Raw genomic sequence first — 72,089 nt, 5'->3', positions numbered from 1 at the left:
CAAGTTGAAGTAAGCTGTTCTGTTGCTGGCTAGGGAGATATGAGATTTTGATTATATGTGCACAAAAGCCATAACTGAAGTGTCACATTCTTACACATGCAGCATAAGTTAAAAATGTAGTGTGTTTATTCTACATAAAATTAAAATTCTTAGATTTTTTTTTTCTGTAAGTTGATAGATACATACCTATTAGTAGGTAAATGTAAAAATGCAATGTCATGGGGGAAAAATAATGATTTAATTCTTCAGGGGTGTATTTCAGATTCATGCATCTAGTTGATCAAGACATGATGTGTTGTAAGAACCAGGGCCTTGAGTATTCAAATTTCTCTCCAACATCATGTATCCCAGTACTATAAAGTAGCCTTCAATACTTATTTTCTCTTTTATAATGACTGTAGTGTGTAAATGATTTTTTTGTTAGGGTAAAATCCAATAGCTAATATTTCTGGGGTTAAGATTCTTCCTGGTCTTCTCTATATAGCCAGCCTTCTCCCCTGGAAAGTTTAATTCAGTTATTCCAGCAAAATCTTTGCAGCTGGAAAAGCTCTTCATTAGCTTTGATTCCTCCAGACCTCAGCTCCACTGATCCCAGTGCACCAGGTTGCCTTCTGGCTCACCTCAGGGTGGTCTTTGATGTCTGCACTTCAGTTTCTTGCTTGCCACCTGCAGTATTAGAGACTGAAGAAAGTGTGCACAGTCATGTCTTTTGCTTACTGTTTTGTAAAAGCCTGCCATAGATAAGCTGTAACAATGTTTAGGTAACTGTGAGAGAATTTACAAACCTCTTTGATAGAGGTAATTCAGGCAATTTTATCACTGACTGTGGGTATCAGGCAAAGATGTTTTCCCACCTCATAATTAACTTCAGAGTCCTGCTTTCCTCATGCATGATATCACCACTAGACTGTAATATATCTACTGTAGACAAGCATTATATTCAGTATTATATTATAATACTGAAGTAAGAGGATTTTTTTTACACATGGGAGATAGGGTCTATCAATATTTAATTTACATATATAGAATCTCAACTTTGAAAGCACTTCAGATTTAGAATAACTTTTTAGTATTAATTTTCTTTAGCTAGAAAAGGTTGTTAAATGTGTATTTTTTTGTGGCTTAGGAATACACCTCTCTGTATGTTTGTCTATTACCAAAACTTATATTAATGTGGGTTCAGGTCATTGGCTGATGTGCCCCTGATTTTCTTTAAATCTGATTCTGTGATTCTGGTCCATATCTTCTGTACATGTTCACATACACAAACATAGAACAGTGCCTCGAAATCCCAATTCTTCATCTCTTTCTACAGTTCAGCTGGTTTTGAAGCTGATCAGCATGAACTCTTCAATAGTGTGGATCACTCCATTAACAATTATAGAGAAATTTTAATAAAAGCAATTTCCATTCATCTCTAGGGATGTAATATTTAGAACAGAGCACTTCATGCGAGTGAGGGCTGAAGGTTACACATCTGGCCTTGTGCCTGAAAGATATTCCCAGAGGTCTGCCAAGATGTTTACTATTTTATAATAACAATTTTACATGCAGAGTATATTTCTGTGTGTCTTGATCAGTCAAGCAAGAGTTTTCTGTGTGTGCCTTGTCCAAATAAAATGAGATTCCATCAGATTTCATGGCTAGATGAAGTTCTTAGGCTCTGATGAAGTTAGAGCTGTGATTTTTCCACTGGATCATTTCACTTTTGGGGTGTAAAATGTCAATAAAGTAAAGATGCATACAAACTTCTGCCACAGGCATTGTTAATACAGAATAGAGAAGACATTCACTATTCTTGTAACTATGGTTGCATATCTGCATGTTATGGGAAAGTGTAAGATTGCTTCTGGTTTCATAATCCCTACTAGAAATGAGAATTCCAGTAAGAATGAAAGAGTGTACTCGTAAAAAAAACTTTCTTGAAGCTCAACAATAGAAAAACAAATGCAGTGCACCAGTCAAGGAAGAGCTTGATGTATCTTTCAAAAGAGAATGGCTCTCCAGCAGGAAATGTCAGTCTAGTTTATCCATTTTACTGTTAGATGATATAATTGTGTCTTATCTCCAAATCACTTTTAAAAAATGTATTTATAACCTATGTCAGGCCTACGTCTCTAGCTGTATATGCTAAATAGGTATTTGTAAAGTATTCATAATAACACACAAAATCCTTACATTTCTGTGTCAACGATAAAGGAAACTATCAATCAGTGTTAGAATCACACACATGAAAAGAAAATGCCTCAGTGCAGAGCTGAAAACATTGTTATTGTGGTGTTATCTGTTTTTCTGGTTCACCTTTATCCTATCTGCAATTCACATCAGCCTCCTTGAGGCCCTGAAGTCATATCACAGAAGACAATACATTTGGTGGTGATTCTGCCATTGAGAGGTGGGTTTGGTTAAACAGCTCTGAGCAGTGGTTTCACACAGATCAGAGCTTTTTTGTCCAATATCTTGCTGCTTGTTTGAGGTGAAATAGCTTAAAAAGATTAAAAAAATAATTTTACATTGTACTGTGGCGTGGAAGGGCTGATTTTTACACACTGGGACAGAGAGTTCTGCTCTTCAGATGATCATGTTTTATTCCAAATGCACAGCAGATTAATGCTGATTACGTGGCAGTCCTGTGGAAGGTTTCATGCAGCTGAAGGAGTGCTTCAGGGCAGGATTTCTCCCACATGAGAAACACAATTCCAACAATAATTTTTCAGGTTTCCTTATAAATTTGTCTCCAAATTTAGCCACAAGACTGTAAAGACAGTAAACATTTGGTGAGGGGAGGGGGGTCCTGCATTTTGGTGATCATTAAAGTGCCAGCTCCTTTACTTCATGTTTAAAAGCAGCACTTTATTTATGCAGATATTAGATCCTTCCATCATGATTGAACTGAATCCAACATAATTTGAAGTGGCTTGTACCATGAGACAGTATGATGAGCTGGTATCCCCTTAGGATCCTTCAAAAAACCTAATTACCATTCCATATATATCTGTTTATCAAGTAATCTTGTTTCCTGGGGATTGGCTGTTGAACATACCTGCAGAGAAATAGGATTCTTGTGAGAATGTTCATTTCTACTGCTTCAATTCTAACTACAAAAATTAGAGCAGAGAAAATCCTAAAAGAAGCTTTGGAGTTACAACATACGACTTTGAACCAAAGTGGGTGTTTTTCCTTTGCCTGTAAAAAATAAAGATTAATTTATTTGATTGAAGTTCTTTGGCACCCATGTCTGGAAGACTACCAAATGTGTTCAGAGTTTTTTTCTGCCAATTACTTTTAAAAAACAGGACATTTTTGAGGGCAAGAAGACAAACTAATAAATAATATGGTTGCCACAGATGATATGACAGATTGTCCCCAGCCAGAAGCATGGGAAGCATGGGAAAGGTCTCAAGGAGCAGCTGTATTTCATGTCCTCTAGTCATTTCCTTTCACAGAACAGGCTGAAGACTGTGCTCCCTGATATGACTGATGGTGTGACCAAGGCAGTATGGATGTGTTTGCCATATAAGTGATACATGTTAGGGGATACAGCATCATTTTGCTGCTCTGTGCTCTGCTGATGCTGTTCTGGTGTGCAGTCTGTCCAGTACCACTGGGTTTGGTAACTTCAGGGCGGCACCTGAACTGTAGACCACTCAATATTAAGGAACTTGTAAGTTTGCCTTCTTCCCCAGTCTTTAGGATCTCTTATACTTCAGTGGAGATAAAATGCTTCATGGATTTTTTGATTGATAGGGAAGTGGGTTTTCTGACCATATGTCAATTAAAAAGACCAAAAACCCTCACTATTATTTTTTCCTAATGTTGATGAGCATACTCTATCTTGCCCTTCTATTCTTTCAGTATTTTTGGTTTGTATGAAAAAGTCATGGTCCATAGTTAGAGGTTCCTTTGGGCTGGAAACCAGAAACAGCTGGCCTGCTGCAGTGTGTGAAAGGATACACTTTACAGAAAGTTGCTTTCAGCAGCAATGATTCCATTTAGGTCTCTTTCAGACTGAAAAGGGAAAAATTTTGCAAGTAAATGTCTTGTACAGCCACCTGCTGTATTTGTCAGTACAGCCACCTGCCATTGCCATATTGAGGTCAGCAGTCTCAGCTTCAGAGAATGAGAAAGGTAGTTTTTGAGCATAATGAATGAATGAAGCTTGTTGTTAACTGTTTTGTTTTCATGTTGCTGGGGCTGACTGGATGGCATTCAAAACCCTTATCTTGGCAAAAGTCCTTCTTTGGCTGGATGGATTTCCATTTATTTATTTTAGTAGTATCTCATGCATAATTTCTAAACATAACTAAAAGTGGACACAGCAGTTGTCTTAGCTCTCTTGTGCTTCCCAACCTTACCAATGAGGACATTCATTAAGGTTCTGATCCCCTTTGTTGCAAATATAAACAAAATCTGACAAAATTGTACATACTTTAGTGCTGGAAGCTGACAGAATAGGGCAAAAATTAATTTTATGCATGAAAAATCTCATTAAGCAGGTCCACGGAATTAAAGTAATTGGCATCAGAGGCCATGGTTAATGTTGCTCATAGTTTTGAGGATAGTTCATCATGGCCACTCAGCCCAGTCTGTTCATGCTGCTTGTGTTACCCATGTTCTCCTTTTCAGGATCTATGTGAGTCTACCTAGACAGCACAAAGTTCAGAGGGATCTCAGGGAAAAAAGGCCCTTCTTTTTTCATATGTGTTGAGAAAGTTACCACAGATCAGCTGAAACAGCGTAGTGTTCTGAACCATTTTTCCTGCTGATATGTAGCAGTGACCCGTAGAAGCTACACAAGTCAAACAAAACCCAGAAAGGTCATTCAGGACTCATAAAATCCATTAACTAAAGTACATGAAGCATTACTTATAATTTCACAAAATAAGCAAACACACAATCCTTCAAGATGCAATTGCAAGGCATTAGGTCCTCTTCTCAGAACGCTCCACTTTCTAATTTTAACAGTGGGAAATGTCCTCCAGGTATGAAGGGGTTGAAAAGGCCAGAAGAAGCATTTGCTAATTCCCCTACATTAAGTGTGGAGAAGCCTATACAGCTTTGTAGAAATACAAACACTGCTACTTTTCTTTTGAGCCAGAGATTGGTAATTTTGATTAATAGCTGACTGGCACTAAGGATGTCTAACTAGTGCATCTTCTGTGTTTGACTGATAATTTTAACATCAGGAAACCCTTCAGAAGTACTTTTTTTTAAAAAAAAAAGTAAATTTTATCTTATCATGAAGAGGGATTTAATCTCCCGCTTAATATATATTATGATGTTCTATCAATTTTGTTTTTATGTGATATGGCAGCTACAATTAATATTTTATCAAAAAATGGTTGTGTCTCCTGTAATCATGTAATCACTATATATTTGACTAGTTCAGTAATAAGAATCTTCAATTTTTAATGAAATAGAAGTTAGCAGTGCAAGTAAATAGGTGTAAATTGTCATCACAAAAATTTAATGATTTTTTTTTTATAATAAATATACATTGTATTCACATATGCAGAATGAACAGTGCCACGTTGCAGTTTCAGAAAGGTAGAAAACCATCTCACTCACAGCTCTGATTGTAAAGCAAGAGCAATATAGCTTGGTAGAACAATGAAAACATTGCCTCCACCTGTTCTCTCCACCTGCAGGGTCAGACATCCGCGACGTTTGTGCAGATGTTCCTGAAGCACTGTCGTTAACAGGACAGTGTTTTAACGTAAAGTGGTGCTTTATCCTCAAGAGATGTGGTACAAACTCTCTCCAGATGCTCAGCTGAGTTATTAGTGGCTCAGCAGTCACAGTATGGAGGCTGAGACAGGTGACTGGCAGTAGCCTGAGCACCCATTTGAAATTGTGTCATCTCTGAGACATGCTCTAGTCGTGCTCTTTGATGGCTAAAATAAAAAAAAAATATGTAAGGCTTGTTTCTTTTCCTCTTTTGCAGCCACTCAGAAGTCTTCAGTTATCTCTAGGTATGAGAAAATAGTTAGAACAGTAGTAGACAGAAGTCCTTTCACAATGTCTCTGGCTATCACTTTTAGTATTTCTTTATCCAAATTGGGATACCCTTTGGACTTCATGATCTCCTTCTTCTTAATGAAAATTCCTTTTTACACCATGCAGCTCCCTTATTGCTCGGGCCATGTGTCAATCCTGCTGCCGGGGTTTGCCCTTTGTTTTGTGTAAGGCTAGAAGAGATAATCTCCTGGCTATGAACATGTCATTTGGGTCTGTCGAGGGGTGGGGTGAGGGGAACCATGTAACTAGTTGTAACTAGATATTATCCATTGAAACCATTAGGGAATTAGCTATTTATGTATTAGTGAAGAGATTTTGTTATGTAGTAAAATCTAAAAATCCACTACTATGGGGTGTAGTCTCCTCTTGAAAATGAATTTCTGACAACAGGGCCAAAAGACAAATGTGAAAATGCTACTCATGCAATTTTATGAATTCACATTGTATGTTATTTGCTATTTCAGCACCTCAGTAAAGTAATTCCTCCACTCCATTCAAATAACCACACCAGCTGAGGAACGCATGCTAGTAATTTAACATCCTTAATTAAGGAGTATTAAGCTGAGTTTGTTGTATTTTATCACGTGATTTGAGCTAGAAATTGCACATTTATCAGTTAGTGATTGGCCAGCTGTAAGAATGATTTAAAATTTGCCTACAAAAGAGTTTCAGAATGAATTCTCATTCTCTGTGTATGGCTATTTTCACTTGAAAATGACTAATACAACATACCCTGTAATTAAGGGAAAGAGCATTAGACATTGACTATGCATTCTGCAAAATGCACTACTAAAAACTCAAAGGGCTCCATGGCTTTTTCCAGATGCATTTCATAGGACTTTTTCTACATGTTCAATCTGCAAAGTCAGGGAAAGGTCCAGTAGGCAGACATTATGAGTCCATTAGGTCTATTATTTTTCCTCACTTTCCATATATTCAGTTTTAATGGTTTGACAGAAAGGAAGAAAGTGTGTGAACCTGACAAAATACTTTTTATTATTAGTATTATTTTTATTTGCAATCTAAAACCATAATGATCATAGTCAGAGCCTGCTCAGGATAAAACACTCATTAAAAGCTTCAGGTATGAAAACTCCCCTGTGTGAGACTGAGTTCTGCTGAGAAAAGACTAGTAACTCTTATAGCTCTGCTGTGCTGTCAGACATTTCTCTTTTACTCAATGTGTTCCATGGCCTCTTGCAGCCCCTGGGGACCCCAATTTGTGTTCCATCTCTGAAGCTGTGATTGTCACACTTGCAGCAAGTGCAGCCATAGGATGTGGGACTGTGGTAATTGCTTAAGTCAGGCCAGAGTGTATATTCTCTTGCCTCTTTTATTTGCTCAGTCATCATGATTTTATTAATTAACATGTGCAGCAGACTCCACCAGCTGTCACTGGAGCTTGCCAGTTATTTCCCCACTGGTAAAATATGACTGCAAAAGTTTCTATGTCTTGGCTTCATCCTGTTGCAAATATAGTTCTTAAGTATTTCTGGTAGTAAACTTTGCATCCAAATAGCCATACCTATGTTCTAGGAGGTAGAAATAGTAAGAACTTCAAGACACTATCTCCATGACAAGTTGTGGGAGTGGAAGCTGAAACAAATGTTCTTTCCAATTTTTTGCTCTTTCACTGTAGTGCATTGTCTGGGTGATTTCTATTTAATTCAGCTTATAGTCACTGGTCATACCCTCTTTGGACCTGGGAACTCACCACATAGAGAGGTAAAAGAGACATATATAAAATTTGAGCAAGGGTAAAAGAGGAGAAATAATAATTTGGTTACTAGGATCTTCATCTGACCACAGGAGGGCAGGATTTAGGAGAAAATTTTGTGGTGCATTAAGATCAGAGAAGATGAAATTAGGAAATATTCTGATGGTACACTGCGATTAAAATATTATTTTGACTGAAATATTGCAAAATATTGCAATACAAACATTTTCATATATCCACAGCATGTCTGCCTGGTTTCGTCAATCCAAATTCAACTGTGACCTTCAATACCCCAACATTAGGGAATACTCAGAAGTAACGCTGCATTTTGACTGATTACTGTAGTTATCAGGGCTGTGTGTATGTCCCAAGACTGATCTTCTCATTCCTGCCATTTCAAGGCAAAGTAAATGATGAAAGAATTCTTGTTTTGTAAATGTGAATCTCCAAATGGGTTAATTAGAGGCGGTGTGAGCATTTCTACTCCTTTTCAGATGAACTAGATAACACTGGTATCTTCAATGTGAGAAGCAAGAAACCACCTCCCACCTATGGGTAGTGACCTGATTGCGTAAGTGCTGCTCGTTTATTATCCCTTACAGTAGTGTTGAAAAAAAACATTTTAGCCACTCACTTAAGGTCATCCATGTATTCTATCACTGATACCGGCTGAAGCTGGCAAACACAGCTTCTCACCTGCCCCATCCTCGGTGGGAACAGTGGTTCTGTGTCTCCCCTGTAACTGAAAGAGAGACACAGAAGCTGGCATACCTCAGACCTGATGGGACATGAGTGCTCCTTCCTTCCAGTCTCTGTGAAGAGATTAACAACTCGGCTTAAAGTCGCAGTGTTTTGGCCTGAGACAGAGGGAAGAACCCAGTCCTGTGTGCTGCTCAGGGTCTGTGATTAACAGCAACAAAGCTGCTGTGCTCCAGTATAGCACAAAACACTGCTCATTTGAAGTTAACGAGTCAGAATTGGCGCTGCAAGGGATGGAAGCAGAAGGAGCTGCACTCACAGCTGGAGTCAGCTGAGAGACACTTTAAGAAACCATTAAGTGTCAGCTGTAGCTGTTGTAGCCTGTCTTCTGACACAGGTGCCTGCCTGGAGCTGCATGAAAGGATTTTAACATGCTCACACCTCGAGTTTGAGAGTGGATTTGGTGTTCTTACAGGTAAGCTATGGTTAAGCTGGAGACTGTGACCTCAGGTGCCTTCCTATTATATTATAATAATACAATATTATAATATTGTCTTTTTGGAAATATTAAAATGCATGCTATATGTATAATGTTAAAGTAACCTTGCTATAAAGATATAGTTTTTATTTCTGTTAACTAAACTTTGACATTCTAGTGAAATAGCTGATATAGTTATACCTGTGGTAATTGAACAGCCTGCTTGCTTGGGATAACATCCAATGAACGTGTGATGAAGACCCTGCTACTGATATGCCAACTATCAGCACCTACTCTCTGAAAAAAACATGGACCAAAACCCAAGCTGGAGGTGGTAATAAGAACAGACTAAAACCACAGCCAAGAAATGTGCATGCTCTAAATGAGGAGGAGCCATGCTAAACAGTTCTTGGAACATATAAACTAGTTTTAGGGAAAGTTTAAATGTGCATGATTGTTTATGAATATGCAGTAGGCTGATGGAACAGAAAAGGTGTGTAAAGGGTGTCCCAGAAGTAGCAAGTGTGCTCTTGGCTGAGTGCCAAACATCCAGCCACTAAACTTTGCTTTATTACCTTTGTCTCCTATTGTCCTTTATTAAACTTTTGAATTTTACCAGGAGAGTGAACCTCATTTTTCACTCTGTGCTGGTGTAGCTCCTGATTCTCCAGATCACATCCTCCTGGAGCAGTGTTGCTCATGACTGAAGTTCCTCCTAGATCAAGCATGTGCTTGAAGTTGTTGCTTCAACTCTGTTGCTGCTTTCTTTGCAGGAGAACTCCAAAAGGGGGATGAAAAGCATAAAGTGACAAAAATGCAAGGGTCTGGATGAGGACCCATGCTCTGAAAGGCCACCTGAGCTGTGAAGAACTTTCTTAGGAAGAAGGGAGAAGGTCTCATGAATGATGAAAAAATGTGCTGTATAGCAGAGAGACCAAAAAGGGATATTGTAGCTGTTTTGACTCATTCTCTTTTATGCTTTTGCACTGAACAAGGACTCAGACAAATTATCTTCTGCCTGCTTCTGAAATCTAAACACAAACCCCAACTCAAACCTAAGTAATAGCCCGTGGACTCTCTGCCAGTTTCCTGCCTCTAAAAATATATATAGTTGAATTTAAGACACAATTTAGAAAGTAAACATTTCTAGTTTTCTCATTAGGAATTAAGGAAATAGCAAAAAGTCTGGACAAAAAAGACAATTTTGAACTGAGAGTGTGATATTATTACTGAAAATGGATAATGGTTACTGTAGACTCTGGCAATACTTTGACACTTGGATTTTTTAAATATTTTTACCACTTTGAAAGCTTGAAAACCATACTCTAATGGAGAGTCTGGTGAAATAATCAACTGGTATACATTGCCAAAATGCACAGACAGATTTACCTGAAGCTATTCAAGCATTGCAGCAAACTAATACATGGTATGTAAATGACTTGGGAAATGAATACAGCATCTTTCTGTGGACACTCAGCCCCACAGCAGGTTCTCTGCCAAAATCTAAATAGATTTTAGAACTAGTGGTTAGTGTAGAGCTGAAGATGTAACTCTCCAAATTGATCAGAAAAAAATATAAAAACTCCGGCAAAACAACAGTACAAATACAGTTTGGAATTAGGACAAAAGAGGCAAATAGTATCATAGAGTCACAGACTCATTCAGGTTAGGAAAAACCCTTAAGATCAAACCCAGCTGTAAACCTGAACCTTAACAAAAGTGATCCAGGTCCAGGACCTTGAACATGGACCTGCTGAACTTCATGAAATTCACACAGGTCCCTCTCAGGCCTGTCACTGTTCCTCTGGGTGACATCCCCTTCCTCCAGCATGTCCACCACCCCACTCAGCTTGTATACCAGTCTTGTTAGAAGAAGACTGGTACCTACCTTTTCCATTCAGATACACAAATGTCCCAGAATTCAGTTGTCACTCTATCACAATTGGGAGCACCAGCCTTACAGTAAAGCTGTTCTGACTGTTAAAATCACTAATGTTACTGAAGAAAGTTCCAAAAGTGAAATCAAATGTATGATTAGTTATGTCTGAATTATGAGTCAGTTTCACAGAATGTCTTGTCGTAATGCTTGATGTGAAGATATCGCCTCTAGTCCCAAAAATATCACAGTCAGCAAAGACGAATGAGTCAAGGAATGAATCTAAGAAAAATGAATCAGTCAAGGGTCAAAGCCTGTAACAACTAAGAAGCTAACCCTCTTAAAACTTAGTAGTTTAGAAGCATAAATTGTCTACAATGTATAAATAAGACACCTGGCACTGTTAGGTAGAATAGCAATCCTTTTAAGGGAAAGAGGGAAATGAATTTATTTCCAAGCTGTTTAAGATGTATCTAATTACATTAAAACAAAAATGTAAATGTAATGATAGAATCTGAAGTACACGTGTAAGTTATGATAATCATATTAAATTTTGTTATCTTGTTTGAATTTTGTTATCTTGTGAAAATATAATGGAAAGCAAGTGAAGAATAATAGCTTTTCAGCTGAGCTAAAGATCAGGTCTGGAATGAAAAGCAGCTTTACAGATTACTAGCTAGAAATGGTATCCTAGGACTGGGGAATAATAGATTCAATGTTGCACTGCTAGGACTTGCACTTCCCTTTAATTCTTACATGTCAAATAAAGAAATTACTCCTTTTTGCAGGAGATCAGATTTGTACCTCAATCAATTAGAAATTTTCACTTTCTATTGAAAAGTTAAAAAAGGAATTTAGTGTAATTTGCTATATAGAAAATGAACACTCTAGGGCCAGCAATTGCACCATAGGAGAACACAGGGAAAAAAATGTTACTGCTAAGTACAGAAAGCTTACTCAAAGCAAAAACATGATTTTTGCACAATATAGTCTTTTATTTATTGCTTTCCAAGTATCAGGTAAGTTATATCAAAGTTTTCTTTCATTAAGGTTCTGGTCTTTCTTGCAGGAGGTAACATCACACAAGCTCCCTCCTCTTCCTTGACATACTTACTTAATGAATGTATTAAGTTTAAAATAAGCAATGTGTCTCAGCGTGCTTATTAACTTCTAGTTGTACAATGGCTCAAGACAAAGAGTTGACAGGATGCCCAAGCAAGTAGCAGGTGCTTGCTAAGAAATTTCTTCTGTATATCTTAAAAAACTGCTAACAAAAACAGAAGCCTGAGGGCCCTACAAGGAGGCCCTTTTAATTATTGGTTTTTTAATAAAATACTGTATGTCTTTATATTGACAAGATCCCCTATCTTACTGTAATTCATGCCAAAGCACAACAAAAATTTTGTTTCATCAACGAAGCCTGACACTATGAGATTTTTGTGCTGGTACTTCATATTGAGGGGGAATCTTTTACCCACATATGAGGACTATTTACAGTATAAATGCACTTAACTGCTGAAAATCATCTAATACAAAAATCTGGTTTTGGTTTCTCATAGGGAGAATTCTTATAGTCCCAGGTGATGCTCCAAATGCTCTCTTAGTTTCTTCTGAATACGCTTCTTTAATATATTTGGAATTGAAATAGGGAGTATTTCTGGATGACTGTGTATTTGAAAGTTTTTCTCATTGCAAACCAGTATTTCATACATAGAAGCTTGCATACAGGGATGTTCTTCCAATAATTTTCTGCTGTGTGAGTATTGGGCAGACAACAGGTTTAGTGATAGGCACAACACACTTCTGTCTGTGATAGGAATCATATAATTCAGATAAACTAATTTTACATAGAGCTGATTATAAACTTATCATTTCACAAAGGCTGAAATTTAATGGCAGAGACAACACTAAGATAATTTCAGTACATGTTCCCTGCCAATTTTCACTTTTTTTAATCCACCTTTCTAAAAACAATCCTGAGAGCTGGTAATGTCTCATAGAGATTAGTACCAACAACACAACAGAAAGTTCTAGGCACTAAGATATCAATACTTTGTTTTTATTTAAAATCAGAATATGCATCAGACTTTTATTGGCACATGAAAAGTAATTCTCTTCAAAGAAACCGGCATAGTTCTGTTAGTTTTAATGTGGTGAATACTTCACACTGAAGTGCAAATATTTAAATGTTCAAGGAATCAGAGATTTCTTAGAGGAGCTATTAGTGGACAACTCTATTTAAATTTCAAGATTATACTCTGTTTAGTATAGCAAATCCACTCTTCAGTTCTTATGGAATGAAAGCTAGCCATCCACATTTGTATGCCCACTAGGTTAATTCAGCTAATTATTACCTATCTTCAATGATCAGTAGCAGTGGAACAAAAATAAAGCCTCATGTCCTTCAGTGTGCCTGGTGAACACGATTCTGAATAACTAGGCAAAGCACAAGCAATAGCCAGCTTTGATGACTGCTGTTGTGAAATTTACAGGAAGAAAATTCACCAAAGATGCTGTTTTCTTTAGTAAAGTCAGGAAGACTTAATTTAACTCTGTAGAATCCTTCTGCTGGAAGGCAAAAATTGAAATAATATCCTGAGCGGTTGGTTCAGTTGTAGGGAAGAGGCCACAGGGAGTGAGGGCCATTGTTCTTAGATGTAAACTCTCTCAGATCAATAGTTACTTCCTCTGTATTTAATCAATTAAAAAAAAAAAAATCACATTCTTCATACAAACAGTGAACAAGCTTAGCATGCTTTCATGGAAATGATCAGATTTTTATCAAAGATCAAGATTATTCACAGTCTGTAAACTGGGGCAATCCCACAGTGGTTTAATTCATTGGCAGGAGCCATGTTCACTACATCTGAGCTGATCAAACAGCACTTGCCTGGTGGCTAAAGAAATGAAAACCTCTGTTTAGTGTAAACTTTGCAGATAATGATTTTGCCCAATTGGAGGCTTCTATATGCCACTTTGATCTGGTGAGCCATGAAAACATCCAAATACCCCAGTGCAGTTATCTGATAGAGAGAAGGAACATCTGAGTGCAGCACATCTAGAAAATTCAGCACAGGTCTGGTGAATGTCTACATGTTAAAGAGAAATTTCCAAGTGTAGGCAAGAAACATGATCCTTCTGCTTGCTTGTTACATAGTATATAAACCCCTTACAGCAACAAGAAGCGTTGACCATTAGATGAATTTTATTTGTAATGTGGTATGACCCCTAAATTTTGGCACACTTAATTTTTATTTCTATTTTATGGGTATATATTTTCATTCTGGTTTTCATACATTTTGTAGTTACTTCTTGTTGAAGCTACACAAAAATGAAGAATAAAGATGAGTGTAAATTTGCCTGTTCAGTACTGAAAAATACAGGCTATACCTGCATTTCTCTCATCCTTTGTGGCATCTGAATAGTCATCTCATGACACCTTAATTAAATTATATTGCTGTTATAAAATATGTGTCATGTGGGATAACTCATACATGTTTCATCAAAGTTTCAGGTTTCTTAAAATGAAAGCTAACCTTTCAGCATTGTGCCAGGCAAATAATAGGTGACTTGAACACCAGTTTTTATGGCTGTTTTTTATGTCATTCTCTCTGGTCCTTTTATTATTTTTAACACACTATAGACAGACACCTGTTGATGAGTAGCAGCTTCACCACATCAATTCAATAATTTGATGAAATTCTCAATCAAAATAGCTTGGTTTTGTGCAATCTCCTTCTTCTGCCCCAAGATACTTCAAGTCAACCATTGTCCCTTATGGATGCTAACTCTGAAACAGAGAGCACGGTGCAGGTGGAAATTGCAGGCCACATAGCTTTCTCAGTCTTGCCTGGGAAAGTGGCCTGGGAATTCATAAGGAAGAATTAAAACAATCCTCAGAGATAGAAAACAGCCTTGCAGGTGCTGTTTGTCTGTTCCTTGTTTTCTAGCAAGAGAAGGTCGAGGGGTGGTGAACCCCACTGACCAATGATAGTGATGGGTTAGTTTACTAGACAATAAGAGTTTCTTTTCTGTACTTTTCACGTATCGGTCTATAAAAAAGACCTGAGGTAATAAACCGAGAGAAATTCTCCTGATCGACTCCACTAGAGAGTCTGTGTCATTCTTCTCACCGTTCCTAATAGAGCGACAGTCCCTACTTGCTTTAGGATTGTCTGGGGCTCAAGCTCAGAAATACTCCACTGATGAGGTGGGATCCCACCTCTCTGAGGGAAAAGAACAAGCACACACCGAAGTCTCTAGAAGTACCTTACCTGTTAACTCTATTCAGGATAATCTGTTACACCCAGCATTGTGGGCATCAAATAGAGCAGTCCTTATCACTTTCACAGCTGGAAGAGGAGGCTGGGTTCTTCTGATTTTAGTATAATAATCTAGCTCAGGCCCTCAGGTAGGAAGCCTGTCTCTGTCATCTTCATGCAGGAGTGTGAGGAAGGAATTTACCTCCAAATCATTGAGTCTCTGTAATATTTTGGATACCAGTCTCAGGGCTGGATTACTCTCATCAAGACAGGGTGCTCAACTGAAAGGAGTACATGAATAATGGAAGTCAGTGGAAAAAGAGTGAAGATTCCTGACCCTCTGCTCATTGCTTGAGGAGTGCCCCTGCTTTGGAATGCTGGGATTTGGCACAAAATGTCCCTGATGTTTACTCAAGATTTTGTTATAAATCTGTGAGATCTTCCCCAGAACAAGGGAATGGAGTCTCTGCTATGTTTTGCACCAGGCTACAGTGTCAGATGTTCTCCTACCTCACCCCATGCTTATTGCACTACCACCTTCTTCCCACCAAGTCTAAAGAGACTCGCTGCGCTGAATATACTTAGGGAGCCTTACCTTGCACTGCATCATTTCATGTCAAAGTACCATCAACCTTCTATATGTTGACCAAATGTTAACTCTATTTTCAAAGCTTTATTTGAATTATGTTTAATTTAATCTGAATGAACCATTTAGTCATTATATGAGAAGAGAGAGAGGAAAGACATGAATAAAAAGGATTATAAATTCCTACCATTCCCAGCTGAGTGGTGTGAAAAGAAAGCTTTTAAGATTGGCATAACCTTGAATTAATGGAATCTCACCTTGAAATCTCACCTATTTTATCTGGAAAGAGGTTGTGTTTGCACATGGGCTCAATGACAAGAGGCTCTCCAAGCTAGATAATGTTTTAGCATAAGCACATCCTCAAAGAATTTATCTGAAACACAGCCAATTTAGTGTCTCAAGAAAGAGTTCATCTCTGTGTGGATGCTTACCAGCAATTTTGTTCCGAGGTTCACACTGACTATATTGGTGTGCTGTCACTTACAAAGTTGACAATTTGCCATATACAAAATGCAGACATATTTTAAAATACCACAATGTTTTCCTGATAGCAATGCATAAACTAAAGTGATAATGTGTTGTCTCCCAAATACCCAAACTTAGAGACAGGTTGAATAATCTTTAATAGTAAAGGGTAATATGACGCCTCACTGCACCAAGCCATTTCAGAGAAATATTGTATCTCGTTAGGTATCTGTGCAGTGGTTTGGCTTGAAGAGACCTTTAAAGGTCATCAGCTTCAACCAGATCAGATTGCTCAGTGTTCCCCTCTCTTGTGACCTTGAATGTCTCCAGGGGTGGAGCATTTGCCAGCTCTCTGGGCATCCAGTGCTAATGTTTCACCCCATTGTAAAAAAAATGTATTCTTTATAGCAAGTTGGAATCTACCCACTTGTAACTTAAAACTATTGCTTCTTGTTAGGTCCTGATAAAGAGTTTGTCCCCATCTTTCTTGTAAACACCCTTTTGTACTAAAAGGAAGTCCAGTATGCAATGTGCAGAGGATTACTGGACAGTATGCTTCACTCTCCATTCTCCAGGAAGCTCTTCTGGGGAGAAAGGATGCCCCCTTTATAATCCTATCCTGCTTCTGTGTTGATTGCCTGGTGAGTGCTAGAGGAGTTTTGATAGAAATAGTAACAGTCCTTTTTACAAGAAGCTTATGAATCTTCTGCTTTCCTCTGAAGCCACATTGACTGGTGATAGAACCAGGTATAATCCAGCCATCAATTTTTACATTTACTCTCTCCCTGTCTCTGGGCAGGACTATATGTTTCTGTTGGTTTATGCCTTTGATGCTATGATTTCATTTTTCATCACCTTTAGTGATGATTAGCTTTGACTAATTCAGTTAAGGCCCATTGTCCCAGGAAAAAGAAAAACTGTTACGTAAAATGTTAAGGTTTCTGCCTGAACAAAGCTAATAAATCCACATTGGTGTTCAGTAGAAGTCTAGGTCTTTAAACAGGTTAATTCCAAATTCACCACAAAGATCTATTTTCAGATGAAGAGTTCACGTTTGAAATTATATTAGAGACACATTGAAAGCACAGGAGTAAGATATTCAGCTGAAATCAACTAATGCTATTCTCTTCTCAGTGCTGCTGAGAAGTTTGCTTGGGAGCTTCTGGCTCTGCCTTTATTGTCCACTGACTTTCATTCTGATAGCATAAAAAGATGTCAAAAACTGAACTGCCAATGGAAACTGAATTTATGGAGAAATATTGTAAACCACCAGCTGGCATTTTATGCCTTAATCTCAAGGAATATTCTTGTCACTTTCACCACAGGTATATTGAAGCTAGGACACTGACTTACAAAAAGTCATCTTATTGTTCTGTTTTCTCATTGATAAACATGGCCAAAGAAGAGAAAAGAGAATCTACAGCAAAAATAACTTTCTTCATTTTTATATAATTACTGATGCAGAAAGATTGATAAAGGATTAATAGCCACATATATTTGTAGGTAGGAACAAGTGGAGAAGAGCTGTTACATTTAAATGATGTTCTAATCATCATCTAATGCTCTATGATTTTGTGTACTGCAGACATATGCAATAGTGAACTTACACTTATCACTTGAGAGGGATTTAGTCCCCTCCCCTCCCTTCCCCTTCCCTCCTTTGACAATCCTTCTCACAGATTACCCTCTAGTTTCCATCAATCATGCATGAATTTCTACATGTTTTAATTCTCTTAACAAATGAGTATGTGAGTCAAATTATTTCTTCCCTTCAAATCTCAGTAGCTAAAATATTCAGACCTCTAGATGCTCCTAATGTGTGAACTTGTTCAGTGTTTCACCTTACAACTTTATAGCAAATAAGAGGGAAAAAATATCTTCTCACTTTTAGAAGTTCTGTAGAAAATCTACAGAAAAAAAATTATAAATCAGAAAAATATCCTTAATGTCCAATTTTAACCAAAGCACAAAATGTAATAAAATGGCATTAGAAGATATTAGTAGTTTAATTTAAATGTAAATCATAAATTCATCTTGAATGTGCAAACCAAAAATTAATTCCAACACTCAAAATCATTACGATATGAGCAGGGCTTGATTTCATCTAGGTGGTGATAGCACCTGGTATCAGAATCATCAAAAGGATATCAGAATCATCAAAAGGATAGTGTGACTGTGGTGTAAAGTTGTTGCAACATAGACTTTCTTAGATCTGTGTTTTCTCAGTGTACAAACTCCAGAAGAGGGTAGCATTGATTGAAAATTATACATGGCCTGACTGGCTGAACCCAAAGCTTTTTATGGGCAGGTAGGTTCTGGCGTTTAACTTTGAAGAAAAAGCTGCTCTTGTCTGTAAGAAATCTCTTAAATCGAATACTGCTCTTACTGGGTAAATGCCAGGGAAGTAAATGAAACCTATAAATATAGCTACAGTAGAGCACTTCCAGGCTCCCAAACATCAAAAATGACATAAAATTCATACACAGTATGTCTACTGTAATGTCTTCTAATTAGGTACTCTATCTTTTTTCACTGTTAGGTATCATGAATCTCTGCATGGTGTCAAGGCTGGGGAGATTCCAATATCATCTGCCAAATTTCTTCTGGATGAACCTACTGCATTAAATTATCAAGCTTTTGTAAGAACATAGTAAAATTCCTTTTTTTCCTAATACATTTTTAAAGTCTTGCTGTATCAGTAGCTTTCATATATAATGTTTATAAGATGACCAATTGCTAAAACAACTGACAACAAGATGAAGTCACCTTGTCAGTTTGTTTTGTAAAATTTGTATTAATATTTTGTTCTGAAATACTGGTTGTATACCTTAAAGGATTGCCTACCAGGAATGCTCAATATTATTGGTCTTTTCCAGGGTTACCCCTTAAAGATAATGAGAGAAATGTTTTCATTCTCCTCTGCTCCCACTTCTGCAAATCCAAATTCTTACAAGATTCACATAGTGTGCAGTATTATCTAATTTTTTTCAGGAGTGGAGTAGAACTGGAGCTGTGGCAGATCTTGGATGTCAATTTACAGAAGATAATATCCTGCTTTGTACATGTCTTGATTCTAAATCAAGTATGATTCTCACTTGGTGTTTTTCCTGGGTATCTGAATGGATATGTTACCTGTGGCATCATTACCACTGCTCTGCTGTCTATAGAAGAGATTAAATAGAATTTAGAGTCTCACAGCCCAAAGACTTCTGGAGTTCAGGAAGAATGTACAGCCAGCTTTAACCTAAGGAAATAATGGCTCAGTCTTAGGACTTTCATGCACTTGGGATCAATATGTGCAGAATAATGTTACATTTTTTGTATTTATTTTTCAGATACATTAAAGATATAGATTATATCATGAATAGTATATAAAGTATTTCATCCTGATTGTTTCACATAAAGCTAAAACCCATAAATACCTTCAAAACTTTTTTTGGTAGCAGAAAAATCTCATGGAGGTAGTTATTAAAAATAAAAACTTGATGGTCCAGTGTTTATGATGAGATTTTTTTATAGCAAATACAAATGAATGCGTTTTATTTTTTCTTTTAATTAATTCATTAGATATTAGTTGCAGGGGATTTTGTTTCTGTGTTTATTTTTCAGTGAAAACAAACCCCAAGTTTTTCACAGAATGACAGCTTTTCCTCCACACTCACTGTTGGGAAAAAGTGTTTAACACCTTTCTAGCTTTCCATCTGAGAAAAGAATTATCTTTATTCGCTCATGAAATTAAAGACTGCCCATTATCTGAGAAAGTGGTTCAAGATCAGACATAAGTATATTCCTCCATCTTTCTTCTTCATGAGCTCTTAGGAAGACAAATATTCCCCCATCTTCTTCTGTTTTCAGATTTGGGACTTCGAAATTATTTGAATTTCATGTCTTTTATTCCCAGCTTGCATTTTCACCTGCTTAAATGAAGCTGTTGGGGAAAGCAGTATATTAGACAGCAATCACAGCACATGTGCTGATAATGGTAACTTCACATACTCTCCTGCTGCCAGGGCAGCCATGTGAACTCACTATTCAGTGGAACAAAACCTATTTGTCACCATGCCTGTATCTCTATAACAAATTCCAAAATCAATCACTATAAAGGCTTAAATAATGTTTCAGCATATTGTTTTATAATTAGTGTTTTTGCCTTATTTTTTATGTATATTTTTATTGCAGGTTGATAATCTACTGCATTACATGAAAATTATTTTATTTCAAAATCAGATATATTTCAGAACCAAGTACTATTTTGTGGCCCTTGATACTCTGACTTGGTATTCTCCTGTGGCCTTTCGCATGTCTGCTGAGTTTCTTGCCAGAGAATTTTTTCTGGGGCCAGGTGTTACTCAGTAAGAGCTAAGTTAGTAAAACTAAAGAGTAAAAGAGATGGCAGTCTTTTCCAGCGCCTGTTAACCACTCAGGATTCACTGACACAAGCTTCAGTGGAATCTAACAGCCAAGTTCCAGCCAAACTCTAGAAGTAGTTTTTCAAGAAAAACTGACTGCCAGCACTGCATACTGAACAGACAGTCCTTAAACTCCACTCTGCTGTAGAAGTTCATGTGCACTTGCACTTAAAGTTTCAAAATTAAACGTTGTGATATATATGTGTTATACCCTGTTCTGGTATTGCTGGTGCTTTTCATACAAATATTGCAGGCTTTATCACAAATAACTTGTGGTTGAACTGTTGAATTCTCTTTCTAAACTCCTGTGAGACTTCCCAGCTCTAGGAGTGAGAGGTCAGGGTGGTTTAAGGTGTGATATATTTTTGGTTGACAAATATAGTGAGTAGATGAATGCTAATTCAGGCCATCATATTTAATTAGGGCATCAAGACTGGAATGCAGCCTTCACTCTGAAAATGAGCTTTCATGATCAAAGTACAGCTACCTTATTTAAATAATTTAAACGAAGATCAATTTTAATCAAAGATGATACTGAGTATTGCATGTGAAAATTACTACTTTTTTCTTTCAGTTTTGATGTTACCATGTAAATGAGCAATTCCCTTGTTCAGAGTTATGTGGCATCTGGTTGGTAATATTTCTTTAGGGTGGAAAATTTGAATTAATATCTACTTAAAGGTGACTGCATGGCTAACAGCCTCCATGTAGTAGTCAGAAATCTGTCTATCTATTCTATTCTGTTCAGTTTGAAATACAACTGATTCCAAATGCTTTAATTTTTCTTCTGTTACTGACTTGAACAATTATATATTTAGAGAAATTAGAAGATAAAAATGTAGTCAAATTATTTGCTTCAGAGAGGATAGATATTAATTAGGGTAAAATATATAATTGTGGTGTAATTATTATTGTTATTAATATTATTTTTTTTTTTTCCTAGTTTCTGTGAGAAAAAAGATTTTAATCATAGATCTGTTCATGTGCAAACCTGGAAGAGCTCATGGATACAGGTACACAAAGAAATGCATGCATATGCAGACATTCACAAACCCAGAAGTACACCTGACATCACAAAACAAATTCAAAACTCTTTATTTGGTTTAATAAAAAAAGGAGATGCATACAGAAACACAATTTTATGGATGACACCACAGCCATGGAAAGTTTTCTAGCGAAAAGATTCACAGCAGGTCATGCATGTAGGTTTAAAGCTGTAGCCTTCTGAGGGTCAAAATGTGCTTTTGTTCTGTTTATCCACCAGGAAATCCTAATCCATAAACTTGACTTCTTGCTGTGTCCACACAAGAGAAGAAACCTGAGCTGACCTGTTCAGCTGGTTGTAAACCACCATCCTATCTCACAAGTAGAACTGAGTCCCAAAAGCTATTGAATTATTTTTTCCAATATGCCACAGTTATGAATATTCAGGCAAAATTTCCAGTTCACCTCAGTACAGACCCTGAAAAAAAAAAAAAAAGAAGAGCTATTATATCTAACAAAGTGATGTCTGATCCATTTTTCTGGCACTGAAGGCTGGCTTTTGTGGAATGCCACAGAACTTTCCACATCTCTGTTTTTAGTCTCAGTTTTATAATTTTCAAAACTTGAGAGTTTCTTAGTCAGCAAAGATTATTTCTTTTGATCACACTTATCCAATTTGGCAGAAGATTTTGTGTCATGTCAAGCATCCCATAAAAAAGCCTGTTTGTACACTCAGTTATTGCTCCCTCTAACTGATCCATTTGTACTAAACAAAGGTGGGTTCTCCTCAGCTCAGTGTTAAATACCCCACTGCCTGGTTTCTCCCATATCTTGGCAATTTAATTAAAAATTAAAAAAATTAAAACAAAGTGTCAGTCATGAGCTAAAATAATTCTTGCCATTGAGTCTTAAGAGATGTAAGCTTACATCATGGATGCCCAAATGTTGAATTGCTAGGACTGAAATCTGAGAAAACCTGGCGTATTCCTGAGGTTCCTGAAGTTTCAGTGCAGGAAAAATAATTTGTCTTTTTATTTTAGAAAATTATTTTTTCCAGAAAAAGTAGCAGTAATAGTACAAATGCTTGTTTTTATATATATATATATAAAAATAACATTTAAATATATAAATATATATTATACACATATATATGTAATTTATATTGTGAGAATCTCAGACTGCTTGTCATGTCAAACATATTCATTGTGACTATAACACTGTTTTTATTTTTAGAGAATATTATTGCTTATGGTGTCTCTACCCTATCAGAGTTTAGCTAGAAAAAGCCTATTTCAGCAGTTCCTCATTCTAAATAATTTCTTAGTAAAACTATAGACTACAAGGATATTTTGTATTAATCAGGTGCTCCAAGTCCACCCAGCAAAATAAATCAGCCAAATTTATCACATAACTCTCTATACAGTAGCAAACAAACAAACAAACAAACAAAAAAATAACCCCTGTAAGTCCTCAAAATTAAGAATTGTCACCATGCTTCAGATGATAATAGTGGATAGCAGAATTAACCTTGAGTTTATTACTCAGAGGTTGTAATTTCTTATTAATCTAAAATGTTACCTTCAATGAGAAGAAATAGTGATTTTTCAGAAGATTGTATTTATGTAAGTAAACTGTCACAATACTTGTAATATTTCAAAATCAGTCCTACTACGAGGTAGTGAAAGTAAAGAAAACCCTCCTTCAAATCTGAGCACAAATAAGCAACATCCCCTCAAGACCTGGCATTTTTCAAGATGCAATAAAAAAATGCCTTTATAAGAAGAAGACAGAATGGGAAAAAGTGGGGCAAATGACGAGAAGGTTAAAGCTAAGCGGAATAGTCCTTTTTTCGCTTCATCTGAACATTGTGGATTTTTTCAGGGCTGAGCAGCAGTCCCCATCTAATCTTCCTGCAGAGACTGAAGAGCAAAAAAGGAGTCACCAGTTTGCTTCCTTACATTTTGAGAGTGATTGACATTTTTTGCTGCCTGTGCCAGTCATGAGTGCTCACATGATCTCTCAGTGTATTTAGAAGCACAGTGGGAAGGTTCACACATCTGACTATGTACAAAGAATCAATTTACAGCAAAAGGAAACATCAGATATTGGCACTTAAGCAGCATAGCGGTAGATATACCTCAAGTAAATTGGAAAGGCCTAATGCTTAAAATTGTGGATGAAAAAGAACATTACTTCAGAGGTAATGTGCTTTTGGTCTTGACTGGTATTTGAGTAAGTTTTAATCACATATTAGACTGAGACTAAAAAATATATGTACATGGCTCCTTTCCTGTAGCATCTGTGTGTTTATCAAAAACTAACAGTCCGAAAGTTTTCCTAATGATAGAAGAGATTTTTTATAACAACGCTAACATGAAGGTGTTCTTTTACAGAATTCTTCAGAGGTATTAAGTTTATTTTCCTCTTGTCTCCCTTATGTTCTGTTGTCTGCAACACAAGTTTGTCCATGTCTTCCTCAGGTATTTCATAAATTTTTGCTCTCTTTACCTTCTTAATCCTTCCTCTGTACTTTGACATCATAGAAAAAATAATTAATTAAATGCATCCTGAAAATAAAAAGATCAGTACAATCCTCTGTAAAGTCTATTTTAATTTTTTTTGCTCTGATGTTAAAGCTGAATTTCTCTTAAAACATGATACAAAATTGTTTATAAAAGAACAAGTGTAGTTTCTTTAAAGTCTGGAAATGTGTTTTCCCTTTTCTATGAGCACTTCAGGAATATAATATATAGAGCTGCAGTGAGCAGCACACAGAAAAGGTTTATAGATCAGACTTATCCTTTCATGTGAACCCACTAAAAGCATGGAGTATGGCTCACCAAATATCCCTGAAATTGCCTGAGTATGAGTAAAATATCATTTCACTACAGGATAAAGTGTTCAATTTAAAGTGCAAGTCTGGGCTCTAGGGTAATATTGACAAAGTGGAGTTATTATGAACTAAAACCTCTTTCTAGAAAACTGAGCAGATATACCCATAATCCTAAGAGGAGTATCTGCTTCCCTCGTGGTAGAAAAAGTGTATATCAGAGAATTCATTATTTGTACATAACAAGGTCTGTAAATGCATTTTATAAAAGCAAACCATAAAATATAGAGAATAACAGTGCAGGACTGAGAAACAAACTGGTTTCCCAGATGTATTTTCTTGTGCCATGGAGATCATAAAATGGATGTAATTCTTCACTGGGAATGTCTTCTTCCCAGCAGGACTCTTCAGCTCAGGAGGACTGGAGTAACCTGTGCCAGCATTCAGCTCCCAGATTAGGGGGTGCTACCTATATGAAGGGGGAACAGAGCCCTCAGCTGCAGTCACTTTAGTCTTCACAGAGCAGGAATTAGATAAAATGTCCTTTTTTGGTTTTTTTGAGGTAAGAAATCTCAATGCCAGAATTAATGTTTGAGTTTTCTTTAGCAGAAAAGGAGAATCAGCTGTGGTATTTGGAAAAAAGTTGCATTTGAAGATATGGTCTAATGGTAAAACATTACAGGGGTCATTGCACTTCTTGTTAATTTACCTTGAGGGAAAGCATCTTCTCATGCAGGCACCCACCATTCTCTGCCTGAAGACACACTGGTGGATTTAAGACTATGTGGGATGAAGACCAGAGTGTGTACACCAGTTGAATCCAGCTTGTGACTACACAAAAAAAAAAGAAAAAGGACCCTTTTAAAAAAAAGAATCAACTGACGAAATAAAAGTAAGGCAAAATTACATGTGCTGGGTAAACAATAGAAATATCTGATGAAAGGTGAACCAGCAGTGATAAGCTGCTTAACAATACATGACAAATATATCTGTTTAAGCAAAGATGCACATTTTACCATTCCTCAGATCTCACAATTGCCAAGCATGGCTCCAATTTCTTGCTTTGCATTCCTTATCATATAAATTTCTGATTTGAGTCTCCTATATAGGGAAGTGGACTTATAATGAATGTCTGCCTGGGGGCAGGATTTTAGAGGAATCAGACAAGCTTTTATTTCTTAGTGGTTGCCTCTAAGCTCCTATGGTCATCTGCCACTTTCAGAATTGCTGTTTTCAATTATGTGAACTGGAACTGATATCACTTTTCAAAGCCTTGTCAAAATGCCAGGTGCTGAAGGAGCTCCACTGAGGAGTTAAAGGCTGTGCACATGGCCCTGTACCTTTCTTCACTACCACACTGGATCCATCTGCATGTGTTGGACATCTAACAGCTGCTAGGCTTTGATTTTCTCTGTTCAATGCATCATGAATATTAAAACCTAATAACTTTAAGCTCAATGCAGTATCCATTCAGACCAAAGCATTCAGACAGGCAATACCATTGGCTTGAGCCTGGCAGTAAGCTCATTTGGGTAGACATTGTTTCCCCTGAGTTTTGCAATCCACCTTCTGCCTCTTACATGGTGAATGTATGTCCAGGTGATATTAGTGAAATAAGTGATATGCTCTAAATTCAAACACCAGCTTGCCTCAAGGTAACCATGTCATGTGATTCTGAACATGACTTTTTAATTTATTTTTACAGAATTTATTTTATCTCTTGGTGTTCACACTGAAATTCATTGATATGAGGCAGTTTATTCTATATATTTTTATGTAAATAAATTACACATTTTGTAATAGAGTTTTGTAATGTTTTTAGTTACAACATAATGAAGAACAGAAAAATGAAGGGATAATTCTTAAGTAAAGCCACCAATTTTACCATCTCCTTATCTGAAGAAATTAACAGGTTTCTAAGACTCACCTTACCTAGAATGAATGGTTTCTGTTCTTTAGGCTATTCTCCTGCAAAGCTGACTTTGGTCAGCATCACAGTTTTACTGGTATTCCTTTTTTAACTAGGGAATTTTGAAGGATAAATCATGGCAGAAGGTAACATTAAATAATCTATTTTCCCCTGTCATTTCACCTCTTTAACATTCCTACTATTAATTTTTTCCATGCTGCCATATATAATGGAGAGGCCATGGTGATTGTCCTGTGGAATAGAGATGGTCCAAAGGAAAACTCTAGTGGAAAAAAAAAAATAAGGTACCTGAAATGAGATTGTTGTTGGATAAGCAGGAGGAGCAGAATGAATGGAGGGAACACAGAACTGGTGCTACTGAAAGGGCCTTTCTCTTTCCAGAGGTACTCCTTGTATATTTGCACCACTTCCACTTCAGACTCTTCTACCTCATAGGTCAGTGTCATATAAATATCTCATTGCTTTGAATCTATAAAAACTAACTTCTGGAATCTCCTCATTTCCCTCCATTTACTGACATATATTCACTTAACTGATCTTTTACAACTACATAAAATACAAATGGCATTCACTATGCCTGGACAAGGAAACATAAGGTAATTCTGGTAGTTTAGTATTTTAAGATATTAATTTCAGACACCTGGAATAGACAGATATGTTGATATTGTAGAATATCAATATGTATAATCAATATGTATAATTGTCCTAAAGTGACTTTATGATACCGGTATTCTTAATCTTCTGCTTTATATATATATATCAAGTTTTATACTTTTAAGGTTAGCTTTGAGAGCTAGGGAAGTTAAAACTGCTGGAGGCTAATGAGAGTTTTTTCTCTTGACTAATTAACAGCCATTTCTAAGAACTGGCAGTAATTTTAACTATTGAAAAGTGAGATCAACCTGTGAAAACTTACTTTAAGATGTAAGTCCAAGAGTTTCTTGTTCTCTTTGGTTTCCAGCTTCTGATGAGGTAACAGGGCTCTGGCTCAGCCTCCTCCTCCCACCCAGCCAGGCCGGACAAGGCTGAGGAAAGTGAGGGGGGAGAAACGGAGCCAGCCAGCCTGGCTTGGTTTGCAGTTTCTGCTGCTGAACTGAAACCTGACACCATGAACATCTGCAGCTTTCCAAGACTTTAACTCTTTTACTACCTAAATGAGACTTGTAGATTAATCCTTTTTTCCCAGAGAGGAGAGAGAGAAAAAATGATCAACATGTAAGAAAACACCATAAACCCATCAAAGACAGTAAAGAAAATAATTAAGTTTTAGATAGAGAAAAGAGAATAAGAAGATACTTTAATAAGCTGAAATATCTTTCTGTTAAAGCTATGAAGATAGACAATAGTTTTCTTAAAAAAACTGCTTTAATTCATGACAGAGCATATTAAGAATAAAGTGTTTCAAAGTGAGAAATGAAGAAAACTTTTGCCTTTAAATAACTCATCCTTAAAAATGACATCCATAGACTCATTTGACCCATAATACACCTCAGAGTGATGTAAAATAAGAAGAGTGAACTGAAATTTCTAGGCAGCTGGCATCAGAGAAATAAAAAGCTATAAAAGAAATAATTTTCTTGTGAAAAACTCCATTAATTAGCGGAAGAAGACTTTTGTTTCTCTACAAAAACTGATGAAAGGATTATAGCAAAAATTGAGACTGTTTTAACCACCAAAGGTTTTTTTGTCTCTATGTTGTCATGTGAACAAAGAAATAGTTAGTGAGGGAGAGAAGGGTTGTTCTAGAAGTTTTATTCTAGTTTCTTATTCTTGTAGTTTTTTTTAATAAACTTTCTTTATTCCTTTAAAAATTTAAACCTGTTTTGCTCTTGTTCTAATCCACATCTCCCAGCAAAAAATAAGTTTTCTAGTGATTTTTTACTTGCTGCTTTAAAACCACAACATTTATCTAGTGCATTAGTCAAGAAATGAAATTGGCAAATCTAAACCACTACAATAATATACATATAATATATACATGTATAAATATATATATATTGATCTGTAGAATATTGTAGAATATATTGGAGATATTCAAGGTTACTTTGCCACTGAAGTGCCTACACTGTCACACTGTAACAGAAGTGTGAGAATGCAGTGGCACTACTAAATGTTACCCAGTATTTGAGGGCTTCTAGTCTTCTTTAAGCCAAGGGGCCATGAGACAAGTGGCATTTCAAAAGAATGCACTGCTGGATATGTTTAATATTGAATTTTCAATTACAGTTACAAGAAAAAGGTTAGAAAATGAGTCAGAGGGGTGTACACAAAACTGTCTACTAAACCAACAGGTGTCTAAAGTTTTCCATTTTTTTATCTTTCTATAATATAAATGATAGAAACATAAAATGGTTTAGGTAGGAAGAGACCTTAAAGATCATCTACCAATGAGCATGGACTCCTTCTACATGATCAGGTAGAAAACATTACCATAAAGTAAAACACTCTAACATAAATGAAAAGACATATAAGCAAAAGAATGTATGAAGCATCTGTTGAATTTTATAATTATATATTGGGATTTTGTATCCCCTGAGAGTGAAATTTCACTCATCTCTAAGACAATGTGTGGGCTTAATTGCTTTTCCCACAGTATTTCTGTACCAAGAGTTAATTTTATTTTAAAATTCCATCAAACAAGCTGGTTGCCATCTTGGTAAAAGTACCAAGCACTGCCATTCTTGTGTCCTTTCACTGGGGAGGCAACAGAGCTGGTTATCTTAAGAGGTGTTTCCCCTGCACAGAACTTCAATGCCCAGCTGCTGGAGCTCTTACCATGGAGTCCTTAGCTGTGTTTTCAGCACGGGTGTGAGCAATGCCTTGGAGTGTCCTTTGGCTGTGTCTCTCAGGCTGGCATCTGGGAGCAGGCAGAGCCTCTTTGCTTTAGGCAACACCAGGGGTGACACAGAGGTTGCAGCTTGCTTGCACTTGCAGAGCTGCACAGCTCAAAAGAAACAGCAGCAGCATTAGAAATGGCATTTTAAAAAGTGTACTAAGCATGTGCCAGTTTCCAGTTACATTTTTCTTCACTTAGAAAATAGGTCTTCCTTAGCAGTTTCTTCTTCTTTCCTCTTGCAATCGCAAAATTAATTTATTTTCATAGTTATTTACCTCAGAAAAATAGCAAGATATTATTATGGAAGAAAAAAGCAGGAAAGTGGTCCTTCTTGTAGCCTGACAACAGTGGCCATGGAACTTGTTCTAATAAATTCTTCAGAGAAAAAGGGGAGGAGATCCCCAGGACTTTAATTTGTATTATCCTTGTGAGTTGAGAATTGAACATTGAGAATTTGTGACAGTCTCACCCTTCTAGATCAGGTTAAAGTTGCAGAACAATAACTTCTTCTCACAAAGCCTTAATCAGAAATTCATTCATGTCAGTGGAATTGCATTCAGTAAGCTTGGCACAGGTTTAGGGCCTGTGAAGCAGGGCTATTATATCTTTAACCACATAATTTACACATCCAAATAATATAGAATAGCATTGTGGTCTTACCTTCTTATCTAACCAATGCAAATAGGAATGGAAGTTCTAAGAGGTTTATCTTTTATGCACTCCTTTTATGAAGGAGTGGGGACTCCTTCAGTCCAGATTTCTTCTAATAAAGGATTTTCACAGGGAAATTTAGAGTGAAATAGGAACAAAAAATACAACTGAAAACTCAGCCACATTCAAGACATGGTGAAAGTTCTGACACAAAGCCAATTTTCTTTTGTCTTATAATTTATATATAGTAAAAATAAGGACTATTAAGTTTTTTAATTTCTGACTGTTTTATCTTGAATCTGCATTCTCAAAAATGTCTGAACTAGAGGCAGTGGTATGATAAAGAAATGCTTTGGTACACCATGCCAACACACAAAGGCAAGATGAGATGCAGGATGCCAAAAAGCAGAAGCAGGAGGACTCAAGCTGTCTGTGCAGGATGAGGAAGCTGCTCAGCCTCTTCTGCCTGTCAACAATAATGGAATTGAGTTCCACACTGAAGATAATTGCCTTAAGTCATTCTCCAGCCACAGGGAAGGTAAGATTAATAAAGAGCATTTGTTATAATTCTGCAACCAATTTATGTAATGGAACACATAATAAATAACCACATATGGCACAAGCATTTATCATAGCCAGTTTATGTATCTATTTGTTCAATGTGTGTTAAACCAACCATTTGTATGAATAAGAGTGGTACTCTTTGTGTTCCTTTTTCTCTGTTAAATTAAAAATTATTGTTATTGAGGGGTTTTTGTTGTTGTTGTTGTTTTTGTTGTTGAGCTTTCTCTTTTGAGTTTTTGTTGGTTTTTTTTTAGATACCGAAATGACACTGACACACACAAACTTCCCAGCAACTGAAATACAGGGTGAAGTTTTCCAAAAACCTGTATTGCTACCTGTTGCAATTGGAAGATTATTTGAACAAGGTATCCACAAGGACTGAAGCACTATTGCAGTCACACTGCTTGCATCTCCAAACAATATAGTTAGATTTGAAACGAAACAGCACTGTCACACCAGAGACAGAAATTACTCTGTCTTAAAAATCTGATCCAGAGTTCTCTTCTGATAAAGAGAGTCTAATATGGAGGACAAAAGTCTTGTAAGTGCTACAGAAAGTAATTAGGTGGATTTGGTAAAATATTAAACCAAAGGATTTATATCTGAATACTGAAAAAGCAAAAGAAGATAAAATGTAGGTACATCTCTTGAATACCATTTAAAGAAAGAGAACTATTATATTAAGTTTATCTTTCTTTCCATATCCATGTAATTCAGTGCAAAAATACATTCTTTAACCTACTTATTCTGTTATTATTATCTGTTTCATTAGGCCCTTCTGTCATGATATGGTCTACAGTATTTGGTTTTCCACATCAGTAGCATTACTATGTGTATTTTGCAGATGATCCATTCTCTTAGATTATATGCTGCTGCAAATAAAATTATTTAAGTGTGCCAGCTAACTGCCTGCATCTTTTTTATGCCATTCCACCTCTCTTCTGCAAGGTGACATTTTTCATTACAGTTCATTTTCCAGTGGTTGGTAGCACATATAGCTCAAAGCTCAGATTACAGTCTAAAAATAGCGTGACCAGACTGCATCTATTGTTACTTAATAAGTGCCTGAAATATCAATCTGAGCTCTCCTCAGGCTGTTGCTTCCTCCTCATGCACTTTACACATGATCACTGAATTATACAACCAAATTCTGTTTATTTAGAGTGGCTTTGTTCCAACCTCCACATATATAACATGAATTAGGCAATGAAAACTAGATACTGAGTTCTATAAATGAATAAATTCTCTGCTAATTTATGTTGAAAAGAACTGAGACCCATCTTTTCCTCTTCTTTTCCACTGGCTTCATCTTTATACAATGAATACTTACATGGTAGCCCAAAGCAGCTCTGATAAGTTTTGAACAAAGAACTGTGAAAAGGATTTGTCTCTTTTTATTACATTCCTTTTACCAGAAAAGCTTTGACCAGCAGTCATAGTAAAGTGGAATAGGAAATAAAAAGAATCTTTTATTGTCCTATGAAGAGCCATAATCATGTTGTTTTCATCCTGAATAAAAAGTATTTTTGATTATTATGGTACACGGAAAACAATTTTAATAAGTAGATGTTGACTTCTTTTGAGATGCATATCATTATTTATTGATGGAATACATTAATGTGGAACAAGGGGAAAACAAAGTCAATATTTATGGTGAGGAAAAATAAACCAGTGTTCAGTGAAACAAGCCATATGATCTTTAGTCAGGAAGACAATCCCCCTCTGATGCATCCAAGGCAGATATATAAATCTCATCACTTCCTTCAAGTCAAAACGTTAATTATAAATATAGAGGCCTACAAAGTTTACATCTGCTGTTAATTTATCCCAAACTGTCTCAGTAGTTCAGTATTTTTTCTATTTTTAGATATTAAGCTAAAATCATCAAATCATAGAATCATAATTTATGTTCAAAAGGACCTTAAGGCTATTGAACTCAGCCACAAATGTGACACTGCAAGTTCTTCCACTGGACCATATCCCTGAGCACCACATCCATACATCTCATAAGTCCCTCAAGGGACAGCAACTCTGCCATTTCCCTGGGCAGCCTGCTTCTGGGCTTGACCACCTTTCTGTAAAGAAAAATTTGCCTAATACCCGCTGTAAACTTCCCCTGGTACAATTTGAGGCCTTCTGCGTTTTTCCTGCCATTTGTTACTTAAAAGAAGAGACTGACCCCACCTCACTCCAACCTCCTCTCAGGCAGCTGTAGAAGGAAATAAGGTCACCCCTGAGCCTCCTTTTCTCCAGGCTGAGCCCCCACAGCTGCCACAGCAACTCCTCATCAGACTTATGCTCCAGACACTTCCCCAGCTCTGTTTCCCTTCTCTGGACATGCTCAGCACCTCAGTGTGTTTATTCCAGTGAGATACAAATTTTAAGGCTTGAAATATCTTTGTATACCAACTGGTTATTTTATATGTCATTCAAGCAGCCTGGGTTATTTGTAAAGGGAAGGTTTAGGAGAACATACATTAGCCTGGGCTTTGTTTGCATTATGTTAAAGCAAAAAAAAAAAAAAAAAACAAAACAAAAAAAAAACAACAAAAAAACCCCCCAAAAACCACAAATTAGCACCACCCTCTACCTTCATTAATTCCAAGTAATTCTGGGTTTTGGAGAGATAGAAGAGAAATTTAGGATTTCCTATTTTAAAGACAGAATTAGTTTAGCTGTGAACATTTTATTTTGATACAGTATTTGTAGCACTGTTTTTAATGTTTCTTTTATGTTGTGCAATGGATGAACCTGAAACAACTCGTGAATCTGGACACCAAATACTAAAAGCAATAGCAATTTGTTACAAGGTACATCTCCAATGGAGAAAGCTATCTACAGTGAACTGTGACTACCTTTGGGATCTGAAATTAAATTAGATTTCTAAAATGTCTTTCCCCAAAAATATCTTCTAGGAATCACCTTTTCAAGAGGCCATAGAGTGCAGAAGAAACCAGGTAATTCACACCTATTGACACAAAGCTGCTGATGGACAACACCCTGGGCACTGATTACACCATCACTGCTGGTTTAAGATTTCTATTGATTTGTAGTCTGCTGTGGGTGGGTTGAGTGGAGGCACTCACTACTGCACTGCACTTTGTGAACTGGGATAAAAAATGTGTCTAATGTTTTTTTTGCCATTTGGTGTAAATATAATCACCATGTTCTGTCTGCAGTGTCCAAAATGCACCTCATCGACATAAACACTCATGATTTTCTATGCTTATCTGAGACCCACCTTGTACTAACACCATGGGGACAGGATTGTGACTGGTGCCACAGTAAAAGGACCACAGATCAAACATCCACACAAAAATAAGGTCTTAAATTGAGACGAGTAAAAATATCTCTTCACTTTGGTTGTATCCCTCTGCAACTCCTTTTGTGCACATCGTTACTCTTTCCAGTGTCTTGTGAGAGAGAATCTCTGCTTCTTCCATCTGTCCCTGCTTCTTACTGCCCTGCTTACTGGGGGAAATTGTATTTTGTTATTCAGTTAGAAATAAAAGACTAACTAATTTAAAACTGATAAATGAGAATCATGGCATTAAACTGATATGATCAAAATTTTTGCCTTTATCCTGTTGGTAATAGAAATAGAATAGTAATAGAAATAGAAAGTTATAATAATGACAGATTAACAATGAATTACATCATGATCATCCTTGCAGAAAAAAATGCCTTCTTAAATGTTTGCTTTCCTCTAACAATTTCACATTCCATCTATACCTTCTTGCTCCTGCGTCCCTAATTCTTATCTAATTGCATTGTCTTTTTCACTATTAGAGTAAGACACAAATATTGATTATGTACTACAATCCATAGTGCTGATTATCAGAACTTTTATCTCAAATACTCTAATCTAGGTTCTGAAAAATTATATCAGCTTTGCCCTTTCTGCTTTGATGCTTAATCTGTTTACTGAAGCAACTCCTCTGGAAAGTTCACTCCTTAAAATTGGAGTAAGTAATAAATTTTCTGCTGAAATAAGTAAGATAACTAACTAACTGGAATAAGTTATGCAACCACATGGTTGCAGCCATTTTTCTCCAATTTACTGTGTGTGAATGATGTAGGGTCTGATGTGCTTTATAGACAATATTTTGAATCTATAAAAACATTTCTTTTGACACTTACAATGCTGTTGTAGTTCTAGTGAGACAGTACAGAAACTTTGTTGCTTAATCTTTTATGAAGTGGTAGAGACTAAATTGTTGAATACTGTCTTGAAAGCTGTTTAAAACTTACACATAAAGCAGAAATCTTCTCAAGTTGAGAGACTGATGAGAACGTTTTGAATGCCATGAAAATTACCTTTTGTTAGTTGTCTACTCCAGGCAATATACCTTATGAATCGATATGTTGCAGATAAAATCAAGAAATTATTCCTTTGTTTGTAACATAAATCTAAAGACAGATTTTTATTATCAGTGATGAAGGAGAGTGAAACAAGCATGATCTCCTTCTTAAAAGACTGAGTATTGGAAAGAGATTTGGAAAATATTTCAACAGTTTATTTCTTAGCAGAATAATCTGACTTCTCACAACGCTGCTGCGAATACTCCTGACATACTCAGAACTTCCAGTGTATGAAAAAAGATATATATCTCTTCTCTAGTCCTCAGTTCCTGTGCAACATTATCCAAACTTGAATATTTTTTTTTAAAAAATGCAGAATAAGATTCTTCCATCTTGCATCCTGTACAAAGTCAAACGGATTTTTTTCTGGGGTTTTTTTTGAAGAATTTATTATGTCTTGCTGTTCTTACACTTCAGCAGAGTCCATATGAATTTGATAAGTTACAGCCAGTTGTCACTACTAAAGAAACCCTCCTCTTTTTAACCCAGACCCTCTAGTTATTCTTCCCTAGAAGTGATTTCAAATCACAGGGACAGATCATCAGGGACTGTAAATCCATATAGCTCCATTGACTGCACTGACATATTTACACCTGCAGATGATTTGTTTCAAAGTATGCTATAAATAAAAGCAAAATACTTCTCATGGTATGTCATACTGATTGACACTTTTCATTTTAAAAACCTTAAAGCACTACGATTTTCAAGTGAATGTTTGTATTTGTATACAAAGATTAACAGCATTCCCAGAATGAAGGTGCCAACTCTTATTTAATTTCTCTCTGCAATGTAGTAAAGGCTCTGTAGCAGATAAAATGCTACTTATCTAGCATAAAAACATCACTGAAGAAAACTTACACTTAAAAACCACATTTATTTGATAATTAGTAAGCATATTGGTAAATCCCTGGAAAAGGTGAATGACCTGTTCCCAGCAGTCTGTAGTCGTCCTCTATGTAAAATTCACCTTTTACATTTCTCCATGAGCTACTAATCCACAACTGTGCCTCCAGATACAGAAAATTGCTTTTATTGGGATTTAGCAGGCTAACTGGAAATGCCCCATATTTGTGTTTTGATCTGTGCAGATTCATCTATCACTGAAATGTCAATGTTTATAATGTCAGTGTTGCAGCTGGGAGAGAGGAACAGTCAGTCACCCAATAGAATTTAAAACTGTGCCATGAGACAGTACTTAAAATATGTGACTTTGTAATACAGTTGCAGACCTTTCTAAGGAGGAGGAAGAATTTATGCTGGAGGAAAGAATTATAATAGGACCTCACAGGGATTTATACAGATATATTAAAAATTAAATTGAATTGAATTTGGTTTTATATTGAGCCTGTCAGTCTGAAGACATTCCAAGTGCTTAAAAAAATGAGTTACTTACTAGTACCAAAATGACAATTTGGACAGCCTTTATATGGATTAAATGTTTTAAAGCATAATTTTAGACAGCCTTAGATCAATTATTTAGCTACCAAAAAAACAATAATGGAATATATGCATATATATATATATATATATATATATATATATATATATGTTAATTTAATATATAATATATTAAAAGGAATGTTTATGTAGAAATAACTTGCAAATTTGTTCTTTTTATTTATATTCATACCATACATCTTATACATTATATATAATTTGTTTTTAAATAATTTATGAACTTTATAGACATTAAATCTACTTTTAAAGATGCAAAATGAATAATTTTGTGGTTATACATGCAAATAGTTAGCTTGAAAGTGCAGGAGATGTTTATCTACAGTTGGGAACAAAAACTATATGTATCAACAATAAAAAGACCAGATGATGGGCACCAAGTAAAAGCAAGTATCTTTCCCCATAAATATGTTATTTTTGTTCATTAAAAGCTTTTCATGAAATGGGCTGATTTTTCTAAAAACAAAAAGGAAATCAAGACTGTAGAGTAAGCTTGAAAATAAAGAAGTATTAGGTATTTCATTAAACCTTCAAGTTCTTCCTCAAAATAATACTGGCCTTTTTTTGTGAACAGCTCTATAAGTAAGTCTTCTAATCCATGAAGGGGGTTTCAAAAAGCTATATCATATAAGACAATTTTTTGGGGGAGTGTATTCCTTACACAGATTTAAGCAAAACCTTTATTTTCTTTAGTGGCAGCTGCAGATAAATGGCTTTCCTGCAGAGAGAAGGACACTTGAAGACTTAAAACACTGATGGTAGAACAGAAGCTGGCTTAAAATTAGGTTGGAGGTTGATACAAGCCTGTTAAAATTTTGTATAAGTGACCACAGGTTCACCAGATAAAATACTGAATGACCTATTTCCCAAAATGCAGTATTTCAACAGAGATTTTGACGCCTGTAGGAAGTTTGTTGGGAAACAAGTATGAGCATGATGAACTGTGGTAGAACAAATTCATGTTTGTGTTTGAGGCCAACAGTTAAGAGAGATGGAGTATTGAATGGCACTAAAGCTGGGGAAGCAAGGGTAATAAAAGTAAATATATTTGAGTCACTGTGACTTTGAGTGAGTCAAAGAGAAATGCCAGAGAGCACATAAAAGATATGGTGTTTCACAGTAGATAATCTCCAACCTGCTACCAGCAGATGACACCGTGCCTTTCTAGGGAACAGAAAGTCATGTGTGCAGAAATGCTGAACTTGTGTTTGTGCCCTTGATGTTATTGCTAGTTTTTGATTTAGCTTTGTTTTACCACAGCAAGCTGCTAATACAATGGAGCTGTTGTTCCATTTCCAAGAGCATTGCCTCACTCTACTCATTTGGGGCTCTGAGTCTCCCAAACCACAGCCCTCATCAAGAGCTCTCCTGTGAGTCTGAACCACTGTGAATGTGTAATTCCTGTTGGTTGTTAAAGTCATATAATTACTACAAATAATGGATTACTCTACAGCAGTTGTCTCCAATATGTCCAGAACAATATAGCTAACAAAGGAGGCAGGGAAGCAGTTTTGAACTGTAACACAGTTGTTTCTGTGTGATCTGCTATAAATACATGCAAGCTCTCAATGCTGGAGAGCTTTTCCCAAGTGGATTTTCCCCCAGAGTCAAAGAGGTTGCTAGGTCCTCAACTCTTCACAGAGTTTATAAAAAAACATTTGCTTGAAGACTTTCTTGGACCTGGGACATAGTTTTTAGTCAAAACTGTGAGGCTTCTGAGCCTTAAGTATCATGATGGCTAAAGTCAGGCTAAAGTGGGGATTAAAGTGACAGGGGTCAGAGTTCAATTGTCCCTTCAGGAGACTTAATGACCTCTTTTCCCAGCAGGTGCTGCAACCAAAGGGCTGCACAGCTGATTTTGGGCCAGTTCATTTTCATTTCAGTCTGAAACAGGAGCAGAGTAGTTGTTCCAGCCATGTTAGAAGTGAGAAAAAAATGAAGAAAAGTAGGCCTCTGAGAAATATTTGAAAGGTAAAAGGCCTGTCCATTTTAATTCTACAGGAGTAAAATTTCAGATTTTGTGGCTTCTTCATATTGCTGAAGTAGACTTACTGAAATGATGAGATCTGCTGGGGTAACTTGCAAGAACAGGAGAACAGCACATCTATAGATATTCACCACAAAGGGAAAGCTCCATAGCTGTAGATGCGTCTGGATGTGCAGCCAAGAAAACAAACAGAGCATACCAGCTTCCACAGAACATATCCCTTTTTAAACTGACAGTTAAAATATTGTTGTCTGGTTTTTTTTTCCCAGATAAGGAAAGAGAGGAAATAAGGAAGCAGCACAGCAGTAAGAAATACTTTTTTTTTCCTTAGCTAGCTTTATAAGTGCTTGTAAATAATACTGAAGCTAAATGATCCTTCAAATCTGATACCTCACTAAGAAAATTGCAGCCTGCTCAGAAGTAAGAAAATCACCGGTGGCATTTGTAAAACTCAATGAATATCTTGAATTTCTAGTAAGGAATTTGACATTTCAAAGTTAGCTTTGATGTTAATAAACAAGAATGCAAAAGTGCATACTCTGCCAGAACTTAAAACCACTAACATTATAATCCTGAGTTTTCAAAGTGCTTTAAACCTCAGGTGCTCTGTCTGTTATTTATATAGTGAATCGGAACTGAATACATAAGAAAAAGAACCTTCTCAACATTGAGATTCAGAACGTGACAAACAAATATTTCCCCTTCATCCCTGAGAGCAAATATGATAAGGTGTATCAGTGCAGGAGCAGCACCAAGGTGAAGCACTCAGTTCTTGTTAAGTGGCACTCCTGCTATGCATAACAGAAGCAGAATTGCTGATGGCAATTTTCTAAAGGGTTGATTGTTTTGATGTAATGCTGATTGATATTAACAAGGAGAACTCTTACCAGAGGATGTGAGTTTTCCACTAAGACCAAATCAAATGCCACTGTCCATGTCTCTGTGGTGGCACTGTGGTGTAAAAGTTTCTTTTCTCTCACCCCTTAGACATTGTTTTAATATAATTCTGGTGGCCAGGGCTGTGAGGAAGGAAAATTGCAGGATTGGAAAAGACTAGGTGAATGTGTTAGCTGTGTTTCATAGCATTACAAACATGTCTTGCTGGGATTTTCACAGAGGGGTTGGTGTTATAATAATTGAATCAGTCAGCATGAAGTCCTCTGTGTTCATCCTGGCCACAGAAGATTTTCCCTCCGTGCCTCAAGACAAAGCTTGGGACAGCTGCTAGTGTTAGTGTATGACATGGACTGACTTCTGCCAGAGTCGTGCTGTGCTGTAAAAATGGAAGCAGATGGTGACAGAAGCACTGTGAATGCTGCAAAGTTGCTGCACCTTGCCTGGTTTATAATAATTCCTAGGCTTTCCTCACAGCCTTTGAGAGCACCTTAGATTGCACAGACCTGTGAAAATAATTCTCCTACTGCAGGAAATGAATCTCTGCAAGGTACCAGGGTAGCATTATGTTGAGTCACATGAAATATGTTAGGAAATACAGGAAGTATTTTAGGAAAGTATAAACCACTTAATTTATCTCAGATGCCCTATGCTGGGAGAAAACTGGATCATCAAATAATGAAAGAGTGTGATCACATACAAAATTTGCAGTGGCATTCAGCTTGAGGAAGTAAGGCCACTTGCTGTCAGGGAGAAACTGATCAGATTTGAAGAATCTTACATCTCTAGTTCACTATAGCAAAGACCTAAGAATGTCAGCCTTTCAAGAACTGCTGATGTTTTAATTAATTTCTAGAGTACTTGACAGATATTAAAGTCAGCTTAATTTCTTACATTTCCTGTGATAAAGAGGGGGTTTAACTGACATTTCTGCTCTTTGTATGACATATCTCTTAAATGCTTTTTATAAATGATTTACAACTCATTAATGTTTAATTGTTTAGTAATGAGTAAAAACTACTTCTATTTATAAATTATGAAATTAAGTACACTGTGTGATCGTAAGTCAAAAGTTAACTGCAAGAAACACTAACTACAGTACAGGAAAACAGGGGAAAATGCACTCTAGCCAGATCTCTTCTTGAGGTAGCTTTATTGACCCTTTTTGGGAAAGACGAAAGTTTGGCAAGAAAGTTTCAAAGATATGAATGCTTGGCAGAATGCTCTCTGAAAGCAGAACCTGAAAGTGGAATAGAGATGAAAGCAAGTTTTGATATAGAAGTATAATAGATGTCTAAATTATGAATTACTGAGCCAGTCATTACTGGGCAACTGGACAACCAAGAAAGCAAAGGTTAAGTCGAACTGGAAGGAGGTTTTATGGCTAGAGCAAAGGATATGTTGACCACAAACAAAAAATATGTTTTTACCAAGCAGAAATGGGTCTTAGGAAAAGCAGAAGATACCATAGGCAAACAAACATGCCAATGTAGCAAGCAGAAAAAAGGTCTAAGAATTTTCCACTGCAAGAAAACAGAAAAAAACACTTTAAGCTTAAACTGTAACACACTAACTCATGTGGCTGGATAGTAATGACCATAATATGGTAATGATAGTAGTTATGATAAGCTATAGGTAATAGGAAAGGTATTGTGTGTGATGCTGATTGACTGTTATATATTAGGATGCTCAGCAAAGGAAAATATATAATGCATTGTAACCAGAACTAGAGGGGCTTCAGGTTTGTCTATAAGCTAGAGCTGGCAGCTTTAGGTGTGGCTCTGTTACCCACAATCCATGAATGCTGTGAAACCATCTAGACAATAAACAGCATTTTGAAGAGCCGCCTGATGTCCCACATCTCTTGTCTCAGGCTCTTACAGACCCTTCTGAAGAAAGTAGGAAAAGAAGTGGTGATTGCATCAACATTTTTTTGTGATTAGATAATAACTGATGCTGTAGACCTTTAAATGAACTCTTGCCAAGCTTAGCTTAGAATCCAAATGAGGCCTAGGTACACAAACCTCAACAAGCCCAAAATAAATATGGAAGATAAACAAATTGTCTTGGTTCATTGTTCTGAGAGCAAATGAGGAAAATATTAACAATTTCTATTTTGTTGGACCAAAAGGCAGGTGATGGATGGAGGCTTTATTTTGCACTTGAGGATGCTGGAATTGGGAGCTTTGATTTTCACAAGAACTAAGAACTGTCCTCCTGCACATGCTGAGACAAAGCGAACAAGAACTTTACAGCCAAGATCTAGAGCACAACTGAGGTATGATTTACACTTTCCACAGGGCCATGACAATAGTTTCTCAGGACTCACAGAGGAAGATAATATAAATCCCTGCATTATTTCACAGCTGTTGGGGCTGCCCATAACTTTAAGAGCTGTTTTGGAGTGTGGATTTCTGGAGGGCACTACAAATACATTCCATCATACCAAAAGGATCTGGATTTAGACTATGAAAGGAAATGACTGGCATCTGTACTGCCAGTTCAGCAACACCTGCTGTTGCTCCAGGCCTTGAACAAAAGGCCTCCTCATGGCCAGTGGTCTCACATTACAAGTCTCTTGCTGTATGTTTACAAAGGAAGTACAACCAGGCACTGGTTGCAAAAAAAAGAAACAAAACAAAAAAAAACAGATTTGCTTTTTTTCACATACACTGAAAATACCAAAATCAAATTAAACATAGGCATTAGAATTCTGCCTGTGGCAAAATATAATGGTTGGCTGCTCTTGATTTATGAGATCTTCATCTTTATTTTTGAGAGGCAACTCATAGCATTTGGTTTTCTTGCAGAATTTTTTGTCTTATCTTTTCATCATTTCTCTGAAGTGCTCTTTCTCTCTTCTTCTAGGGGTTTGTCCAGTTCATTATGTTCTAGCTAAAGCTCTTCCTGTACTGTTTAGAAAATAACTTGGTTTTAAAATCTATATATGAAATGATACAGAAATTATACAGAAGTAGATACGTCAACTCAGCACAAGCAATTTTTTTTCCAAGGATCTTATTCTGATGTTTGCAGTGTTTAGACATAATAATTTAGCATGTTGATAGAAAGCTGATGAATTTGCAGTCAGAGGTTTCTTTCATGCTGATGACACAGAAAAGAAACACATGAACCTGTAAGACAGCAAGTACTGCTGTTGTAGAACACCCTTCAATTCCTGCTGAAGTCTAAATTAGACATCATACTGTTTGTGTGCTGACAAACCAACAAAACCTGTGTATGAAAGGTATTCACTTTCTCAGTCTTCATAGGGAATGTTAAAATTAAAGTTATTGGGATGAAAATCTAAAAAGGCAGAATGCTGCAATGAAGAAGCAGAAGTTTGCACTCTCCTATTTTATTTCAGTAGTGTTATTTCTGTTATATTGAAAGTCCTGCAAGTACAGATTAAGGCACATAGAAAAGTCCAGGCCTGAGTAACACAGGAATAGATACACCATTTCATTTGGATATAATGCAGGTCCTTTTCTTTTTCATCATCAAAGCTTTCTTTATAAAGTCAATAATAATGAGGTCACCAAATAAGGTGAATCACATGGAACACATTTAAAATTTTTAATTTTTTTTTTAAAAAAGTGTAAGAAATTTTAAAATTTCTTACAGTAAGGTGAAGGAAGGAAGTAAGGATACAGGAAGGATTTTAGGGCTAGCAACTCAAAATAAACAAAAAGGTTTTTTGACTGGCACGGGAAAGAATGATATTTATTGACTATTTTTCTTTGAGAGAACTGGAGGTAGAATCTTGACCTAGAAATTCAAAATACATATAAAAAATCAAATTGTGTAAAGATTTATGTCAGTGAATCAACAGTATCCTATGTTCATCCCTAGCAGAACTCATTGTCTTTAGGAAAGTAAATGAGGAACTTGAAAGTTTGAAGGGATCTTAAGAGGTCATCCATTCTATCCCTCTGAAAGGTTCTTCCTGAATTTCTCTAAACTTCCCTAGGCAATCAGTTACAGTCCTTCACCACCCTTGTTCCTAAAAATGTTTCATAACATCTGACGTGAATCTGACTTTTTGCGATTTAACCTTTTTATGTTTTTCTTATACAGCACTGACAGGAAGAAATAGGAAAAAAAATCCCCTTCCTTCTTGCAATGACTTCTTATGAATCTGAATATTGTTACCACTCTTCTCCTAGAAGTCTTCCATTCCAGGTTAAACAGCCAGAATTTGCTCAATCCTCTTTTAGACCTAATATCATGCCTCTTGCTTCCCCAGGACTCTCTTCAGCTGGTCCACAATCTTTCTGGAAGTGTGGAACTCATGCCAAAATAAAGTATTTTAGCTAAGGCCTAGCATTTGCAGCACAGCGAAAGGATTGCTTAATATTAATATCTCTGCTTTTGATTCTGCCTTCCAGAGTATACCTTGCATCTTTTGCATCAGGAAGATATTGCATCCTCATCATGTTTGCAATACTCCTCTAAAAGTAATACTAAATGCTACAGGCAATAGAGGACCAATAGTTCTCTAAAAGGTATAGGAATATGGCAGAATAACAACCCTCATTGTTCTAATTGATCCTCAGAGATCAGGATGACTGGGTGCAGCTGGGATTAATCTCTGATAATGACTAATCAGTTTAGTTTTAGAGTTTGGCACTGTAAATCTGCTCAGGTCCAATAAGATCTCAGATGCACCAATAGTGTGTCACACTACCAGACTGGTCACATTCACACTCCCAAACTCACCAGTAGTGTGGTTTATCAATTTGACAGTCTAACTCTGTTGGATTTCAAGAACTTTCACAATGATAAATACACAAATACTGAAGTTTAATGAAGTAATAGATTATAGAGTCTTGCTAGATCACCTTGTTAGAGAGCACTATGTAGGAGTGATCCTGGGTTTTCTCTGATGCAGCCAGCGATGCAAATCTTACCAAAGAAGTGTCCCTGCTTAGCTGAAAGAGGACCAAGGCCATTGACTTGTCTGCAAAGTGGCTGTAGTCTTATCCTTTGCCATGAAGGATCTCAAAAACTAATTCATACTTTTGGGAGAAGTGAAGGTGAGATAATAGACAGGTATACTGTTAATGATGCCATAAGTGTTGGAGAGCAGCCACTGCACATATAAATATTGGACATCAAAAGTAACACAAGGAGACATTACAAAGCTGTAGGTCTTGCACAAGGATGGGACAGAACCGTGGCACCTTAGCACCACAACCTCTTCCACCTGTGTGATCGCAGCACTAAGGGTCAGCCAGCCCCTGCCTGATTACCTGTCCCCCCAGCAGCAGGATGTCATGGCCCCAGTAATCCCTTCACCACATAACTCATGCCACATCTCTTGAGCATTCCTTCACTGTGTATCCCACAGGATACCTCATGACTCATTCCCACAAGCAGCTGCCTCAGATATTCAATATTCCATATTTGTGTAGTTCAACACTTCTGATGCATTTAGTTTTTCTCTGTGCATGAAAGATCCATTTTTTCCGTCTCATCTTCAGACTGGAGATATTAAGTACCATCCTGAATTATAGTCTGTCCCCCAGAAAACAATCCCTCCACTAAAGGCAGAGACAGGTATTATCTATAAATTTGCTAAGTAAATGTGTATCTGTATTGTCTAAATTTACTGTTTTGTTGTCCTAATGTCCTGGGGTGACTTTATGATGCTTGTATCCCCAGTCACCTTGTTTATGTGACATATTAAGTTCTGCACCTCTAAGACCAGCTCTGAGAGTGAAGGTGGGAAGAAGAAGCTGCAGTTTGTGTTCAGAAAGAGCCCTCACTGTCCCCCCTCCTGCTCCTGGGCTGTGGTGTCTGCAGCATGGACAGACAGCGGGACAGAGCTCTCCTCTGCTCTTCGTTAGCTTTTAGCTCGCTGAGGCAGGGAAGTTCCCTGAACTGGCTTTTTTTCCCTTTTTCCTTGGATGTGTTCAAACCTGCTCTGGACTGAACACCCAGCCAAACCCCGGGAGCTCACGCCTGTGGCCCACCGGGGCCTGGGCCTCGGCACTTTCCAGCACTGAAGGGACTGATAAGAACCTGAGTGAGCCCAGCTACACCCCATGGAAAGGACTTTTCTGGATTTGCCATCTTATTGAACAGTGAGAGGTTTTATTGTTTAATATTAATCATTTTTTTATGCTTGTGGATACTTTGCTAGTTAAATAAACAATCTTTTTCACTTTTCTCCAAGGAAAAATTTTCCTGAACCAGCTGGGGGAGGGGCCGCTTGAATTTGCTTTCTGGAGGGACCCCATTTGGAGGTTTTCTCCCAAATTTGCCCTAAACCAGGACACCTAACTAACAACAAAGTAACAGCTGTTTTGGATAGTCTCAAAAACACACATCTCCACTTAATCCTTGCGTCATTTTGATTCAGACTTGTGCACAGAAATTTCAAGTGTCATTTGAATATCCAAGAACATTTCCAAAGGCCTGGAAGGTAAAACATACTGCCAATAGGAGATTGTACTTGAAGAGTTGAAAGACAACCAAAAAAAACATAGAAGAGAAATGCCTCATTTTAGAAAGGATTGGACGTTGTTCTTGTTCCTCTGAATTCCTGTTCAGGTTGTCAGACAGATACAAATCAATCAGGTGAGCCTCACATGACTTACATATTCTATTGTATTCCTTCCCAAGGAGCTGGCTTGAATGATTAAGAACACCAAACACCACCTGTAATTGGGCAGCAAACCGTTTGCTTCTGATTTATTTTATGTAGACAGTTTGCAAGGCCAAGCTCAGCATCATTAGAGCACATGGGTGTTCCTGGCCAGGGAGATGATTCCTCATTTCCAATGATTACCTGAGTACGCCTGAGAGGAAGAGAAGCTTCCAGAGAGAAAGGCAGTGCCAACAGGCAAAGATGGCTATTGCTTGGACAGCCTGATGCTGCATGATTGATTTGGAGCAGTACATGGCCAAGGTAAATGCTAACAATTTTCACTGGAGAACACGCAAATTGCTCAATAGATTTACAGAAGAGTGGGGGTAAGGAGAAGTGAGTGATGACTGTAGCGTGCAGTCTTGTGCTAAATTCCTTTCATACTCAAGGCAGGGAATGAGGCTGAAGTGCTGGCAGTTTTTGAAAGGGTTATTGGAGAGATTGAAGGGATTTCATGTATAGTTAAGCTGTAGATGCCCTGATATCAACATTGGATGAAGGATAGAAGTAATGTACATGGAGTAAAATATTTAGGGAAAGAGCCAACATAATAATTTGTTCTTTGTAAGAAGAAATTATGTCATGTGAATCTGTGGAAAGGTTTTGGTTAGTTTGACTCTTGCTGATGGAGCCTAATTATGAAATGAAGAAAGGACATCTGGATAATGAAGTCAACCTCAGTACATGAAAGGTATAAGTTAGTTCAACAAGGACTCTTAAAGCCTGTAAGCAGCTCCAGACTTTTCTGTGCTGCTTAGCTGAGTCACAAATGACCTAGAAAAGCCAAAGAATGACAAACTGATTTGTAATTGTATGTGGGGACAAACTTATGAGAAACATGTGGATTTTAGAAGGCAACAAAATAGATTAAATTTAACATAGGTAATTGAGAACTGATTCACGCAGATAAAAACAGCCTGAATTTCCTATTTAACATTATCTGAGCAAACCATAACTGCTCGTGTGAGACCTTGGTATTTTCAAGCAACTATTATAAAATCAACTTAGTGCTTAATCAGCAGGAGAAAAAACAAAAATAATGCCAGGAATTACTCAAGAAAAGAAGCAAACTAGAAAGGAATGTAAGTCACCATGAAAATCTATAGTTCACTCCATCTTGTATGTTGTTCCCTTAGAAACTGTGTAACAGAACTGAAAAAGATCAGCAAAAATCAACAAGAATAAGCAAAGGTTTGGAATAATGTCTTCATGAGGAGCAACAAAGTACACTAGGACTATCAATTTTTAAAGAGGCAAGTGAAGAAGAATAGGACACAATCTTTTTCCAGTATTCTATTCTCACAGACAATACTAAATAGAGCTTGCAATTTGTGGGAAACTAAACAAAGGACACAGATCTTCACAGTTATGGTGAACCTGAGGAATTCTTTTCTTGCAGGAAGCTGTAAATGCTGGCAGTTTACAATGGGGTTCAAGAGTTCAAATGCATAGCAGAAAAGTCATTTGAGAGTTGCTGAATATAGAGAAGTTATTTCTGGAAGTCCCAGTATTACATGTGACTGGAGGTTGGGTTGCATATGGGGTAAATACCACCACATGCTTCCCCTATTCTTGAATATTTTTTCTAAGCCTATTGCCTTTAGGCAAATAAAATAAAAACATGCTTTGAGCATGACCCAGTATGAACATTCTGTAATGTTAAAAGAGAGATGTTTCCTAGGGACTTGAAGAAACAACAAGTTCGGCAATAACCTGAGTTAGAATTTACAGTCAGTGAGCAGAGATTGAGAAAAAGGATCTTGAAAAATGTAAGTGCCTTGCAATGAAATAGTGGTAGCAGTAAGACACTTTTAAATCCTTTTTTATACTTACACTATTTTCTGTAGTCTAAAAAAATTACTGTTTTAATATCTACTGAAATAAAATATGATGTATTACTATAAAAACTCTTCTGGTTTTGGAATACTCAGGGAAAGACCCACTCTGCCACAATCAAAGGTTTAAATGACTTAGTCCTGTCATAACACTAGATCTTCTGGGTAAGCTTAACAGTTTCACACCAAAACCTTTCTTTGCCTGCTGTCCTGATTTAAAAATATACAAAAAAAGTGTGAGACTTCAATACTTTATATTAACCAAGTCTTCAAAACAAAATCACCACTGTTTCTAAAGGATAAAATAACCTTGGCTATGGAAGACGTATAAACAATGCTTACTTATCAAAGCTTTCAAATATACGATGATTTAATGGAATCCTTAGACTTGGAGGATGCATATTCCAGAACACAGGTAGATGGTAAACCACATAAAGTGATCAGAAAGACTGACTGAAAGAAGAATGATTTTGGGTGGGGTCTTGAACAACAACAAGCTTTTGAACAAATTAAAGAGGAAGTTGTTCAAACTGTATGGCTTGGGCCAGTCAGGACAGGACAAGATGTGAAAAATTTGCTCTGTGCTGCAGCCAGGAAGAATGGTCCTTCCTGGACACTCTGGAAAGAACTACCTTGAGGATGACTTATGGTGAAATCAGAAAGTACCTTGGACTAAGAGATCTGATAGCCAGGATGCCTTGGCAGGAACAAATAGAGCTAAGGAGATTGAATCAAGCCTGGCTACAGGGAGAAGATTGAATCAGTGTTGAAATATGCATGTATGCTTGTATGTTTGTATGATGTTTAACTCAACCATTTTAGTAAAAAATTATTAGCTTTCCAAGAACGGTATATAAGCTCATGTAGCCCACAGTAAAATTAGATTCTGATCAATCACTGAGTCAGTTGTCCCTGTCTCCCTTCATCACTGATAATGACTCCTGGGGTTCTGGAGTTGGCCTTACAGAGGATCTGAAGTCAGCCATACCCTGACTGAAAAGGAGACCCTGGCAACCTGTGAAAGGGCTCAAACTGCCTCAGAAGTGATTGGCACTGAAGCACAGCTCCTCCTGGCACCCTAGCTACCAGTGCTGGAGTGATTGTTCAAAGAGAAAGTGCTCTTTTACACCACACCACTGATGAGATGTGCAGTAAGTGGAACACTCTGATCCCAGAGCAAACCTGGACAGGAAATCCCAATCATGCAGGGAGCTTGGAAGACACCACAAATTGGTCCAATGGCAAAGATTTGGACTATCATCATCACAGGAGGAGGAAAGGGTGACATGTACTGAGGAGCCCCACCATATAACCAGCTACCAGAAAATGAAAAGTGATAGCCTCTTTTCACTGTCATTTTCTGCCAAATTATAGGGCTATATAAAAAGTGGAAAGCTGCTGTAGGGAGTCCTATATGATGAGTCACAGAACCTACCAAGAGAAAAGGTTGATAGAATCAGGTTCAGAGGTAAAAGCTGGTTTTGAATATAGGTGAACAAATGAAGTGCCTGCACTCTACCTCTACACTGACCTGTGTATGATGGAAAATGTTCTGTGGGGTGGCAGTGCAGAGGGAACCCATCTGGGCTGGTGGATTGTGGCAAGACAATGTTGCCTTGGTAGAGAACCTGGCTGTAAAAAGTACATCATATAGATTCACATGTACCTTAGAATTGGGCCACTGAAGAACATCGCAGCGCTGGACAGGTAGGTTGGGCTGCCAAGATTAACATGAGGACCAGGCCTGGCAGCAAAGTGATGAATTATTTTTCACTAAGTGAGCCCATGAGCCCTCTGATCTTCAGGGAAAAGATACAACATTCAGTGGGCTTCTGATCAAGGGGTGGGCTTAACCATGGACATCATCTCTCAGTTATTCATAACTGTAAAACATGTGCTGCAATCAAGTACACCAAGTGATTAAAGCCTCTGTGGTATGGGAGATGATGGTTGAAACATGAATAAGGGAGTCCTGGCAGATTGGTCACATCACACTCTGCAGACCTGCCAAGGAAAGTGTAAACGTGTTGACAGTGGGAAAACAAGCACTGGATGGCTGAAGAGAAACCCTGTGCCTCACACCACTGCCTGGAACACCATGCTGTGCCTTGAGAAGCAAGTCCTCTGGAGACACGGCTCCCCCAAGAGAATTGATTCTGACAGTGGAACTCATTTCAAAAACAGCCCATAGACACCTGGGCCAGAGAGCACAGGATTAAGTATGATACAGGGTTTATATTATTCCCTATCCAGCACCAGTCTCTAGGAAAATTGAATGGACTGCTGAAAAACAATGGAAAACCACCTTGAAAGCAATGGGATCTACATTTAGCAAAGGCTGCCTTGCTGGTCAACATCAAATTAGTTGACACTTCCCAGTCAAAACCTCCATAGACTGCAGAAGAGGATAAAGTCCCTGTGGTGCATCTGAGAAATGTGTTAGGGAAGACAGTTTGGATTAGTCCTGCCTCAAGCAAAGACAAACCCAGGGAACTCTCACCCACCTTCAAAGGAGAGTGCTCCTTCTGGTGGGGAAAAAACCATAGTGTGCAAAGCCATGTGGTATTTGTTTATTCTCAGGGGATTTCTCTGTGAATAGCTTCTATGTTATACCTTTTTTTGTTGACATTTTTTCTGATACTGTTATCTCACTGCTGTTTCCAGGAAATTGCTCTTATCTCAATATTGTCTTTGACCATTGCACTTCCAGCTGCAGAGGGAAGAAGTGAGCAAGCAGTGTGGTTTTAGAGTAGTAAATTTGGGAATACCATTCCTAAACCCTGACACAGTCCCCTGTGTTTCTCCCAAAGCAAATGTGTGGTTCACACAAATTGCATTTGAAAGTATACAGTGTGATTATACACAGATAAACAAATGTGAGAGGCTGATCAAAGGAATGAAGAAGCATAAAAAAGACAGGAAGAGAATGACCATGGCAAGTATAAATACTGACCAGCTCTTTCAACGTTTCCTATGTCAATAAAAATGCTTTCTTCTCTTTCTCTCACAGCCTAAACACCTTTATCTTATCTTTTGTTGTATCTGTCAAAGAAGTTTGACATTTAATAGATATTTCTCTATAATTATGCCTACATTGCTTTGTACTTTGGAAGCCTGCAGTAAATAATGAACACTGAACCTAGAAAGACAGGTGGTGCTTAAACATCTCTATGGTGTATTGCTTGCCTGCTAGAGGGAGCAAAGGTATAAGAATAATAACTCAAAATGATGTAAACACAAAGAAGATAGTCATAAGGATTTCTGGCAAGCCTTCTGTATAAATTACCCTCAAGAGATTACAAACTCTCACAGAAAGTGTATATTCAGGCAGTCAGTGCTGGTAGATCAGCTATTAACATAGTCTTTGCTTTAAGACAGCTGAAAGAAAAATGTCTGAAATAAAAAAGGCTTTTTTTCTTGGCTTTCAAAGTTGTCATAAGACTTCAATATAAACAGTCAGAAATTTTTCAGACAATGAAAGAGTTTTCTTTTTGAATCCTCATTTTTGACCAGATCTTTTCACAAAGTCATGTGAGTTTACTGCGATAGTGAACTTTTGATAGAGCTGAAATTCTCAGTGGTGCTAAAGACGAATTGTTCCAGCACTAACTCTCTTCACTACAGGATTTCTATGGAGGCCCATGGGTCTGTTATACAGAGACCTCAGCCCTGGAGGGGCCGAAGCAGGAAAGGAGAGACACCCCTCGATGTTGTGGTGAGAAGAGCCTTCTTCCCATGGACCTTTGCTGACACATGTAAAGAGTTCTCAAGGTTCGATGTACTGTTGTTTCACCAAATTGATGTAACCCCTCTTCTACCCCTGTCTGCCATTTATGGTTAATCCCCAGGATGTTCTCCCTTCCTCTGATTCCTACTGGTCCTTGTTTGGTGTCCCTGTTTTCCTATTGGTTGCTCCTGGCCCTAACCCCACCTCTGCACCACTTTTACCTATTCCCATTGGACCTTCACCAGCTGATCCTCCCCTTCTTACCCATATACAACCCTGGACCCTCAGCCTATCCTTGTCTTTGTCCCTAAATCCCCCTGGAGGCAATAAAGCTTTTGGATACCCAAACAAGAACCCGTCTCCATGACATCCTTCTCGTCAGCTTTCTAGTGGCATCGTGACCCAGACCTGAATGCACAGGCAGCCTTAGGGACCTGGTCGTAGCACATTGCTACAGATTTCCTTTATTATTAAATCCTATTTCCTCTCAGTTCTTCAATAGGTACCTTTCCATACAAAAACCTGGTACAGAATGGATTGCCTGCTGATTGTTAAGCATGTTTTATACTGACATAACCACACCCAGTGCACAGAAAGACCATGAATATTAAAGCCTTGGAGTGCCTTTATATGAACTAGCAATTTGTTTGAACTAACTGTCCAACCAAGGAAAAAAGCCTTGACTGTATGCCAGCTCTACCAGTTGATCTGAAAGCAGATGTACATCAGAGACATTTCGTGTATTCTTTTGGTCAGATGCAGATAAATTATTTATAGATATTAAGATTATTTTTTTCTCATTAAAAAGGTAGATGCTTATATCCAGTCTAGCAATAAGTTGCCAAAGGGAAAGCAGCCAATGAAGGGTGAACACCACGATCGATATGATGAGATATGTGTTGTGCTGTAGAAAAATGGAAAATTTCTAGTAAGAATTAAGTAAGATTGGCCACCTTCACTTTGGGAAAGTTGAACTGTTTCCTGCATCCTGAGTATCCATGAGAGTAGTGCTTAAAGGGTGTGAGAAATCTAACCTATATAGCTATATAGCCTTTTAAGAATTTTTAGTTAAAAATAAATCCTTTACCTTGTTTGCTTGCTTCTTTGAGCAGAGGCTTCTTTCCCAAACTTCAAAGTATTAAAAATCTCCAAGAACTAATTGACTGCCTCTGTCACGTCAATGATGATTAATCTGCTTTTTTTAGGGCTCAATGTGCTATCTCTGAAATGTGTCTTTGTAAATTAAACAGTATCACTTATCTGAGAAGAATAGAAGTGTAGTAATAAACCTTTTCTATCTTGCTGGTAAAAACCTATGTACTCTATGTTACTCATTTAAATAGTGCCATATTAGTGTCTTTCATTGCAGAAAGATTTTTTTCCTGCCTTTTCCTGCTGTTCTTGGTGTGTAAATAATTGTCAACTTGAAAAAGTTAAGAATTTCCACTGCACTCTAGGAAAACTACCAATGTAACTGAAGACTGGTACAGACTGACATTCTATTATCTAGATGAGAAAAGTTAAAATTTTAGAAGAGAAAAGTGTGGGAACATTTGACAGTGGTGAAATAAGAGATTTTCAGGCTTCTGGCTCTAGCTTGAGCCTGTGGGAAAGTCAAGTACACAAGTTTCTCACTCTGGCCTGGGAAATCATAAGGAAGAATCCAAACAGTCCTCTAAAGGTGAAAAACTATTAGCAAAAGGTGGTGTTTTTCTAACTTGTTATTTCCTTGGAAAAAGCAAGTCAAGGGGTATTGCTCTAAATGGCCAATCATACTCATTGTACCAAAGTGCTGTATAAAAGGAGTGTGTTCCTAATGAATCTTTGCTATATGCCCTCCCCTGAAGGCTCAGAGTCTCATATCCTTATTTTATCCTCATATCATTATTTTGCAGTCCTAAATTGTAACCGTAGAAAAATACAATTGTCTTTATTGTAGAAGATCAATTCTATTTTTAATATATTGGTCATATTGCTGTCAATCATTAAAGGGAAGTGAGAATTCTATAATGTTTTTATATGTTTTATAATGTTTGATGAGGGTCTTGGTGGGTTTTTAGGGTTTATATAGTTGGTTGGTTGGGGAAGGGGGGTGTAGGTTTTTTGTTGTTTTGGGTGGAAGGTTTTTTGTTTTGTTGTTTGGTGGTTTTTTGCTGTCTGTTCTTCCTTAAAAGCTTTCTCTAACTTTGTCAGTCTAGCCCTTTTAGTCCAGAAAAAAAGGCTGCAATTTTTGGATGGAGTATATAATTAGATCTAGAACCCAGCTGACTGAGACATATATTTAACATTGCTGCAAGTCAGTAGCATCTATGACAAGATGATTGGTTACACTTCTCTCTCCTTAGTTCTATGTCACCTCCTCCTGAATTTCATTCTATGGAACATAGCACAACCTAATTTAAAGAAACAGTCCAAACTCCTTCTATTCTCCCAGGATTTTGTAGCACCTAAAACAGAAGTGGCACATAGCTCAGTTGCTCAGTAGGTACCCCAAAATCAGTGAAAGATGGACATGATCTCAGTAGGTCAATTTAGAACACAGTGACTGACCCATAATTAAAAAAGGTAATACAAATTCTGGTGAAAGTAGATGTTGATTTATGTATTCGTTCTTCTTTCCATGGGATGGATAACATAACCCGAATTCAATCATTCTGAAACCTTTTCTTGGGGTTGTCAAATGTTAAGAGGAAAAACAATTCTATCTTACATCCTCTTAAGAGGATGGCTCCCATGAAAACAACAGTTCCATCAGTTTACCACCTTCTGATAGTCACCAGCCCTCTAACACTGTGAAGCTGCAGCAGCCCCAGAGCTATCTGAGGAATAGTGAAGAGCTGATGTTTGCAAATTAGACTTTTGCTTTACTTTGTTGTTACATGTTCTCACACTTTGAATAGGGGAAGTGAAATTACTGCCTCAAAAGGGTTTGATGCAGTACCTGAGTGCATTGGTGCAACTACAATATCTTGAGTCAACTGGCATAGTGAATACTCCAGCTGCCCAACAGGAGTCCATGGTAGGGACTCTGTACAAACAGGACGTTGTGGTTTAATGGTTCTCTAATGTCAAACCACTTTAACTTCACACAGGAAGCCAGAGCAGCAATCTGAGGGAATTTACTGCTCACTTACCAAAATCAAGCTGTTCCCATCATAGTGAATAATATTTAATATTCAAGTACAGGTAAACTGAAGCATCCTAACTGTTCTGATATTGTTAATGTATTCTATATGGTCATTATATTTGAAGTAATAAAATTAAAGCTATTATATAAAGCAAGTGTTGCCAGCCTGCCTTATTAATTTTGCTTATAAATCTTTGTGATACTGTTATGATTTCTTAGGTTTTCAAGTCAGCTTGGAATTAATTGTTATAATTAATCTGTTGCTTCTTAATCAGACTCTTGTATTATAAGTGGGGGAATTCTTCTAAACATCTCCATGCTAATGGTTCATAGCAGTTTGAAAACAGAACTTCACTACTGGTTTAGAATCATCCTTTGAGTGGGCAGAGCAAAATCATGAAGGCATGCTGAATAGTATCGTGTAAGTGTAGATACCTTTTTACCTTTCTACTGTAGATACCTGAATATTGTCTTCCACCTCTGTTTGTGGCCCTGTAAACTTTTTCTGATTCCAAAATTATTCAGCAGCCTTCAAACACACCCAGCTGGTTGAAGAAGAAAGATTTTTAGAGTGGGACATAGTGTGCAAAAAGATTTGAAATAAAATTCATGCTTTGTCCAGGAGGAAAATATTGTGGCAATGCCCTTACTGAAGCTCTAGGGAAGCCAAAGTGTTATAGCAGTACTTTGTAATGTCCCTTCCTGAATTATTATGTGCTCTTTCCACATATAGACAGGCATTTCATTTATCCTGTTCCTGTAATAAAGCAGTGTTACTAAGATATTTTTCCTTCTTTTTTTTTCTCTGATTTCTATTTTTAACTTCAGCCAAAGGTATTCACCTGAAATACTGATATTTTTTTTCATCTAAAAGGATGTCATGAAGACTTCTGTGTTCTTGGGAAAACAGAAAAATATGTTCAGTCACCTGCAGCAGTAAGAGAAGGTAATTTTTGGAGCTGATGGTCTAAGGCTGTCTCTTGCACCAAAATACTACATATTCCTTCCTTCACAAGTTACAGCCCATGAGCTGAAGTGACAAGAAGCCCTTAGAATGCCTCAATACCATTGCATATATTCCTTCTCTTTCAGAGTATTTCTAGAAGCTGATATAGTGGAAGCTTTCAGCAACTTGGATGTTGTAAGCGAGGTGTAATGCAAGAGAGAATCTGGCCTGATTTTTGAGTCTTTGGGAGGTAAAATACTCACATACAGTTAGTGTCTTGGTAGCTACCTCATAATTTTTGATCAAGTAATTGGAAGAAATTTCATACTGTGGTATATATAATATATAATAGTTTTTTAATTTCCAGCTGCCTGTTTCAGTTTTTTTCTTACACCTTAGTAATTTTTCTTACAGCGTTTGTTTTGTTTTTCTTCCAAAGTTATGTCTATAAAAGAACTGTGTACACTCTCTTTGAATCGGTGTTTTCACTGTTTATGAATGATTATTTTGGATGTTTCCTGGTTTTCTCCTGGTTTCCTCATAAATATTGCTTCCTCAGTCTTCTCATCACTGGGTTATTATAGCTGGATCCCACACATAAAAACTTTTCATTTTAAACTATGAATGAGTTGAGCTGTTACTTCTTAGTTTCAGAAATTACTTCTGTTGACTTTACTGTTTTGTTAACTGCCATCGTTTCATCCAAGTTGAAAATGCCATCAAGTTGAATGGCTCCATCATCTTCCCATGAAGCCTGACCTCACTTTCTGAGATTATATGATTTCCTTTTCCTTAGGTTCCACAGCAAGTTCCCCGTTCAGCCATACTGGCCTTCTGTCCTCTTTGCTTGTCTTATGACTTAAATTAAATTAATATGATAACACCATTTTTCAAGACAGACATGGCAAAAAATTTGGTTCCCAAAACTGTGAAAATCAAATTGTCTTTTGTCACAAAATTGAATCGAGTGTTTTGACATAGTAATAATCAGGTAGAAATTTATTTACTTTCTTTGCACATTTAGCTATATTTTATCATAAAACTGCATCTTTATTTTGTGCTTTAGTCAGGTTATCTCTTCTTGAAAATTCAGGAGTCAAACCCCATAATTATATAGATTTTTGAAAATATTATTTATCAGGGAAATGGGTCGGGAGTTAACAATTTTTATTGTTTTTAGCTGGGGTAGATATAATTTTATTCAGAGTGGCAGGTACAGGCTGTGTTTCAGATTTTTTCTGAACACAGAATTCACATTATAAAGAAGTTGTTGTTGTTGTTGTTGTTTTTGTTGTTGTTGTTGTTGTTGTTGTTGTTGTTGTTGTTGTTGTTAAACTGCGATTGCACAGACCCAAGGCATTCCCTGATTTTTGCACTGCCAGCCTGGTGGTGGCAGAGGCTGGACACAGCCAGGACAGCTGACCCCAAACTGACCAGAGGGATATTCCAGCCCATGTGGCATTAGAGTGTAATGCCAGTGTATAAAGTTGGGGGAAGAGCAAGGAAAGGGGGAATGTTTGGACTGATGGGGTTTGACCTCCCAAGTCACCATTAGTGGATGGGGACCTGCTCTGCTGGAAATGGCTGAACACCTGCTCAGCCGCAGGAAGCAGTGAATTCATTCCTTGTGTTGCTTTGCTTGTGTGCGAGGCTTTTGCTTTCCATAATATAAACTGTCTATATCTCAACCCATGAGATTTGCAGCTCTTCCACTGCTGATTTCTCCCCGATCCTGCTGGTGGGGGAATGAGGGAAAACATTCTGGGGAACATGCTGGGGTTAAACCATGGTGCAATTTCATTTATCTTGGGAAGTTTCAAATAATCTTTCGGAGTGTTGTAGAATCTCAAAATATCATGTATCATGGCAAAGTAGGATGGGAATCTTGCTTGTGAATTATTGTCAAAGTAACCAGAACTGCCTACAGCTTGAGAGGCAGAGAGTCAGACCCCACACATTAATAATTAATAATTTACACTGCCTCAAACACTGACCTCACTGCCACCATTTCAAATGTCTAGACAAGACACCTTATATTCCTCATTTCTCACATCTAAGTGAAAGCAAAAATATGTTGTTTTGCTGCTAAAAAAAATCCTCTACTACTGCCATAATAATTCATCAACAAAAATCCAATTAGCCAATTAAAAAGTATTTTACATCAGTTGTCTAGCAACAAAGAAATCATCCTCTTATGTCCAGTAATAAAAAGGAGCCCTATTATTTGAGAAAAAATTGTGAATTGACAACTAAAGGAACACTAACCCAAAAGGGTTCCTTATAGTACTAATAGCACTGAAGTAAGTTAAAAGTCAGAGTCAATATCATATGCCCATGAATAAATGGTTTCAGTAAGTAGAATTTAAATCAAAGGTTTGGGGGTAGGGTTTATCTCTCAACAAAAGCTTTAACAAATTGTCATTGACTTAATTTTTGAATAGTGCTCACATTAATGGAGTATCACGTGCTATGCAAATGTGTTCCTCATTTCCAGCTTTATTTGTTTGATTTAATTTTGATTTAAATTTGATTTAACTGATCAAGTTACAATGGATTTGACAGTCAAGGTGTAGTCCCATGGTGCTTTTTGCTTTGCAGAAAGGTCAGTAGGAAAAATGTCATGTTTCTGCACATGATGCCCTTGTGCCTTTGGAAGGACTGGCAGTCTGGCCTTTACCGTGCTAGCATCTGAACTGAGCTGCATGTGGTGTGGATTTGAATCAGAGGAGGACACATGTTTTCACAGATGTTTTCACAGAGGACAGTTGCAAAGATATTTGCAGAAGCAATATTAGCTCAGTCATGTTACTTATCCGTTTCTCCTCAGTGAGAAGGAAGACCTAATAGGATGGATCCATAGGATGGATCCAACACATGAAATGAGTTTCTGCATTGCAAAGACAAGCTATGTGTCTGCACTGGAATGTCAGCTTCAGCCTCCCACTCCTGTATCAGAGATTGCAAACAAGGCAGTTACAGTGCAGCACTTTGCTTGTCAGTGCTTTCTTCCTAGCAGGTTAATAGTCACTTATCCCAGTCAAATGCTTGGTCATCCTTCTCTGCTGATGGAGAATGAAGATATTACCAGGGGTCATGCTGGCCTCAAACACTCTCAAATAAGTGACACAAAAAGAAGTTTCTCTTTATGTAAGTGAACTAAATATATCACAAAAAAATCAGCTAGGTAGTTATTTTTCTCTGCTATTCCAAGAATGATAATGTCCCTGTCTCTCTGTTGACTTAGTGTGTAATTTTTATTTTATTTTTTTTTTTGTCCCACAAAGATTTCTTGGATTTTAGCTGACAATATCTTTTTTTCCCCTTCTTTTCCTGTTTTTCTTTAGTAGCTGCAATTGTCCTCAGTGCTGTATGTCTGAAAATATAGAATCTGTCCCTGCTCTTAGGAGTGCCATAGGAAGTGAGATGCAACAAATGGAAAAGGACAGACTGGTGGAATGAGGAACACTTTGACAATGCCAGTCAGCCTGACAGTCAATAGTCTCAGATAATCAGCATCCTAACAACTGTCGTCAAGCTTCTTGTAGGCACTGCAACAAAGGAAGATTTTAAAGCACATTCTGAAGGATGAAGATAAGTTTACTTTGCAGTTATTTACTGAAAAATATTATCTTACAGAGGACAGACACGCAATTTAACAGTATAAGCAATCAAAGTCAGCACCACAAATATTCTCATTTATCTGACTGTCATACACAAGTTTATGCAGCCATGCAGCTTATTTTACATTTGCCAAGTGGAATTCACCATCTGTATTTTAGAAAAGTCTATATGAATGTAAGATCCCTTCTTTCACTCCTCAAGGAAAATTCCCTTACTGGCATATTTTAAAGTCTTGGTAGCAAAAGAAAATGTTAAATTTAGTGTTCCCTTTCCATCATGGTAAGAATGCATTAGTTCAAGAGCAGCCATAAATTTACATATCGTCCCATTTTACAGGTGATGATGTGAGAATAAAGGGGTCATGCACCATATTCACTGTGGGGGAAAATTAGCAACTTAGAGTGTGTGAGCTCAACACTCCTCTAGGGTGGTAGAATTTCAACACTGGAGTTGGTGGGAGGCTTAAGTATTAATGTTTTTGGATAAGGAGGGAAGGTTTTTTGTCCTTAGTAAAACTGGACTGCGAAAACTGATGGATACACACATGCAATCTCATAAATCAAGGAACCAAGAGGAGAGATACAGGAATCTATGCCATATAAGCCTGTACTTGCATTTTTGTCATGAACATTATTCTCTTTGAATTACCACTGAGATTTCCTGAAAAAAAAATTTGCTAAAGTACTGATACTATGGTAAATTGGCCAGGTAGTGCTCATGATGAACTGAAAAGATCTGTACATTCAGCAGTAAACAGGGAATTTCATTGTAACAATCCAGCTGAAATCACCCTGCTTTCTGGATGGTTTAACTTCCCAAAGATGTGCCAAGTAAAATTGATTTCTAAATATGTGGGCAGTGGTGCTTATGTAAATAACTGCACATATTTCACCATTGCATGGTTAAGTATTTAGTTTGATACTTGTGATTGCACACACACATTTATATGGAGAGAGGGAGAGAGTGAGAAAGAGATACATACCTACAGTGACAGACTCTGTAGCTTCAGACACTTTATGAGTTTGTAGAAAAGAAAGGAAAAGATAAGAAAAAAAAATGCATTTTTTTATAGACAGCCTATAGAAAATAGAAAATGGTAAAATTTCTTTAACCAATTTGCTTTCAACACAAATGCCCAATCTTTGTCAATTCTAACATATTTTATACTTGACTATTCTCATATGTTTTCTTTTAAGATAGCTCTTTAATGTGCTCTTGAAATCTGTGTACCCTGCAACTACTAATGCCTTATTATCTCATGAAGCAGTTGTTTTCATTCTGTACATGAGATGCTACAGGCAGAACTTTAATACATATCTTTAGCTCCTAGATATCACAGTCACCTCCACCTAAATGTGTAAAACTGGCTTGAAAATTCTGTATTCACGGGCTTTCTTTCTTTAAAGCTCTTATCTGCATTACCAGGGGAAGGACTTTTGGCAGAGCAGGTAGAGTCTGTCTAGTGGCAAATGTTCAGGGTGGGGTTGTTCATTAACAAATTTTACACCTGCTGTGTTAATGAGCATCACACTTCTATTAGCAGGTGTGTAGAAAGAGGAGAGATTTGGTCATTCTTTTTCATCACTTGCCTCTTCAGGACATGAGAGGAAGAGCTTCATCTGTCCTGTTTTACCTCTTCCATTTGTACTTTAGTCCTAAAACTCACACAAAGGCAGAGAGCCTGCCCCAGGTCTTACATTTATAATTTGGCTCAAATCAGTCTGTCTCCCTGACACAGCCCTTGGCCTGTGTCTCCAAGCCCGATGCCTGTTGAGTGCACCAGCAGGAATTCCTGCAAAAAGTGCAGCATTTGCAAAAAGTGCAAAAATTCCAGCAGGAGTGCCCTGCAAAAGCACTCAGACAAGATCTTGTTGCATCCTGTATAGCGGAATATCTTATTTTCCATCTCTTTCCCAGCTAATATGTGTGGGAACTGAATTAGCTGGGATGGATAATACCTTGGACTGGGCTCCTGACACAGAGGTAATAAACCTGAGGCCTTGGGAGGCAGGGTTCTAGGGGGATTCTGATGGAGGCATTCCGTAATAGGTCATGTCCCTGGTCCTCATTCGTGATTGTACTTCTACCCTCAGGTACCCCTATACATTGTGAAGTTAACCATGGCCCCGGGGCTTTGGAAGCAGCCCCTCAGACCATGAGGTCTCTGTGAACATTAAAATCTATCTTTGGGCACTCCAATGTACCTTTCCCGATTTATTCCATCATGCTCGACCCAGCCGATCCGGACGAGAGGTCCCAGAACTCCACTGTGACAAACGTGTCTCACATTTCACTCCAAGGCCTTGGGACTCCCGGATTTGCATTATTTTGCTGACTTTTGAGGGGATGGCTGTTTGCCTAACTTCCCTAAAATATGTCCCTTATAAATTCTCAGGTACTCATCTCTAATATTTCATCAAATCACATAGCTTTGAATAAGATAGCAGAAAGGGGAGTAGCTGATTACTTGTTAAGTTCTCAATCAGTCTGGTGGGAAAATACTGAGGAAGCCTTCGTGACTTTGTCTTTCCTTTGAGTTCTCATATGCCTCATGGAATACTGCAGAAATGTAACAAGGCAAATGAGTTTTTAAGTTATTTACAATCTATCCATCTATTTAAAGTAAGCTAAAACGTATGTACACTATTCACTGGAAATTTGAGTCTAAAATATCATATGCCTGACATAATTTCTTATCTTGTAAAAATATATAATGGTTTATGATCAATGGATATTCCATCCTAAAAATTAGAGTAGCATTCAGATAGATAAAATATGTGACAATACAGTTATAGACAGAGGCCTGGAGATTTCTGAGCTCTGCTCTCTGTTATCAGCTTGACTCTATATACTTTCTCATTCACAAAATATTTACTTAAAACTGGTTTAAAATGTACTCATTTTGCTGAGTAAATTTCTTGTAAAAATAACTAGTTTGAATAAGCAAGTACTTTCTTTCCTATTGTGTTTCCTACTCTCACTATTCAGAAGAATGATTTGTCAATATATATGGGGGGTTGTTCCTAATTATTTTGCTTAATTTGTTATTATGCTTGTTGTGTGCAGGCTGTACAGCAGCATGCTTTTTATGAGCCTTTCCTAGTTTTAAATTCTGTGGTTTAGTTCTTACTGCATAAAACTTCCTGTTAAGATGGCAAGACTTCTGATTTTCTTCCTTTACCAAGTACAGCTCCTACTGTCTAACATCACACCTGAAAATATTCACAGCTATTGCAGCATCCATATTGGACACTTATGATTTGTTTCCCAATGTTTGCATACAATTATAATTTATCTGTACAATTCTGTGGTCTGATTATTTGTAAATATATGCTTTGGTGGTCACAAGGGATACAATCACAAGCATAATAAATGTAGCAAGTTTTCAGTTAATATTAGGGATGTATTTACCCTCTCCTAGTACTGAATGCCCAGTTCTAAGAATTGTTATTAGTGCTTCACTACTTTAGTTATAGTTATATGTGTAGGTCAGAAGTAAAAACACCTGAAGTTGCTCTCAGATGTAGAATTTTGAGAACAATCTGAATTCATTTGCTATTAGCCTGCTTCCCTCCACGAACCACTCATTTGAACTACAATAATCACATAGTAATCAAAATCTCCTATTGAGATAAAGGCAAATGTAAATACTGAAGCAGTGTATGACACCTTAGCTCTATTTCACATTGAAATGGATCGTATATTAGGGTTTCCAGTGGATATAATTGTTTATAGTCTTTTATGGAAATTACAATAAGCCTAAATTGGTGTAAAAATGCACACTGGAAAAATGACATTTTTTGGCATTGTTAGGAGTTTTGCATTAGTTCTGAATCATATAAAACAATAACTACTAAGTTAATTGCCAGGAAACTGTTGGCAATGCCAGGCAAATGTTCACTGGAGAATTCAAGTCATACTCATTTTGTGACATATCTCCCTGGATATTTCAATTACAGATGTTATTGCAACTCTAAAAAAAAAATAGATGTTTTTCCATACTAGTATATCTTCAGTTTCTTTTTCTTAAATAATTTCTTTGTATTTAGACAGTTCTAAGGGTATTTGTCTTTAGAAAAAATTCAACTGCTGTGTTGAGAACTTTAGAAACAGCTATAGTTTTGACTTCTTTTTCTAAATCAAAATATATGTAATGGTTTTCAGGTTTTGACATGTTTGTTTAAAAGAACCATGATGGGTTCAGATTCATAGCATGGATTTAAAAGAAATGTTTTGAAGGCATTTCCAAGCAGACGCCATGCATAGTGTCATTTTCATAGAGGATTGCTTTAGGTGGCCATCTAGTGGTGCAAATTCTTTTGCTGGAAGGAAAGGAGAAACTGTTCTTCGTGTTCCTTCAGATAAGGTTGAAAGGGTGTGAAATCACCTCAAGATATACATACTTCAGCCAAAAGGAAATAATCACTAAATTAATATTCAAAAATATATTAATAATAATTAATATCAGTATTAATTTATAAATTATTATAAATTGTAGTGTATTATTATATATTACTATATTCACAATTATGTTAATAATAACATAAATTGATACTTTAATATGTATATTGTAATGAGATTTCTAGATTAAATTACTTTTACTATTTATCTACTATAAATTAAACATTACTTTTGTCATGACTGTTTTCTAGTTTTTCATAATGTCTAGCATAAATATTAAAAAACAGATGAAATTTCATTTTCAAATTTGGCATAGTTATTTTTTCCTTTTGGTGCATATTCATGGAGGCATAAAATTTCAAAAATTATGTCCTACATGTCCTGGACAGGAGAAATAAAGTCTATTCTTAGACCCATATGGTCTTTTGTATCTGCTGATAGATTTATGTTGTCCTAGAAGTTAATTACCACAGAAAAATTTTGTTTGGAACTGCCTTAACAGCAGCCACTTTTGAGAGTGGCACAAGCCAGTCTCACAGATTCGTTCACACTCAGACAGTTTTGTTTATGTATAAATGATAAAAGATGCAAGGATAGCAAGATTGACTCTGTAAACTGAAAATACTATTTCACAGTAACCAAGAAGGCTGTAGGCACTGCTTCCCCAACAAGTCTATAAAATCTTGGAAGTGTTGTACAATATTGATTTTTTTCCTTAAAGCAGTGTGATGAAGAGATTTCATGTGCGTAAATCATACAATCTTAAAAATCAACAAATCTCTTCTTTCTGTATAATTTTATATTCAGAGAGATATGTGTGATTATCCACCTGGGACTTCACAACTGCTGATGATTTTATTAGAGGGGTTGTTAGCACAGCTCAGAAATAAGCAAAGCTGCCAGCCTTTAAGGTAAGTAGCTATGTTGTAACGTTACATGTGTTAGGTCTGTGCTATGTGGAGGGAAAAGCTGCCTAGAGAAGGCATCTAGCTTTGACCTTCGTGGTCCTTGAAAAACAACTCACTACAGCAACAAAGTCAGGTCGTTGTGAAAATGAACAAGTTGAGAGTAAGCTTTATGAGCCTGGAGGGGAGGAGGGCTGTGATTTTCCCAGGTGGAGAATTGTGATTGTCTGTCTGGGAAGAGAGTTCACTGGGTTCAAAGAGTTCAACAGCATAACCACATAGAAGGTGGGAGGCAGAGGTGGGCCTGCAGGATGGGGTGAAATCATCTAGGTGTTGCATATGTGACTCTGCCAATCACTGTGTGAAAGCCTCATCTGATTAAAAACAGCTTTATTTTGTATTTTATTTTTATTTTGTATTAAACTATGGGTGCCTTGAAGGAAAGGGAAGAAATAACAGGAATAGCTGGTGATGTCCTTTAAGAAGAAAGGCTACCTGGAAGAAGGTTTGGCTTGATCCTTTTTGGGAGCCCAGAACAGATGCTATGCAGTTGGGTCCTGACAGGTCCAGGGTAGGGAATCATTAAGACAGATGGGGAAAGTCAGGTAGCAGCTGTTGTGTGCAGCCTGCTATCCCCCAAGCACTGCCATGTTTATGAACAGAAATCCATGTGGTAGCTAACACTGCTGAGGCTTAGCCTTTCCTTCAGTAGGGAAATAGATGTAATAGTTCTGAGAGCTTGTGACAGTACAAAGGGATTTGAGACAGTTCTGGAGCCTGCAGATAAATCAGATGGGAAGGACTATGGGACTGAGAGTTCCCAGGGTTTCTGGGTTTGGTTTTTGGTGTGTTTGTTTGTTTATGTGTTTCATTGTTGGATGTTTAATTAGTGGTTTTGTGGTTTGGGTTTTGTGGAGTTTTTCTGGGGGAAGATTCTGCTGTTGTTTGTTTGGGGTTCTTTTGGGGGGTGTTTTAGAGAAGTTCAAGATGTTCCAGAGCTTGAAGCAATCTAGAATTTCATGATTTATCACTGTGACTCCTTAATGCTTGGTGTCACAAATTGTGTTACTTGTCCCATAGCTTCCACCTCTGTTGCATTTCCTGCTTATGCTTGAGTAATGACAGGATTTTCTTGATAATCCAAGCAGGAGTCTTGCCCCATTTCCCTGACATTTTGCTCATCAAGGTACATTGTTCTTACCCTGAAGGAACTGAGTCTTGAATATCACCCTGCTTTCTTGGACCACTCTTTCACACTGGGCAGGTTCCCATGAGATTCTTCCAAGAAGATCCCCATTTATTTCTCCTGAAATCCATGCTGAAATCTGACTCACTGTTATTTCCTCCTTGTCTGATACTGAGCTGCACAAGCTCATGGCCGCTGCACCCAAGACTTCCCCCAGCCCCCACACCTCCAAGGCCTTGCCTTTGTATTAGAATAAGGTCAAACAGCACACCATTCCTTGTGGGATCTCCTGCCACGTGTGTCAGGTAGTTGCCATCAGTGCTTTCCATGAAACACCTGGACTGCTCGTGTTTAATTGTATTGCTTCTCCAGCAGAGGTCATGGTGGTTGAATTTGCCCACAATGGCCAACGCCTGTGACTGTGAAGATGCTTTAAGCTGCCTGTAGAAGGTCCCACTTTCTCCTCCTGATCAGGCAGCATGGAGCAAACACAACTTTGTTACCCTGCCCTGTGATCCTGGCTGCCTTCTGGATTTATATTTTAAGACAGTGGGGATGATGACCAGTCTCCTCTGAAACGTGCTACAGCAGCTTTATGACTCCAGTGAGACAGAAGCCGTGGAAACATGCCATGTATAAAAATGGTATATTGTCTCCTGGAGCTGCTGTGATTCAGTAATAGTTCTTTAAGAAGAGTGATCCTTCCTGACTCAGCAGTGCTACACCTTTTGTCACTTTATTCTCATTGACTGGAGTCCCAAAGTTGCCTTAACAGAAAACGCAATCCTGTGGCACACCAAAATAAGTCTTTAGCAATGCTTTTGTTTACCCTCTGAATGTCCAACTGTTCTCCTGAGAAGAAAAGGCTTTTTTTGGCTTTGTGCTCTGTAGTATCTTTTTGCCACACAAAAGCATATGTTAGTAGAAGAGAAAACATTAAAGAATCTAGCAGATGTGTGCCTGGCTGGAAGCAAAAGGAAATGTCTCTTACTAAGCTATTAGTGTCATAACTGTGGTACAACCAGCTATGTAATAATTATATATATGCATCCTCCAAACCAATATAGGATGTTTAACCTGAACATTTATTGTGATACTTTATTCTGTGCTGCAACTGTAAAAAAACACTAGCGGAAAAATGTGATCTAATTTTGTAAGATCTAGAGCAGGAACCATAAAAGGCCACTTCCACACACTGAGCTACCCCATTATCATTTTAAAAATGAGGACAAAGTTTGAACCTTACTTGGCACTGTTTGCATTATCTGTTCTTTCTATGCATGGGCTTTTTTTTTTAATCTATAGCTCATATTCTGTTGCTCTTTACTAACTGCTCTTTGCATTTATAATGCCATTTATTTTTACACTATGTGCTTTAAGATAGCTCTCCCTCACTAATTAAAATAACTGCCTCTGTTAAAATATTACTGCTTTAAGTAAAATGAATAGTATACTGATTAGAATAATTCATTGTAATGCCAGACCAAAGGGAAGCATAACCTTTTAGAACCTGAAGTAAAAGCAGCAATGGAAGTACTTAAACACTTTCTTGACTACCTCTGCTCTAGCAAGGCTTCCCCCAACTCACTTCAACAAGGCTGCAGAACAAACGTGCCTTTGGTGCCTAGCAAACACGTAAAGGTCCAGGCTTTGCAACCTGCTTAAGGCTGAGAGCTGCTGAGGGTTAACACCAGCTGTGTCTGTACAGAAAGATTCACGGTGAAGAGCACCATAATCTGGTTTCCTCATAACTAAGTTAAAACAATTAGGAAGTGGGAAAGGTGCTTTTGTGGCTGTGCTTCACTTGCACAGCCAGGGAACTCGGTGGCATCCTATGATGGGAAGGATGTATGCCAACATAAGATTGCACCTGCACGCTTGGAATCAGAAAGCTGAATGAGAAACTTCCCTACCTGAGTAGCAGTGTTGAGTTTGCACTATCCTGAGTTGTGCCTAGTATAGCTATAATTACCTGCAATATTGTAAAACTTACACTGACATGTTCTGGATAATGGTTAAATATAACAAATCCCATGTAGTGAATTAAACAGTGAAATGGTTTCACAGAAAGACTCCTTATTCATTATATGGTAATGGCACATTCAACCATGGATCTTGAAATGGTGTTTTATGCTTCTTTGTCTGATTGGTCTCCAACTTTTGCTGGCTGAGTCATTTCAGTGAAGTCTCTCTGTCGCCCATCACCAGCTGATCAGCAGACAGTGGGGATGGTGGGCTTGGGTGAGTACAGTGCTCACAGCTGCTATTCACTGAAGTGTCATTAGAGATCTAAAAAGGATTGACTGGCATGTGAAGAAACGGAAATTGTATTACCATTTTCCTTCAGCACTTGCAACATCAAAGTAGTGTTGTTTCTCTAGTAGTTTCCACTGTGATTTATCTAGAACAAAGATGATTTTGAATTGCAAGAGCCAAAGAAAAGGCAGAAGAGAGACAAAAGGGAGGATGAGATGCTGGGAAACAAATCAATTCTTCCAGTGACATACTTTGCCCTGTGACATGTCTTTGCTGACTCTGCTTCTGTATCCTTGTTGTAAAAATGCCCAATGGGCTATTTATTTAACTGGATGAATGATTTTAGACTGTTACACTTGAAACTGAAGAAAAAGCAAGCAAAAATGTCAGCTTGGATATTTTCAGGGCACAGTGTGAGCCAGATGTCCCAGGAAAAGTGGGGCCTCCCCAGGGCAGGCAAGACAGGAGGTAGTAGGGCAGGTCCTGGATGGAGAGGACCTGTTCTGCCCATCCCAGTGTGAAAACCAGACCTTAAACAGCATATTGCTGCCCAGACCACTGAAACCATAAGGGAGGGATAACTCCCTCCTGACCTTTTTCTTTGTTTATCTTGGCATAATAATTTTGGTTCTTACCTCAGAAATAAGGACAGGCTGTGGCCACTTTGATCTTGTTAACAGTTAGGGACAGTTCCCTTTGCATGTGATAGATGCTTTACAATTACTAATCTTTAAATTGCAGCAGTGCAGCTGGAGAGGAATGAAGAAGCTACTCAGAAGATAAATGAATAGGGCAGTTAATTAAAGATACATAGTTTCCACTTGAAGCAGTTATATGCTTTTAAGGAGGAATTTTAGGTGAGGGGGAGGTAAGCTTGAAGGAGCACAGGGAAAGAACTTTGAAGTTGCAAAAAATATAATTTCTGAATGGTGTAATGGACGGTCATTGCAAATTACAGCACAGTTCCACTGAGGACGGTCTTCATAAGTATCTCAGTGAGGTCACAGTTTAGAGGCAGGTTCTGTATTGATTTATACAGCTTAGCTTAATGGGGGCAGGGGAAAAAAGGCAATTTGGCAAAAGGTGAGGTGGAAAAGCTGTTGAAGTGAAACAGAATGAGAGGAACTTCATGTAAGATCTACTGTACTGCATACAGATGCTCTGCCCAGAAGTCAACAGACATTTTACTAAGCATGTAAAGAACAGCAGGATCAAAGTCTCTGTTGTAGTGTGTGCCAGGCAGAACTATGTACATATTCTCTCTTTCAAAGAAAAATATTCTGAACACATCCAATTAAACAAGTTACCTATTAATCACTTGGATATCAGGAAATTGATGTAAGCTCACCAAAGACACACCACGTAGGAAGAGACATCATCTAAAGAAATGGACCCCAGTACTTCATCCTTTCCTCTTGCTTGTTCACTTTTTCAGATCCAAATTAGCTGCAGAAAATTAGTCTATATTAGTCTATTTTAGTCTATATTTCTAGATTTCTTTTTTGCTGACCTGAATGCAGGCTTGGATGCATTCTGCTGCCAGGCAGCGAGATGTTCAAAGTCTGGAAAGAAAACACCACTTGTTTCTTTCTGTGTTGGAGACACCATAGACCAATAAGCCCTATCTGAGATTTAGCTATGCTCTGCAGGTACATAGCTCATGGCTGAAAAGGAACTGGTGGCAATTTTTACTTCCTTGTGACACTGAGATCTATCAAGGGGAAGGTGTCTGCAGTTTCTTACTTTGGTTTGGTTTTCTTGTTCTCATTCTTGCAGAACATTTTGAAGAACAAAACAACACACTACAGAAGAGAACCAAAATAAGCCAAGCAGATTTTTGTTTGGGTAGGTTGAAAAATTATTAAAAATAAACTCTCCTTTGCTCTTGATTGTTTGTTTGATTACCCTCTTAGTTTTGTCATGTGTTTGAGGGAAAAAAAGTTGACAAATCCCTACATGTTGCAGTATCAGCAGAACCTATACCATATGCACATGCACATCAGGCAGTGAAGAAATAGCTATGTGTGTGGAAGAGGAAAATGCACTACCCATCTGGCTCCAGGACTTCATTTATTCAGGATTTTTAAAAATGCAAGTAATATTTAATGACCAAAAGTCAAATGACCAAAGGGGGCTTTTCCTTTCTCTTTTTCTCTTTTTCTCTTTTTCTCTTTTTCTCTTTTTCTCTTTTTCTCTTTTTCCCTGTTTCTTTTGTCTCTTTTTAATCTTTTTTTTCTTTCTGTTTTCTCTATTTTTCTCCTCTTCTTTTCCTCTTGTCTTCTCCATTCCACTTCCCCACTGACTTATCCCAAAGGGAATGCCTTAAAACAATGATTACTTCCAAGCCGGCGTTGTTCAGTGCCTCTGTCTCAGCTGTTGCTGGAGATGCAGTGAAAAGCCACCAGGTGCTTCCAGAACCAACAATAGACACTGGAGCAAGTCTCCTCTCAGAAGTACCAGGAGAACTTAGAAGCACAATAGAAATACTCCAGAAATGGGAATCCTCCTGCTAAATGGCAGAATGGGTCACAGATCTCGAGGGACAACTCAGCAGGGAAAGAGCAGAAGAAGCTGCTGTTTTGGTTTTGGTTGATGCCCAAGAGAGTACCAGGCTCTGGATATCACTGCTTTGAAGAACTAAAAGCTGAATCCAATAAAACTGCATCGATCTCCTATGTGCACCTAGAGAACCAGGTTTGTTGCTCTGTTGATGAAACAGTACCTCAAGAAGTTAAAATAGCCTTAATATAAAAGAGAATTTCTGAGGACAAATGAAAAAGATAATTTTAATTCAGTATCCCACCTGGTGTCTTCCCAGCCACAGAAAAGGAAGAAAGGAGTTCAGAGAAGGAGGACATCAAGGGATGATGTATTTGGATGGAACATCACTGTCTACAGCTTTTGTGCTGGATTTTGTGCAAATGACTTAAAAATATCACAACTTCCTTGGCTGGTGTCCCTTTCTTCACCACTTCCAGATTCTCCACACTGCTCTGACAATGCTGGCAATGTGAAACGGTATCTCCATGTGGCTACCCAAGTACTCCTGTTCCAGCTCAGGTGCTGCTGTCAGAGTATGTCAGGAGAAAGGGAGGTACTTCAGCTGCTGATCTGCTAAAGTGATCTTTCAATGCTATGAACACTTCCAGGGGGCTGTGACTGTCAGATTCAGGCAAAATAAGGCTGGAGTACAGCTGTGATGACTGGTAGTTCTAGTCAAATTAGGTTATTGAGAAATGGGAGAGCAGTAAGAGCCATGGCTGGCAGTCCTAACTTCAATTACCCATGACTGGACAATGTACAGAGTATTTGTGAACTTAAAATTCACATCTGTTCATTGAATATGTAAATATCATCTATAAGGGTCTGAGAATCTGTCTTTATGGAAGCACTTACTTGCCTGGTAGCAAGCTCCTGAACCTGCATACAGGTTATTCCTGTACTAAGAAGCCATTAGTTTTTGGGTCTCAAGGCAGCTTAATACTGAATTTTCCAGAAAGTATAGAGAGAGTTTCTGGGGTTTCATTCTCCCTTATTTACACAGAAGACTCTAGTCATGCCTCATATCCAATATGACAATTTGTGGGCTTTAAGCACATGAAAGGAAGAAGCAGCCTTATCTATTGCCAAAAGCTTTAACATATTTACATGTTGCTACCTCTTCACACAGTATTTTACCATCCCTGCAAAGAGTTCTGATTTTAGGAATCGTTGCACTGAAGGAGTACTAGGAAAGAAAAATCTTCTGCTCCTACTGTAGTATAACCTTTACTATGCTAGTTTTATGAGAAATCACTTGTATAGCTATTATTTCAGGTCAAGAAGTCTTCTTTGGTATTGACCATCAGATGAAGATGATATGGAGAAGGAGCAGTGGACACCCCTCTTGGGCAGTGCTTAAGCTCAGAGTAAGAGAATATCTACAAGTGGAAATGATTTCTTAATTATATTAATTTCTTTCATCTTCAAGAGATGAGAAACGTGAATTAGCAGTGTACCTTGAACACTGTGAGGCACAATAGAATCATTGCAGCTCAGGGAAGTGAGTAAAACATACAAAGCAACTAATCCTCATGACTGAAAATTGCATTGTCACTAAGATCATCATGACTTTTTTATATAATCTTCTTCCATTTACAGACAAAACAGCAATGCAGCATCGTGTATTTTAACTGCATTTTCAACCTTGGTACATTTTATGCTTATATAATCTAAAGTTTGTTTAATCATGGTGCTATTCACAGAGATTCAATAATTAATTATATACTTGGCAACAAATAGAATGTACACATATTGTCTCTAGAAATGTTATTGTTATCATTGTAAGAAGGAGAAAGATTTTTTAATGCAAAAAGTTTTTCCGACATTTTTATGATCAGTTCTAAAAGGTTTTTGCATAACAAAGTAACACCAGGGATTTCAGTCATGTA

General features: G+C 37.4%; 1 long non-coding RNA gene across 1 annotated transcript; it reads right to left on the bottom strand.

Moving 5' to 3' along the window:
* Window positions 1–21,744: 21,744 nt before the first annotated feature.
* LOC148184416 (uncharacterized) lies at window positions 21,745–27,257 on the bottom strand. The gene is made up of 3 exons (XR_015772362.1): window positions 27,171–27,257; window positions 25,034–25,155; window positions 21,745–21,972 (listed from the first exon to the last, which is right to left on the bottom strand). It is a non-coding gene; the product is annotated as an uncharacterized LOC148184416 (long non-coding RNA).
* Window positions 27,258–72,089: the final 44,832 nt, after the last annotated feature.

The sequence above is a fragment of the Pseudopodoces humilis genome, chromosome 4 (genome assembly GCF_049639895.1).
Source record: "Pseudopodoces humilis isolate 2021_Gansu_Grassland_sample_001 chromosome 4, ASM4963989v1, whole genome shotgun sequence".
In the NCBI taxonomy this organism is placed as follows: domain Eukaryota; kingdom Metazoa; phylum Chordata; class Aves; order Passeriformes; family Paridae; genus Pseudopodoces; species Pseudopodoces humilis.
This window is presented reverse-complemented; position numbering and strand designations above follow the sequence as displayed.